This window comes from Pseudopodoces humilis, chromosome 31, assembly GCF_049639895.1.
Source record: "Pseudopodoces humilis isolate 2021_Gansu_Grassland_sample_001 chromosome 31, ASM4963989v1, whole genome shotgun sequence".
NCBI lineage: Eukaryota > Metazoa > Chordata > Aves > Passeriformes > Paridae > Pseudopodoces > Pseudopodoces humilis.
Genome location: NC_142230.1, coordinates 119,465 through 180,412, shown reverse-complemented (window position 1 = coordinate 180,412; position 60,948 = coordinate 119,465). Strand labels below are relative to the sequence as shown.

Here is a 60,948-nt window from a genome sequence, read left to right as displayed (position 1 = left end):
CCCAAAGCCCGGAATCACCAGGAGGACCCCAAACCCCTCAGCCAGGGGATCCCAAAGCCGGGAATGCCCCCAAACCCTCACCCGGGACACCCCAAACCCTCACCCGGGACACCCCAAACCCTCACCCGGGACACCCCAAACCCTCACCCAGGACACCCCAAACCCTCACCCAGGACACCCCAAACCCTCACCCAGCGCACCCCAAGCCCCAGCCAGGGCCCCCCAGCGCCCGGGATCCCCCCGGAGCCCCGAGGCCGGGCCTGGCAGCGCTGCCGGGAGGGGCGGGCGGCGCTCCCGGGGCTCGCTCAGGCCGGGGACACGGATTTGGAGTCGCCGCCGAGGAAGCGAATCTCGTGCGCCAGGCACGGCCCGTGCGGCTCCTTGCCGAAATCCACCAGGAAGTTCTTGTTCACCGCCAGGCCGCCCTTGTCCGTGTCCACGTCGAGCTGCAGCATCACCGAGCCCTCCCTGCGCGGGGACAGCGGCGGCTCGTGGGGACAGCGAGCCCCGGGGGCCGCCCGGAGCCGCTCCCGGCACCGCCAGGGCCGGCCCGGGACAGCGGGGATGGGATCGGGGCGGCTCCGGATCCCCCCCGGCTGCCCCTGGGAATGGGGAAAAGCCCCGGCAGGAGGGGCCGGGGGGGCAGCGGGGACGGCTTTGGATCCCCAAATCCCCCCGGATGGGATCGGGGTCACTTTTCCCTCCCCAAATCCCCCCGGATGGGATCAGGATGGGATCGGGGTCACTTTTCCCTCCCCAAATCCCCCCGGATGGGATCGGGGTCACTTTTCCCTCCCCAAATCCCCCCGGATGGGATCGGGGTCACTTTTCCCTCCCCAAATCCCCCCGGATGGGATCAGGATGGGATCGGGGTCACTTTTCCCTCCCCAAATCCCCCCGGATGGGATCGGGGTCACTTTTCCCTCCCCAAATCCCCCCGGATGGGATCAGGATGGGATCGGGGTCACTTTTCCCTCCCCAAATCCCCCCAGGATGGGATCGGGGTCACTTTTCCCTCCCCAAATCCCCCAGGATGGGATCAGGATGGGATCGGGGTCACTTTTCCCTCCCCAAATCCCCCAGGATCGGCTCAGGATGGGATCGGGGTCACTTTTCCCTCCCCAAATCCCCCCGGATGGGATCGGGGTCACTTTTCCCTCCCCAAATCCCCCAGGATCGGCTCAGGCCGGGCCGGATCCCCTCGGGGCCGAGCTCAGCCCGGGCTCTGCTCAATCCCTGCCCGGCCGGGGGGGCTCGGCCGGGAGCGGCTCCGGGAGAGCCCCGGGGGGGTCCCGGCCCCTTCCCCAGCCCCGGCCCGGCCCGGGGGGAGCCTTTTCCAGGCGGGAATTGCTCACTTGAGCAGGCTGGGGTAGAACTGCCGGTCCCAGGTGCTGAACAAGGAGTTGGTCACGTAGAGCCTCTTCCCGTCCAGGCTCAGCTGCAGCGCGGCGGGGCCGCCGTACACGCGCTTGCACTGGGACACAGCACTGCGGTTACTGGGGGCACTGGGAGCACTGGGACACGGCACTGGGGGCACTGGGGGCACTGGGGGCACTGGGACACGGCACTGGGAGCACTGGGACACGGCACTGGGGGCACTGGGGGCACTGGGGGCACTGGGACACGGCACTGGGAGCACTGGGACACGGCACTGGGGGCACTGGGGGCACTGGGACACGGCACTGGGGTTACTGGGGGCACTGGGAGCACTGGGACACGGCACTGGGGTTACTGGGGGCACTGGGACACAGCACTGCGGTTACTGGGGGCACTGGGAGCACTGGGACACGGCACTGGGGGCACTGGGGGCACTGGGACACGGCACTGGGAGCACTGGGACACGGCACTGGGGGCACTGGGAGCACTGGGACACGGCACTGGGAGCACTGGGACACGGCACTGGGGGCACTGGGGGCACTGGGAGCACTGGGGGCACTGGGAGCACTGGGAGCACTGGGACACGGCACTGGGGTTACTGGGGGCACTGGGAGCACTGGGACACGGCACTGGTGTTACGGGGAGCACTGGGACACAGCACTGCGGGTACTGGGAGCACTGGGAGCACTGGGACACGGCACTGGGGGCACTGGGGGCACTGGGAGCACTGGGGGCACTGGGGGCACTGGGGGCACTGGTGAGAGCAGGTTCAGGTGAGCACACTCAGGTGAGCACACACACTCACTCAGGGGAGCACACACTCAGGTGAGCACTCACTCAGGTGAGCACACACACACTCACTCAGGTGAGCACACACTCAGGTGAGCACTCACTCAGGTGAGCACACACTCAGGTGAGCACACACACACACTCAGGTGAGCACACACACACTCACTCAGGTGAGCACACACTGACTCAGGTGAGCACACACTCAGGTGAGCACACACACTCCGGTGAGCACACACTCAGGTGAGCACACACTCCCACTCCCAGCCCTGCCCAGGTGCCGCAGCCCCCCGGGGCTCACCTTGACCACCAGCGGCTCGGGCTGGCACTTGAGCTCCTCGTCCCTGCAGACGGTGACGGGGCCCCCTCGCAGGATGCTGCCCCCCACGAACACCTGCAAGGGCCAAACCCTTTCCCATTCCAAAATCCCTTCTCCAATCCCAAACCCTTTCCCATTCCAAAATCCCTTCTCCCAATCCCAAACCCTTTCCCATTCCAAAATCCCGTCTCCAATCCCAAACCCTTTCCCATTCCAAAATCCCTTCTCCAATCCCAAACCCTTTCCCATTCCAAAATCCCTTCTCCAATCCCAAATCCTTCAAACCCTTCTCCCAATCCCAAACCCTTTTCCCAAATTTGTTCCCAAATCCTTTCCCAATCCTAAACCCTTCACCCCCTTCTCCCAATCCTAAACCCTTTCCCAAGTCCTTTTCCAGCTCCAAACATTAATCCCAAACATTTATCCAAATCCCAAACATTTATCCCATTCCCAATCCCCAATTCCCATTCCCAAATCCCCTCTCCCAACCCCAAATCCACTTTCCCAACCCCAAATCCCCTCTCCCAACCCCAAATCCACTTTCCCAACCCCAAATCCCCATTTCCAACCCCAAATCCCCATTTCCAACCCCAAATCCCCATTCCCAACCCCAAATCCCCTCTCCCAATCCCAAATCCCGATTCCCAAGCCCTGCAAGGGCCGCGCTGGCCCCGAGCGCTCCCGGCCGCTCCCCCCGGCCCTGCCCGGCCCCATCGCGGCCCCCCGGCCCCAGGGCTGCCCCTCACCTGCCCCACCAGCCGGGGCTTGCAGTTCCTGGCCAGCTCGTACTGCCGGATGTCCCCGTGCAGCCAATTGCTCACGTACAGGAACCGATCGTCCGGGCTGATGACGAGGTCGGCGATGAAGGCTGCGGGCACAGCCGGGGCTCAGCGCCACGGGCAGCGCCGGGGGACGGCGACCGGCCCCGGCCTCAGCTGGCCTTGGCACGGCCGGGGGTCGGGACTGGGGCCGGGGGTCGGGGACTGGGGCTCCGACAGGATTTGGGGTCACCGGGATTTAGGGACAGGCAGGATTTGGGGTCACCCCGCAGGATTTGGGGTCACCCCGCGGGATTTGAGGTCTCTCAGGATTTAGGGACAGGCAGGATTTGACGTCTCTCAGGATTTGGGGTCTCTCAGGATTTAGGGACAGGCAGGATTTGACGTCTCTCAGGATTTGGGGTCTCTCAGGATTTGGGGTCACCGGGATTTAGGGACAGGCAGGATTTGACGTCTCTCAGGATTTGGGGTCTCTCAGGATTTAGGGACAGGCAGGATTTGGGGTCTCTCAGGGTTTGGGGTCTCTCAGGATTTGGGGTCACCGGGATTTAGGGACAGGCAGGATTTGACGTCTCTCAGGGTTTGGGGTCTCTCAGGATTTAGGGACAGGCAGGATTTGGGGTCTCTCAGGATTTGGGGTCTCTCAGGATTTAGGGACAGGCAGGATTTGGGGTCTCTCAGGGTTTGGGGTCTCTCAGGATTTAGGGACAGGCAGGATTTGGGGTCACCCCGCGGGATTTGGGGTCCCCGGGCCGGCTGTGCCCGGCTGCGGGAGCGGCGGAGGGAGCAGCGCTGGCAGCCCCGAGGGCGCACGCACCGGGCATCTTGGGCATGATCCAGCCCGACACGTCCTTGGCCGGGATCCGGATCACCTCCTCCACTGCCCAGTTCTCTCTCTGCGAAAGGACAGCGAGCCCGGTGAGCCCCGGGCCGAGCCCGAGCCGGGCACTGCGGGATCGGAACCGTCCCAAATCCCAAATCCCCAACCCAAACCCGAGCCGGGCACTGCGGGATCGGAACCGTCCCAAATCCCAAATCCCCAACCCAAACCCGAGCCGGGCACTGCGGGATCATCCCTGGCCCAAATCCCAAATCCCCAACCCGAGCCGGGCACTGCGGGATCATCCCTGTCCCAAATCCCAAATTCCGAACCCGAGCCGGGCACTGCGGGATCGGAACCGTCCCAAATCCCAAATCTCGAATCCGAGCCGGGCACTGCGGGATCGGAACCGTCCCAAATCCCAAATCCCAAATCTCGAACCCGAGCCGGGCACTGCGGGATCATCCCTGTCCCAAATCCCAAATCCCGAACCTCGAGCCGGGCACTGCGGGATCATCCCTGTCCCAGAGCCCAAATCCCCATCCCAGCCCCATCCCGGCTGCCGATCCGGAGCACACCGAGATCGTTCCCATCCCTCTCCCAGCCCCGCTCCCGACTCGGCTCCCGCTCCCGGGCCGCTCCCGGCGGGCCCGTCCCGCTGCCCTCCCCAGCCCCGGCTCCGAGCCCTCGCTCTCGGCGCTGGCCGCGCTCGCCGCCGCCCGGCCCGGCCGCTTCCCCGCAGCCGCGGGGCCGCTGCCGGCGCTCGCACTCGCCTCGCAGGGTTTATAGAGGCGGAAGATGGCCCCGCTCAGGGCACAGCCCACGTAGCCCTCGGCCGCCTCGGGGCTGTGCAGGAAGCGCACGTTGAGCGGCAGAGAATCCTCGCCCAGGTCGAAGCACTGCGTCAGGCTGCGGCACGACAAGTTCCACACGTTCAGGCGGCGGCCGAACACCCCTGCGGGACACGGGGGGAAAGGCTCGGGGGCGCCCGGGGACAGGGAGCCATCCCCGAGGGGCTCCTGCTGCGAGCCGGCAGGGAAAGGACGGGAACTGCGGAGGGAAAGGTGGGAACGGGGAGGATTTGGGAAGAACACCGGGAACTGCAGGATTTGGGAAGAACACCGGGAATTGCAGGATTTGGGAAGAACACCGGGAATTGCAGGATTTTGGGAAGAACAGCGGGAATTGCAGGATTTGGGAAGAACACCGGGAATTGCAGGATTTGGGAAGAACAGCGGGAATTGCAGGATTTGGGGAAGAACACCGGGAATTGCAGGATTTGGGAAGAACAGCGGGAATTGCAGGATTTTAGGAAGAACAGCGGGAATTGCAGGATTTGGGGAAGAACACCGGGAATTCCAGGATTTTAGGAAGAACAGCGGGAATTGCAGGATTTGGGGAAGAACAGCGGGAATTGCAGCATCGGGCACAGCCCGGCCCACCCTGGGCTCAGCCCCTGCCCATCCTCAGGCCGAGCCCGGCCGAGGCTCTGCGGGCACCCAGCGGCTCTCGGGGGTACCGAGCCCTGCCAGCCCCGGCTCCCAGCCCAGCCCCGGCTCCCAGCCCTGCCAGCCCCGGCTCCCAGCCCTGCCAGCCCCGGCTCCCAGCCCGGCACCGCTCCCAGCCCAGCCCCGGCTCCCAGCCCCGGCTCCCAGCCCTGCCAGCCCCGGCTCCCAGCCCTGCCAGCCCCGGCCCCCAGCCCGGCACCGCTGCCAGCCCAGCCCCGGCTCCCGAACCTTTCTTGAAGTCGTCGGGGCTGAAGCCGCGCCCGGCCACTTTGGGCACCACCCCGGCCGAGCTGACCAGGACGTTGTGCCGGGGCTGGTACCAGAAGTCGCAGCCGCTCAGGGGAACCTCACACTCGTTCTCCCAGTTCCCCTTCAGCTCGAAGGTCTCTCCGTCCAGCACCACGAAACCACCTGCGACACGCCAGGGACAAATCCAGGCTCCCGCCTCTCCAACGGGACTCCCGAGGGGGGAGTGGTGGCAGGGAAATGGGAATTTCGGCAGGGAAATGGGAATTTCGGCAGGGAAATGGGAATCCCGGCAGGGAAATGGGAATCCCGGCAAGGAAATGGGAATCCCGGCAGGGAAATGGGAATTTCGGCAGGGAAATGGGAATCCCGGCAGGGAAATGGGAATTCTGGCAGGGACAATGGGAATTTCGGCAGGGAAATGGGAATCCCGGCAGGGAAATGGGAATCCCGGCAGGGAAATGGGAATCCCGGCAGGGAAATGGGAATCCCGGCAGGGAAATGGGAATCCCGGCAAGGAAATGGGAATCCCGGCAGGACAATGGGAATTCTGGCAGGACAATGGGAATCCCGGCAGGACAATTCACCTTTGCCGTTGCCGGCGGGGTCGCCCATGTTGGCGATCAGGATGTCGCCGTTGGGCAGGGCGTGGGTGGCAGCCAGGTAACCCTTGTTGCACTTCCAGAACACATCCACGGGCTCGATCATCTGCACAAAGCAGTGCAAATGTCAGCCTCGGCCTGCTCGGCGCCTTTCCCGGGACCCCAAAATCCTTCCTTGGACTGACTGTCCTTCCTTCCTTCCTTCCTTCCTTCCTTCCTTCCTTCCTTCCTTCCTTCCTTCCTTCCTTCCTTCCTTCCTTCCTTCCTTCCTTCCCTCCCTCCTTCCTTCCTTCCCTCCTTCCCTCCCTCCCTCCCTCCTTCCCTCCCTCCCTGTCCCTCCCCCGCTGCTGTCCGGGCCGTACCTTGCAGATCCGAGGCGCCCGGCACTGGGAGCCCACATCCACCACGTAGATGCGGGAGGAGATGAGGCCGGGCAGGACCAGCTTGGTCCTTTTGGCCGCGGCGCCGCTCTCGAAGCAGCCGCAGGCGGGGCCCCAGCCCGCGCAGTGCAGCTCGTCCTTGAGGTTGGGCATGGGCAGCCGCTGGATCACCTGGGCACGGCCAAGGGAGCTCAGCCCGGGCCGGCCGGGAACGGCCCTGGGCAGCGGCCCCGGCAGCGGGGAGCTGCGGAGGGGCCGGGGAGGGATTTGGGGAGCCCTGGAGAGGGATTTGGGGAGCCCTGGAGAGGGATTTGGGGAGCTGGGAAGGGGCTACGAAGGATTTGGGGAGCCCTGGAGAGGGATTTGGGGAGCTTCGGAGGGGCCAGGGAGGGATTTGGGGAGCCCTGGAGAGGGATTTGGGGAGCTGGGAAGGGGCTACGAAGGATTTGGGGAGCCCTGGAGGGGGGCTGCGATGGATCCCTCCCCGGGGAGCGCAGCACCGCGCCCGTACCTGGCCGTAGTGGCAGGAGCGCGGGTTGAGGTCCACGGTGGCCAGGAAATCGGGCTGCTCGATGCCCGTGGACCTGTAGGTGCAGGTCACGTAGGCGACCTCCTCCCTCGGGGCTGCGGACACAAAACCGCGCTCAAACCTCGCCGGGAAGGGCGGACGGGACACGAAAAGCTGCGGGCGGCTCGCGGAAATGAGCCCAAAGCTTTGCGGGCTCGCTGCCATTTCCTCCGGCTCCCCCCGGGCAGCCCCGGGGCCGCTCCTGAGCCGGGAACAACCGGAGGGAATCTCCCGCATTCCAGGGGGGAATCTCCGGGATTCCAGAGGGGAATCTCCCGCATTCCAGAGGGGAATCTCCGGGATTCCAGGGGGGAATCTCCCGCATTCCAGGAGGGAATCTCCCGCATTCCAGAGGGGAATCTCCGGGATTCCACTGGGGAATCTCCCGCATTTCAGGGGGGAATCTCCGGGATTCCAGAGGGGAATCTCCCGCATTCCAGGGGGGAATCTCCGGGATTCCAGGGGGGAATCTCCGGGATTCCAGAGGGGAATCTCCCGCATTCCACAGGGGAATCTCCCGCATTCCAGGGGGGAATCTCCCGCATTCCAGGGGGGAATCTCCCGCATTCCACAGGGGAATCTCCGGGATTCCAGAGGGGAATCTCCCGCATTCCAGGGGGGAATCTCCGGGATTCCAGGGGGGAATCTCCCGCATTCCACAGGGGAATCTCCCGCATTCCACAGGGGAATCTCCCGCATTCCAGGGGGGAATCTCCGGGAACAACCAGCGGGAATTGCCCGCGAATTCTCCCGCTGGGAAAGGGGCTCAGCACCAACGCTGAGCCCAGGGCCCCCCAAGAAGCCCAAATCCCCCCCATTCCAAGCCAGCCCTGGCACTCCGGAGCCAGCAAGAACCAGGGGAGTCTCCCGGATTTCAGGGGGAATCTCCTGGGCAGAAGCAGCGGGAATCTCCCGGCAATTCTCCTGCTGGGGAAGGGGCTCAGCACAGCCGCTGAGCTCAGCGCCCCCCAACAAGCCCGAACCCCCCCCGTGTCAGCCCAGCCCCGCTGCCGCCACTCGCCTTTCAGCACGTCGGGGCACGAGGGGTACTCGTAGCACGGAGCTCTGCATCTGTCTGCGGGAGCAGAGGGCATCCCGTGAGGCCGGCCCGGAGCCCGGAGCCCCTGCCCGGCACCGCCGCCCCCGCCCCGGGCCCGGCCCGGCCCTCCCTGGGCACCCGTGGCGAGCGCTCGTGGTGGCGCTGCCATCGCCCAGCTCCGGGACAGGAGCCTGGGGACAGCGCGGGGACCAGCCCGGGGGGGACATCTGAGCACCGCGGGGAGCGCTCCCCACAGCGGGGAGCCCGGCACAGAGCGGGGACAGCATGGGGACAGAACCGGGACACGATGGGGACAGAACCGGGACACGATGGGGACAGAACCGGGACAGGATGGGGACAGAACCGGGACACGATGGGGACAGAACCGGGACACGATGGGGACAGAACCGGGACAGGATGGGGACAGAGCCGGGACACGATGGGGACAGAACCGGGACAGGATGGGGACAGAGCCGGGACACGATGGGGACAGAGCCGGGACAGGGCTGGGACAGGATGGGGACAGAGCCGGGACACGATGGGGACAGGGCCGGGACACGATGGGGACAGGGCCGGGACACGATGGGGACAGAGCCGGGACACGATGGGGACAGAACCGGGACACGATGGGGACAGAACCGGGACAGGATGGGGACAGAGCCGGGACAGGGCCGGGACACGATGGGGACAGGGCTGGGACACGATGGGGACAGAGCTGTCCCCCAGAGGCGGGAGCCAGAGCTGGAAGCTCCAGCAGGGAAGATCGCTGTGGATCGCGGATCCCCGGAGCAGTGCAGGCTCCCCCGGCCCCCAGGAGCTCCCGCAGGAGCTCCGGGAGCAGCGGCCCCACGCTCCCGGCTCGGCGCCAGCCCCCTCCTGGTGCCCAGGGCCCGAAGGCGCCCGGCTGTGGCCGCAGCTGTGGCCGGCCCGGGGCTGCAGCCGGGGCTGCGGGGGTCCCTTACCCATGGCTGCGGCTCTGGGGGTCCCGGTGCCGGAGGAGCTGGAGCTCAGGGGCAGCTGCTGTCTCGGGACTGCTGGAGCGGCTGTGCCGTGCCCAGGCTGCTCCCGGGGCCCTTTTATCCCGGGACAAAGGGTGGGGGGAGCTGGGCCAAGCCCAGGGAGGGGCTGCCCAGCGCTTGGGAGGTGCCGGCCCGGCGCTGCGGCTTCTCGCCGCCAATCTGGGCCCAAATCTGCTGCTCCCTGCAGCTCCCGAACCTCAAAGCCCGCCGGGCCCGCCTGATCATCCCGGCCTCACGCGGCGGCTCCGCACCCGCAGCGGCCTCAGCACAGCCGGGCCCGGGGCACCCCCAAATCCCGGCCCGAGCCTCGGGCCCAGCGGCCGCTCCCGGGGCTGGCAGGAGCTGAGCCCGCGGCAGCGCCGAGGCTCCTCCGGGATGCTGATCCTGACGGGGGGGATGAGGATCCCGGTCCCGGGCATCGGCCGGAGGCTCCTCCGGATGATGCTGACAGCACCGGGCTGATCCTGACGGGAGGATGATCCCGGTCCCGGGCTGGCCCAGCAGGGTCGCCGAGCGGGCTCTGCCCAGGGACACGACTTTGGCAGCTCGGGGACAGCGCGATGGGCTCGGGGAGCTGCTCAGGGGATCGCAGGGGACGGGGCCATGGCCAGGGGACAGCGGGGAGCCTCAGGAAATGCACCCCGAGCCCCGCTGGGCCAGCAGCAGCAGCCGGGCCACGACACGGGGCGGCCTCGCGGGGCGGCACCTGCGGCTGGCGACCAGGGAACAGCTGGCAACAGCCGGGATCAGCTGGCAACAGCCGGGATCAGCTGGCAACAGCTGGCAACAGCTGGCAACAGCCGGGATCAGCTGGCAACAGCTGGCAACAGCCGGGAACAGCTGGGAACAGCGGGATTTGGGGACTTCAGCACTGGGAATCGGACCTGGAAAGGTCACCGGGGGCTGGCCCCAACCCTCCGCTCCCCCCATCTCTCCTCGAGCACCCGCTCATTAGGCGGCTCATTAGCCCGACCCTCATTAACGAGCCGCGCTGCTCCCGGTGGCTTCCCGTGCTGACGTCGCCGCGTCCCGCCCTGCCCCCGCCGGCCGCTCGCGTGTCGCCATGTCGCGATAAGAGCGAGATAAGCGCGGCTTCCGCGACGAGCCCCGGCCCCTCCGGCCACTGCCACTCTCGGAAGGGGCTCCCTGCGGAGGTTTGGAGTGGCCACCCCTGGAGATGTTCAGAGAATTCCTGCAATTCTGCATTTCGAGGGGCGGATTGATCCCATCTTGGACACGATGATCCTGAAGGGATTTTCCAGCTTCAAAAATCCTGGAATTCCCTGAAAGAATTCCTTTTACACTTCCGCAATTATTCCAAATAATCCTGGAATTCCCTAAAAAGTCCCTTTAGCACTCGGGGCAATTTCCAAACGTCAACCCCAGATCCCAACCCCCCCAAAAAGGAGCAAATGCTACAAAACCCACAGCAGATAAACCTTGGGGAGATCTCGAAACTCCCCTGCTGAGCCTGGCCGGGAGGAGATGAAGCTGCGGCTGATAAATGCAGATGCTGATAAGAGCTGCGATTATTTCCTGCCCCTCCCTGCGCCCAGATCAGCTCGGCTGGTTCTCCCTGTGCTCACCTGAGGCTTTTCCATGAGCAGAGGTGCGGGCAGCGTCCCCCCAGCCCGGTTCGGGAAGTTTCCCGGTCTCTCCTCCTCATCCCCACTTCCCATAATCCGGGGAAAATCAGATTTCTGCCCTTCCTGACACTGCAGATCGCGTTTATCTCGCCCGATATGAAAGGGATTCATCTGGGATCTGTCCCGCCCATAATTAAAAGCCTCGGGAGCTGGACATTCCTGCCCCGTGGAGGGACCTTTCCAGTCCCTCATTCCAAGCGGATCCAGAGGAGCAAGCTGGAATTATCCCCGGCTTTGGCGGCTCACCAGGGCTGCTGGCCCAAAAAGCTTCAAAGCATTGGGAATTTTGGGATCCGGGCCAGGGCAGCGGCTCCTCCTCGCCGGCTTTTCCAGTTCGTTTGGGGGGTGCGGGTGTTCCCTGGGACAATCCGCATCCCGAGGGAATCCGGGCGTTGGGATCCCCGCGGGAAGGACGAGGACAAATCCCTTCAGGATCATCGAGTCCATGATGGGACCAGTCTCGTCATGCAGAATTCCAGGAATTCTCTGAACATTTCCACTCCAAACCTCCCCAGGGAGCCCCTTCCGAAAGCTTTTCCCTTTTCCAGGAGGCGTTTCCCCCAATTTCTCCCCCTGAGCCTCCCCTGGCACAGCTCGCTCGAGGCCGCTCCCTCTTGTCCTGTCCCATTTCCTGGGATCGGAGCCCAAATCCCATTTCTTTCTTTCCATGAGGATGCCCAGGAAAACGCCTGGGAAGAGAGGACGGAGACCGGGCAAAAAAAAAAAACCAAAAAAGTGCTGGGAACGGGGATTTGGGAATGGGAAAGGATGAAATTCCAGCTGAAGGTTTTGTCCCTGTCCCACGCCCGGGGCTGGCGGGAGAGCCGAGAATCCTCCCGAGCCCTGTGCGGCTCGTGGATGGAATTGCAGGCGCACGGGGAGGAGCGGCCGGTGGGGTCGGGGCTCGCTCCGTGGATTTCGGGGGGATTTTGGCGAGGTGTCCCCGGCCGAGGCTGGGAAGGGAGGAGGGCGAGCGGGCCGAAGGCGCAGGAGATGGGCATTGGGAAGGGGATTTAGGCCGGAGGAGGCGCCGGGAGCGGCCAGCGGGGCGCGGGCAGTGGCCGGAGGGGCCGGGGCTCGTCGTGCGGCCGCGCGGAAGCCGCGCTTATCTCGCTCTTATCGCGACATGGCGACACGCGAGCGGCCGGCGGGGGCAGGGCGGGACGCGGCGACGTCAGCACGGGAAGCCACCGGGAGCAGCGCGGCTCGTTAATGAGGGGCGGGATAATGAGCTGGCTAATGAGGGTCGGGCTAATGAGCCGCCTAATGAGCGGGTGCTCGAGGAGAGATGGGGGGAGCGGAGGGTTGGGGCCAGCCCCCGGTGACCTTTCCAGGTCCGATTCCCAGTGCTGAAGTCCCCAAATCCCGCTGTTGCCAGCTGATCCCGGCTGTTCCCAGCTGTTCCCGGCTGTTGCCAGCTGTTCCCAGCTGATCCCGGCTGTTGCCAGCTGTTGCCAGCTGATCCCTGGTCGCCAGCCGCAGGTGCCGCCCCGCGAGGCCGCCCCGTGTCGTGGCCCGGCTGCTGCTGCTGGCCCAGCGGGGCTCGGGGTGCATTTCCTGAGGCTCCCCGCTGTCCCCTGGCCATGGCCCCGTCCCCTGCGATCCCCTGAGCAGCTCCCCGAGCCCATCGCGCTGTCCCCGAGCTGCCAAAGTCCCTGGGCAGAGCCCGCTCGGCGACCCTGCTGGGCCAGCCCGGGACCGGGATCATCCTCCCGTCAGGATCAGCCCGGTGCTGTCAGCATCATCCGGAGGAGCCTCCGGCCGATGCCCGGGACCGGGATCCTCATCCCCCCCGTCAGGATCAGCATCCCGGAGGAGCCTCGGCGCTGCCGCGGGCTCAGCTCCTGCCAGCCCCGGGAGCGGCCGCTGGGCCCGAGGCTCGGGCCGGGATTTGGGGGTGCCCCGGGCCCGGCTGTGCTGAGGCCGCTGCGGGTGCGGAGCCGCCGCGTGAGGCCGGGATGATCAGGCGGGCCCGGCGGGCTTTGAGGTTCGGGAGCTGCAGGGAGCAGCAGATTTGGGCCCAGATTGGCGGCGAGAAGCCGCGGCGCCGGGCCGGCACCTCCCAAGCGCTGGGCAGCCCCTCCCTGGGCTTGGCCCAGCTCCCCCCACCCTTTGTCCCGGGATAAAAGGGCCCCGGGAGCAGCCTGGGCACGGCACAGCCGCTCCAGCAGTCCCGAGACAGCAGCTGCCCCTGAGCTCCAGCTCCTCCGGCACCGGGACCCCCAGAGCCGCAGCCATGGGTAAGGGACCCCCGCAGCCCCGGCTGCAGCCCCGGGCCGGCCACAGCTGCGGCCACAGCCGGGCGCCTTCGGGCCCTGGGCACCAGGAGGGAGCTGGCGCCGAGCCGGGAGCGTGGGGCCGCTGCTCCCGGAGCTCCTGCGGGAGCTCCTGGGGGCCGGGGGAGCCTGCACTGCTCCGGGGATCCGCGATCCACAGCGATCTTCCCTGCTGGAGCTTCCAGCTCTGGCTCCCGCCTCTGGGGGACAGCTCTGTCCCCATCGTATCCCAGCCCTGTCCCGGCCCTGTCCCCATCGTGTCCCAGCCCTGTCCCCATCGTGTCCCAGCCCTGTCCCGGCTCTGTCCCCATCGTGTCCCGGTTCTGTCCCCATCGTGTCCCGGTTCTGTCCCCATCGTGTCCCGGTTCTGTCCCCATGCTGTCCCCGCTCTGTGCCGGGCTCCCCGCTGTGGGGAGCGCTCCCCGCGGTGCTCAGATGTCCCCCCCGGGCTGGTCCCCGCGCTGTCCCCAGGCTCCTGTCCCGGAGCTGGGCGATGGCAGCGCCACCACGAGCGCTCGCCACGGGTGCCCAGGGAGGGCCGGGCCGGGCCCGGGGCGGGGGCGGCGGTGCCGGGCAGGGGCTCCGGGCTCCGGGCCGGCCTCACGGGATGCCCTCTGCTCCCGCAGACAGATGCAGAGCTCCGTGCTACGAGTACCCCTCGTGCCCCGACGTGCTGAAAGGCGAGAGTGGCGGCAGCGGGGCTGGGCGGCCAGGGGGGGGGTGCGGGCTTGTTGGGGGGCGCTGAGCTCAGCGGCTGTGCTGAGCCCCTTCCCCAGCAGGAGAATTGCCGGGAGATTCCCGCTGCTTCTGCCCAGGAGATTCCCCCTGAAATCCGGGAGACTCCCCTGGTTCTTGCTGGCTCCGGAGTGCCAGGGCTGGCTTGGAATGGGGGGGATTTGGGCTTCTTGGGGGGCCCTGGGCTCAGCGTTGGTGCTGAGCCCCTTTCCCAGCGGGAGAATTCGCGGGCAATTCCCGCTGGTTGTTCCCGGAGATTCCCCTGTGGAATGCGGGAGATTCCCCCCTGGAATGCGGGAGATTCCCCTCTGGAATCCCGGAGATTCCCCTGTGGAATGCGGGAGATTCCCCTCTGGAATCCCGGAGATTCCCCTCTGGAATCCCGGAGATTCCCCCCTGGAATGCGGGAGATTCCCCTCTGGAATCCCGGAGATTCCCTCCGGTTGTTCCCGGCTCAGGAGCGGCCCCGGGGCTGCCCGGGGGGAGCCGGAGGAAATGGCAGCGAGCCCGCAAAGCTTTGGGCTCATTTCCGCGAGCCGCCCGCAGCTTTTCGTGTCCCGTCCGCCCTTCCCGGCGAGGTTTGAGCGCGGTTTTGTGTCCGCAGCCCCGAGGGAGGAGGTCGCCTACGTGACCTGCACCTACAGGTCCACGGGCATCGAGCAGCCCGATTTCCTGGCCACCGTGGACCTCAACCCGCGCTCCTGCCACTACGGCCAGGTACGGGCGCGGTGCTGCGCTCCCCGGGGAGGGATCCATCGCAGCCCCTCTCCAGGGCTCCCCAAATCCTTCGTAGCCCCTTCCCAGCTCCCCAAATCCCTCTCCAGGGCTCCCCAAATCCTTCGTAGCCCCTTCCCAGCTCCCCAAATCCCTCTCCAGGGCTCCCCAAATCCCTCCCCGGCCCCTCCGCAGCTCCCCGCTGCCGGGGCCGCTGCCCAGGGCCGTTCCCGGCCGGCCCGGGCTGAGCTCCCTTGGCCGTGCCCAGGTGATCCAGCGGCTGCCCATGCCCAACCTCAAGGACGAGCTGCACTGCGCGGGCTGGGGCCCCGCCTGCGGCTGCTTCGAGAGCGGCGCCGCGGCCAAAAGGACCAAGCTGGTCCTGCCCGGCCTCATCTCCTCCCGCATCTACGTGGTGGATGTGGGCTCCCAGTGCCGGGCGCCTCGGATCTGCAAGGTACGGCCCGGACAGCAGCGGGGGAGGGACAGGGAGGGAGGGAAGGAGGGAGGGAGGGAGGGAAGGAGGGAGGGAGGGAGGGATTCATTCAAGGAAGGAAGGATTAAGAGAAGGAGGGAAGGAGGGAGGGAAGGAGGGAGGGAAGGAGGGAAGGAAGGAAGGAAGGAAGGAGGGAAGGAAGGAAGGAAGGAAGGAAGGAAGGAAGGAAGGAAGGAAGGAAGGAAGGAAGGAAGGAAGGAAGGAAGGAAGGAAGGAGGGAAGGAAGGAAGGAAGGAAGGAAGGAAGGAAGGAAGGAAGGAAGGAAGGAAGGAAGGAAGGAAGGAAGGAAGGAAGGAAGGAAGGAAGGACAGTCAGTCCAAGGAAGGATTTTGGGGTCCCGGGAAAGGCGCCGAGCAGGCCGAGGCTGACATTTGCACTGCTTTGTGCAGATGATCGAGCCCGTGGATGTGTTCTGGAAGTGCAACAAGGGTTACCTGGCTGCCACCCACGCCCTGCCCAACGGTGACATCCTGATCGCCAACATGGGCGACCCCGCCGGCAACGGCAAAGGTGAATTGTCCTGCCGGGATTCCCATTGTCCTGCCAGAATTCCCATTTCCTTGCCGGGATTCCCATTTCCCTGCCGAAATTCCCATTTCCCTGCCGAAATTCCCATTTCCCTGCCGAGATTCCCATTGTCCTGCCAGAATTCCCATTTCCTTGCCGGGATTCCCATTTCCCTGCCGAAATTCCCATTTCCCTGCCACCACTCCCCCCTCGGGAGTCCCGTTGGAGAGGCGGGAGCCTGGATTTGTCCCTGGCGTGTCGCAGGTGGTTTCGTGGTGCTGGACGGAGAGACCTTCGAGCTGAAGGGGAACTGGGAGAACGAGTGTGAGGTTCCCCTGAGCGGCTGCGACTTCTGGTACCAGCCCCGGCACAACGTCCTGGTCAGCTCGGCCGGGGTGGTGCCCAAAGTGGCCGGGCGCGGCTTCAGCCCCGACGACTTCAAGAAAGGTTCGGGAGCCGGGGCTGGGCTGGGAGCGGTGCCGGGCTGGGAGCGGTGCCGGGCTGGGAGCCGGGGCTGGGAGCCGGGGCTGGGAGCGGTGCCGGGCTGGGAGCCGGGGCTGGGCTGGGAGCCGGGGCTGGCAGGGCTGGGAGCCGGGGCTGGCAGGGCTGGGAGCCGGGGCTGGCAGGGCTGGGAGCCGGGGCTGGCAGGGCTGGGAGCCGGGGCTGGCAGGGCTCGGTACCCCCGAGAGCCGCTGGGTGCCCGCAGAGCCTCGGCCGGGCTCGGCCTGAGGATGGGCAGGGGCTGAGCCCAGGGTGGGCCGGGCTGTGCCCGATGCTGCAATTCCCGCTGTTCTTCCCCAAATCCTGCAATTCCCGGTGTTCTTCCCAAATCCTGCAATTCCCGCTGTTCTTCCCAAAATCCTGCAATTCCCGGTGTTCTTCCCAAATCCCGCAATTCCCGCTGTTCTTCCTAAAATCCTGCAATTCCCGGTGTTCTTCCCAAATCCTGCAATTCCCGGTGTTCTTCCCCAAATCCTGCAATTCCCGGTGTTCTTCCCCAAATCCTGCAATTCCCGGTGTTCTTCCCAAATCCTGCAATTCCCGGTGTTCTTCCCAAATCCTGCAATTCCCGGTGTTCTTCCCCAAATCCTGCAATTCCCGGTGTTCTTCCCAAATCCTCCCCGTTCCCACCTTTCCCTCCGCAGTTCCCGTCCTTTCCCTGCCGGCTCGCAGCAGGAGCCCCTCGGGGATGGCTCCCTGTCCCCGGGCGCCCCCGAGCCTTTCCCCCCGTGTCCCGCAGGGGTGTTCGGCCGCCGCCTGAACGTGTGGAACTTGTCGTGCCGCAGCCTGACGCAGTGCTTCGACCTGGGCGAGGATTCTCTGCCGCTCAACGTGCGCTTCCTGCACAGCCCCGAGGCGGCCGAGGGCTACGTGGGCTGTGCCCTGAGCGGGGCCATCTTCCGCCTCTATAAACCCTGCGAGGCGAGTGCGAGCGCCGGCAGCGGCCCCGCGGCTGCGGGGAAGCGGCCGGGCCGGGCGGCGGCGAGCGCGGCCAGCGCCGAGAGCGAGGGCTCGGAGCCGGGGCTGGGGAGGGCAGCGGGACGGGCCCGCCGGGAGCGGCCCGGGAGCGGGAGCCGAGTCGGGAGCGGGGCTGGGAGAGGGATGGGAACGATCTCGGTGTGCTCCGGATCGGCAGCCGGGATGGGGCTGGGATGGGGATTTGGGCTCTGGGACAGGGATGATCCCGCAGTGCCAGGCTCGGGTTCGGGATCTGGGATTTGGGACAGGGATGGTCCCGCAGTGCCCGGCTCGGGATTTGGGCCAGGGATGATCCCGCAGTGCCCGGCTCGGGTTCGAGATTTGGGATTTGGGATTTGGGACGGTTCCGATCCCGCAGTGCCCGGCTCGAGGTTCGGGATCTGGGATTTGGGCCAGGGATGATCCCGCAGTGCCCGGCTCGGGTTGGGGATTTGGGATTTGGGACAGGGATGATCCCGCAGTGCCCGGCTCGGGTTCGGGATCTGGGATTTGGGACAGGGATGATCCCGCAGTGCCCGGCTCGGGTTCGGGTTCGGGATTTGGGATTTGGGACGGTTCCGATCCCGCAGTGCCCGGCTCGGGTTCGGAATTTGGGATTTGGGACGGTTCCGATCCCGCAGTGCCCGGCTCGGGCTCGGCCCGGGGCTCACCGGGCTCGCTGTCCTTTCGCAGAGAGAGAACTGGGCAGTGGAGGAGGTGATCCGGATCCCGGCCAAGGACGTGTCGGGCTGGATCATGCCCAAGATGCCCGGTGCGTGCGCCCTCGGGGCTGCCAGCGCTGCTCCCTCCGCCGCTCCCGCAGCCGGGCACAGCCGGCCCGGGGACCCCAAATCCCGCGGGGTGACCCCAAATCCTGCCTGTCCCTAAATCCCGGTGACCCCAAATCCTGTCGGAGCCCCAGTCCCCGACCCCCGGCCCCAGTCCCGACCCCCGGCCGTGCCAAGGCCAGCTGAGGCCGGGGCCGGTCGCCGTCCCCCGGCGCTGCCCGTGGCGCTGAGCCCCGGCTGTGCCCGCAGCCTTCATCGCCGACCTCGTCATCAGCCCGGACGATCGGTTCCTGTACGTGAGCAATTGGCTGCACGGGGACATCCGGCAGTACGAGCTGGCCAGGAACTGCAAGCCCCGGCTGGTGGGGCAGGTGAGGGGCAGCCCTGGGGCCGGGGGGCCGCGATGGGGCCGGGCAGGGCCGGGGGGAGCGGCCGGGAGCGCTCGGGGCCAGCGCGGCCCTTGCAGGGCTTGGGAATCGGGGTTTGGGATTGGGAGAGGGGATTTGGGGTTGGGAATGGGGATTTGGGGTTGGGAATCGGGATTTGGGATTGGGAGAGGGGATTTGGGGTTGGGAAAGGGGATTTGGGGTTGGGAAAGGGGATTTGGGATTGGGAATCGGGATTTGGGGTTGGGAATCGGGATTTGGGGTTGGGAAAGGGGATTTGGGGTTGGGAATGGGGATTTGGGATTGGGAATGGGGATTTGGGGTTGGGAATCGGGATTTGGGGTTGGGAATGGGGATTTGGGGTTGGGAAAGGGGATTTGGGGTTGGGAATCGGGATTTGGGGTTGGGAATGGGGATTTGGGGTTGGGAATGGGGATTTGGGGTTGGGATTGGGGATTTGGGGTTGAGAGAGGGGTTTTGGGGTTGGGAATGGGGATTTGGGGTTGGGAATGGGGATTTGGGGTTGGGAATGGGGATTTGGGGTTGGGAATCGGGATTTGGGGTTGGGAATGGGGATTTGGGGTTGGGAAAGGGGATTTGGGGTTGGGAATCGGGATTTGGGGTTGGGAATGGGGATTTGGGGTTGGGAATGGGGATTTGGGGTTGGGAATGGGGATTTGGGAATGGGATAAATGTTTGGGATTTGGATAAATGTTTGGGATTAATGTTTGGAGCTGGAAAAGGACTTGGGAAAAGGGTTTAGGATTGGGAGAAGGGGGTGAAGGGTTTAGGATTGGGAAAGGATTTGGGAACAAATTTGGGAAAAGGGTTTGGGATTGGGAGAAGGGTTTGAAGGATTTGGGATTGGGAGAAGGGATTTTGGAATGGGAAAGGGTTTGGGATTGGAGAAGGGATTTTGGAATGGGAAAGGGTTTGGGATTGGAGAAGGGATTTTGGAATGGGAAAGGGTTTGGGATTGGAGAAGGGATTTTGGAATGGGAAAGGGTTTGGGATCGGAGAAGGGATTTTGGAATGGGAAAGGGTTTGGGATTGGAGAAGGGATTTTGGAATGGGAAAGGGTTTGGCCCTTGCAGGTGTTCGTGGGGGGCAGCATCCTGCGAGGGGGCCCCGTCACCGTCTGCAGGGACGAGGAGCTCAAGTGCCAGCCCGAGCCGCTGGTGGTCAAGGTGAGCCCCGGGGGGCTGCGGCACCTGGGCAGGGCTGGGAGTGGGAGTGTGTGCTCACCTGAGTGTGTGCTCACCTGAGTGTGTGCTCACCGGAGTGTGTGCTCACCTGAGTGTGTGTGTGTGTGCTCACCTGAGTGAGTGTGTGCTCACCTGAGTGTGTGTGTGCTCACCTGAGTGTGTGTGTGTGCTCACCTGAGTGTGTGCTCACCTGAGTGAGTGCTCACCTGAGTGTGTGCTCACCTGAGTGAGTGTGTGTGTGCTCACTTGAGTGTGTGCTCACCTTAACCTGCTCTCACCAGTGCCCCCAGTGCCCCCAGTGCCCCCAGTGCCGTGTCCCAGTGCCCCCAGTGCCCCCAGTGCCATGTCCCAGTGCTCCCAGTGCCCCCAGTAACCGCAGTGCTGTGTCCCAGTGCTCCCAGTAACCCCAGTGCCGTGTCCCAGTGCCCCCAGTGCCCCCAGTAACCGCAGTGCTGTGTCCCCGTGCTCCCCGTAACACCAGTGCTGTGTCCCAGTGCCCCCAGTGCCCCCAGTGCCGTGTCCCAGTGCTCCCAGTGCTCCCAGTGCCCCCAGTGCCCCCAGTGCCGTGTCCCAGTGCTCCCAGTGCTCCCAGTGCCCCCAGTGCTCCCAGTGCCGTGTCCCAGTGCCCCCAGTGCCCCCAGTGCCGTGTCCCAGTGCTCCCAGTGCCCCCAGTGCCCCCAGTGCCGTGTCCCAGTGCTCCCAGTGCTCCCAGTGCCCCCAGTGCCGTGTCCCAGTGCTCCCAGTGCCCCCAGTGCCGTGTCCCAGTGCCCCCAGTGCCCCCAGTGCCGTGTCCCAGTGCTCCCAGTGCTCCCAGTGCTCCCAGTGCCCCCAGTGCCGTGTCCCAGTGCCCCCAGTGCCGTGTCCCAGTGCTCCCAGTGCTCCCAGTGCCCCCAGTGCCGTGTCCCAGTGCTCCCAGTGCCCCCAGTAACCGCAGTGCTGTGTCCCAGTGCAAGCGCGTGTACGGCGGCCCCGCCGCGCTGCAGCTGAGCCTGGACGGGAAGAGGCTCTACGTGACCAACTCCTTGTTCAGCACCTGGGACCGGCAGTTCTACCCCAGCCTGCTCAAGTGAGCAATTCCCGCCTGGAAAAGGCTCCCCCCGGGCCGGGCCGGGGCTGGGGAAGGGGCCGGGACCCCCCCGGGGCTCTCCCGGAGCCGCTCCCGGCCGAGCCCCCCCGGCCGGGCAGGGATTGAGCAGAGCCCGGGCTGAGCTCGGCCCCGAGGGGATCCGGCCCGGCCTGAGCCGATCCTGGGGGATTTGGGGAGGGAAAAGTGACCCCGATCCCATCCTGATCCCATCCCGGGGGAATTGGGGAGGGAAAAGTGACCCCGATCCCATCCGGGGGGAATTGGGGAGGGAAAAGTGACCCCGATCCCATCCTGATCCCATCCGGGGGGATTTGGGGAGGGAAAAGTGACCCCGATCCCATCCGGGGGGATTTGGGGAGGGAAAAGTGACCCCGATCCCATCCGGGGGGATTTGGGGAGGGAAAAGTGACCCCGATCCCATCCGGGGGGATTTGGGGAGGGAAAAGTGACCCCGATCCCATCCTGATCCCATCCGGGGGGATTTGGGGAGGGAAAAGTGACCCCGATCCCATCCTGATCCCATCCGGGGGGATTTGGGGAGGGAAAAGTGACCCCGATCCCATCCGGGGGGATTTGGGGATCCAAAGCCGTCCCCGCTGCCCCCCCGGCCCCTCCTGCCGGGGCTTTTCCCCATTCCCAGGGGCAGCCGGGGGGGATCCGGAGCCGCCCCGATCCCATCCCCGCTGTCCCGGGCCGGCCCTGGCGGTGCCGGGAGCGGCTCCGGGCGGCCCCCGGGGCTCGCTGTCCCCACGAGCCGCCGCTGTCCCCGCGCAGGGAGGGCTCGGTGATGCTGCAGCTCGACGTGGACACGGACAAGGGCGGCCTGGCGGTGAACAAGAACTTCCTGGTGGATTTCGGCAAGGAGCCGCACGGGCCGTGCCTGGCGCACGAGATTCGCTTCCTCGGCGGCGACTCCAAATCCGTGTCCCCGGCCTGAGCGAGCCCCGGGAGCGCCGCCCGCCCCTCCCGGCAGCGCTGCCAGGCCCGGCCTCGGGGCTCCGGGGGGATCCCGGGCGCTGGGGGGCCCTGGCTGGGGCTTGGGGTGCGCTGGGTGAGGGTTTGGGGTGTCCCGGGTGAGGGTTTGGGGTGTCCTGGGTGAGGGTTTGGGGGCATTCCCGGCTTCGGGATCCCCTGGCTGAGGGGTTTGGGATCCTCCTGGTGATTCCGGCCTTTGGGAATGCCAGATTTGGGATCCTCTCGGGTGATTCCGGGCTTTGGGATTCCCCGTTCCCGCTGGAATCTCGATCCTCTTTCTGGGAAAGCAGAGCCGGGACTCGCGGCTGTTCCCGGGCTGTTCCCGGGATGTCCCTGGGATGTCCCCGGGCTGTCCCCGAGCTCTCCGGGCTGTCCCCGGGATGTCCCCGGGCTGTCCCCGGGATGTCCCCGGGATGTTCCCGGGATGTCCCCACTGTCCCCGGGCTGTCCCCAGGCTGTCCCCGGGCTGTCCCCGAGCTCTCCAGGCTGTCCCCGGGCTGTCCCCGCTGTCCCCGGGATGTCCCCGGGATGTCCCCGAGCTCTCCGGGAGCCTCCGGAGCTTCGGCAGCGCCGGGAGCAGCGAGGGCAGCTCCGGGCTCGGATCTGTCCTGGCCCAGTCCCTGGCCCGGGACATTCCCGGTCCCATCCCAGCCCATCCTGGGACATTCCCGAGCCATTCCCGGTCCATCCTGGGACATTCCCGCTCCATCCCAGCCCATCCCGAGCCATTCCCGGTTAATTCCAGCCCATCCTGGGACATTCCCGAGCCATTCCCGTTCCATTCCAGCCCATCCCAGTCCCATCCCGGTCTATCCCGGTCCCATCCCGGTTCATCCCAGCTCATCCCGGTTCATTCCGGTCCATCCCGGTCCATTCCCAGTCCCATCCCGGTCCATCCCGGTCCCATCCCAGCCCATCCCGGTCCATTCCCGGTCCCATCCCGGTCCATCCCGGTCCCATCCCGGTCCATCCCGGCCCATTCCCGGTCCATTCCCGGTCCATTCCCGGTCCCATTCCCGGTCCCATTCCCGGTCCATTCCCGGTCCCATCCCGGTCCCATTCCCGGTCCCATCCCGGTCCCGGCTCCGCTGCTCCGCCCGGCTCTGCTTTATCCCGCACTCAATAAAGTCGTTCCCTGCATCAGCCGCAGCTTCCCGAGCCTCATTCCCGGAAAGATCCCGGGACAAACCCCGCCCGTTTTTCCCATGGATTCCCCACCCCCGGATCCACCCGGAACACCGGGAATGCCCGTGGGATTGGGGTGGGATTGGATGGGATTTAAGGATCTTTTCCATCCCAAACCATTCCAGGATTCCCTGGGCTGCTTTCTTTGGGATTTTCGGGATAAATCCTGGATCCTGCCGGAGATTTTCCATGGATTCCCCATCCCTGGGAGTCTCCAGGACCCCCTGGCACGGCGGGAATGTCCCCAGCCTGGGATTTTTAAGGATCTTTTCCATCCCAAAGCGTTCCAGGATTCCCTGTTTTGGCTCAGATGGGATTTTCAGGATAAATCCTGGATCCCAGCCCAGATTTTTCCATGGATTCCCCACCCCCGGATCCACCTGGAACACCGGGAATGCCCGTGGGATTGGGGTGGGATTGGATGGGATTTAAGGATCTTTTCCATCCCAAACCATTCCAGGATTTTTAAGGGTTTTTATCCCTATTTTATCCCTCTTTTATCCTTATTTTATCCCCATTTTATCTCAATTTTATCCCTTTTTTATCCCTATTTTATCCCTATTTCTTTTCTATTTTATCCCTATTTCTTTTCTATTTTATCCCTATTTCACATTTTTTTTATCCCCATTTCCCCCTTATTTTTCCTCTATTTTTTCCCCTATTTAATTTACATTTTATCCCAATTTTATACCCATTTTGTTCCTATTTTTTTCTCTATTTTATTCCTATTTCTCTGCATTTGATCCCTATTTTATTCCTATTTTATCCTTATTTTTCTCGATTTTATTCCCATTTTTTCCTCTATTTTTTCCATCTTTTACCCCAATTCTATCCCTATTTTATTAACACTTTATCCCTAATTTTTCCACATTTTCTCTCTATTTCTTCCCTATTTCACCTCTCTTTTGATCCCTATTTTATCCCCATTTCCTCTCAATACAACAAAAAAAAGATGGAAAAACGTTGGAAAACGACATCAGGAACCTTTTCCAATGGAAAATTCCCGGTTTTTGTGGAAATGCAGCCAGAAAAGATGGGAAAATATCGGGAAATGACATTTTTTTGAACCAAAAAAACGCCAAAAATGCCAAAAAATCCCCCCCAAGGATTTGGAATTTTTGCTGCTGGAAGGAGAATTTTATTGGGATTTTTGATCCGAAATATCAGGAAATGATTTTTTAGCTCCGGAATTGGAATTTCGGGAGCGGATCGAGCTCCAGGCGTCCCAAATTCCCTGGGAAAAAGGGATGGGGAGGGAAAAGGAGGTGGAAAAAATGGGAGAAATCCGCAATTTCCTGGGATCAGAGGTGAATGTTGGAGGTGCAGTCCGTGAATTCCCAAATTCCCAAATCCTGAATTCCCGAATTCCCAAATAAATCCCGGGATTCCCGGGATCACAGCCAGATGTGGGAGGTGCCGTTCCCCGTTCCCCATTCCCAGAATTCCCAGGATCACAGCCAGATGTGCCATTCCCCAATCCCACAGAATTCCCGGGATTCCCGGGATCTCAGCCAGATGTGGGAGGTGCCATTCCCCATTCCCCGTTCCCCATTCCCAGAATTCCCGGGATTCCCAGGATTCCCAGGATCACAGCCAGATGTCGGAGGTGCCGTTCCCTGTTCTCCATTCCCAGAATTCCCACAGAATTCCCGGGATCACAGCCAGATGTGCCGTTCCCCATTCCCCATTCCCCATTCCCGGAATTCCCGGGATTCCTGGGATCTCAGCCAGATGTCGGAGGTGCCGTTCCCCGTTCCCCATTCCCGGGATTCCCGGGATCACAGCCAGATGTCGGAGGTGCCTTTCCCCATTCCCCATTCCCAGAATTCCCACAGAATTCCCGCAGAATTCCCGGGATCACAGCCAGATGTCGGAGGTGCCTTTCCCCATTCCCCATTCCCGCAGAATTCCCGGGATTCCCGGCATCGCAGCCAGATGTGCCGTTCCCCATTCCCAGAATTCCCGCAGAATTCCCGCAGAATTCCCGGGATTCCCGGGATCACAGCCAGATGTGGGAGGTGCCTTTCCCCATTCCCCATTCCCAGAATTCCCGCAGAATTCCCGCAGAATTCCCGGGATTCCCGGGATCACAGCCAGATGTCGGAGGTGCCTTTCCCCATTCCCCATTCCCAGAATTCCCACAGAATTCCCGCAGAATTCCCGGGATCACAGCCAGATGTCGGAGGTGCCGTTCCCCATTCCCCATTCCCAGAATTCCCGCAGAATTCCCGCAGAATTCCCGCAGAATTCCCGGGATCACAGCCAGATGTCGGAGGTGCAGTCCCCCCCCGGGTACCGCATCTCGTGCGCCAGGCAGGGCCCGCCCGGCTCCTTCCCGAAATCCAGCAGGAATTTGGGATTGACGGCCAGGCCGCCCCGCTCCGTGTCCACGTCCAGCTGCAGCAGCACCGAGCCTTCCCTGGGGATGGAGGGAAAGAAAAAGGAATGGGAATGGGAATGGGGAAAAAAAGGTTGGGAAAAGGGGAGGGAGGAGTTGGGAAAATGGTTTGGGATTGGGATAAATGTTTGGGGATGGGAAACGGGATTTGGGAGAAGGGATTTGGGATTGGGAAAGGATTTGGGAAGAGATTGGGGAAAAGAGTTTGGGATTGGGAGAAGGGATTTGGGATTGGGAGAAGGGATTTGGGATTGGGAAAGGATTTGGGAAGAGATTGGGGAAAAGAGTTTGGGATTGGGAGAAGAGATCTGGGATTGGGAGAAGGGTTTGGGATTGGGAGAAGGGATTTGGGATTGGGAGAAGGGATTTGGGATTGGGAGAAGGGATTTGGGATTGGGAAAGGATTTGGGAAGAGATTGGGGAAAAGAGTTTGGGATTGGGAGAAGAGATCTGGGATTGGGAGAAGGGTTTGAAGGATTTGGGATTGGGAAAGGATTTGGGAAAACAGTTTGGAATTGGAAGAAGGGGTTTGGGATTGGGATAAGGGTTTGGGATTGGGATAAATGTTTGGGGCTTGGAAAGGATTTGGGAAAAGGGTTTGGGATTGGGAAAGGAATTGGGAAGAGATTTGGGAAAAGAGTTTGGGATTGGGATAAATGTTTGGGGCTGGGAAACAGGATTTGGGAAAAGAGTTTGGGATTGGAAGAAGGGGTTTAGGATTGGGAAAAGGGTTTGAAGGGATTTGGATTGGGGAAGGATTTGGGAAAAAGGTTTGGGATTGGGAGAAGGGTTTGGGATTGGGAGAAGGGATTGAAGGGTTTGGGATTGGGAGAAGGGATTGAAGGGTTTGGGATTGGGAGAAGGGATTGAAGGGTTTGGGATTGGGAGAAGGGATTTGGGATTGGGAGAAGGGATTGAAGGGTTTGGGATTGGGAGAAGGGTTTGGGATTGGGAGAAGGGTTTGGGATTGGGAGAAGGGATTTGGGATTGGGAGAAGGGATTTGGGATTGGGAGAAGGGATTTGGGATTGGGAGAAGGGATTTGGGATTGGGAGAAGGGATTGAAGGGTTTGGGATTGGGAGAACGGTTTGGGATTGGGAGAAGGGATTTGGGATTGGGAGAAGGGATTTGGGATTGGGAGAAGGGATTGAAGGGTTTGGGATTGGGAGAATGGTTTGGGATTGGGAGAAGGGATTTGGGATTGGGAGAAGGGATTTGGGATTGGGAGAAGGGATTGAAGGGTTTGGGATTGGGAGAAGGGATTTGGGATTGGGAGAAGGGATTGAAGGGTTTGGGATTGGGAAAGGATTTGGGAAAGGATTTGGGAAAAGGGTTTGGGATTGGGAAAAGAGGTTGGGAAAATGGCTTGGGAAAAGGGTTTGGGATTGGGAGAAGGGATTTTGGAATGGGAAAGCTACTAGTATAGCAGTTACAAGATGTTATTAGTATATTAATGATTATTGATTAATTGTTATTAATGATTAATGATTAATTATTAATGGCGTGGGCGCTGACCTGAGGAGCTCGGGGTAGAAGAGCCGGTCCCAGGCGCTGTACAGGGAGGTGCTCACGTAGAGCCGCCGCCCGTCCAGGCTCAGCTGCAGCATCTGCGGCCCCCCCGGCACCTTCCTGCCCTGTGGGAATAATTCCACAGGGAAATAAATCATCCCTCATGGAAATAAATCATCCCTCATGGAAATAAATCATCCCACATGGAAATAAATCATCCCACTGGGAAATAAATCATCCCTCATGGAAATAAATCATCCCACATGGAAATAAATCATCCCTCATGGAAATAAATCATCCCTCATGGAAATAAATCATCCCACTGGGAAATAAATCATCCCACTGGGAAATAAATCATCCCACTGGGAAATAAATCATCCCACTGGGAAATAAATCATCCCACTGGGAAATAAATCATCCCTCATGGAAATAAATCATCCCTCATGGAAATAAATCATCCCTCATGGAAATAAATCATCCCTCATGGAAATAAATCATCCCTCATGGAAATAAATCATCCCTCATGGAAATAAATCATCCCTCATGGAAATAAATCATCCCACTGGGAAATAAATCATCCCACTGGGAAATAAATCATCCCTCATGGAAATAAATCATCCCACTGGGAAATAAATCATCCCACATGGAAATAAATCATCCCACTGGGAAATAAATCATCCCTCATGGAAATAAATCATCCCACTGGGAAATAAATCATCCCTCATGGAAATAAATCATCCCTCATGGAAATAAATCATCCCTCATGGAAATAAATCATCCCACTGGGAAATAAATCATCCCACTGGGAAATAAATCATCCCACTGGGAAATAAATCATCCCTCATGGAAATAAATCATCCCACTGGGAAATAAATCATCCCACATGGAAATAAATCATCCCTCATGGAAATAAATCATCCCACATGGAAATAAATCATCCCTCATGGAAATAAATCATCCCTCATGGAAATAAATCATCCCACATGGAAATAAATCATCCCTCATGGAAATAAATCATCCCTCATGGAAATAAATCATCCCTCATGGAAATAAATCATCCCACACGGAAATAAATCATCCCACATGGAAATAAATCATCCCTCATGGAAATAAATCATCCCACTGGGAAATAAATCATCCCTCATGGAAATAAATCATCCCTCATGGAAATAAATCATCCCACTGGGAAATAAATCATCCCACTGGGAAATAAATCATCCCACTGGGAAAATAAATCATCCCACTGGGAAATAAATCATCCCACACGGAAATAAATCATCCCACATGGAAATAAATCATCCCACTGGGAAATAAATCATCCCTCATGGAAATAAATCATCCCACTGGGAAATAAATCATCCCTCATGGAAATAAATCATCCCACTGGGAAATAAATCATCCCACTGGGAAATAAATCATCCCACATGGAAATAAATCATCCCACTGGGAAATAAATCATCCCACTGGGAAATAAATCATCCCACATGGAAATAAATCATCCCTCATGGAAATAAATCATCCCTCATGGAAATAAATCATCCCTCATGGAAATAAATCATCCCACATGGAAATAAATCATCCCTCATGGAAATAAATCATCCCACTGGGAAATAAATCATCCCTCATGGAAATAAATCATCCCACATGGAAATAAATCATCCCACTGGGAAATAAATCATCCCACTGGGAAATAAATCATCCCTCATGGAAATAAATCATCCCTCATGGAAATAAATCATCCCTCATGGAAATAAATCATCCCTCATGGAAATAAATCATCCCACTGGGAAATAAATCATCCCTCATGGAAATAAATCATCCCACACGGAAATAAATCATCCCTCATGGAAATAAATCATCCCACATGGAAATAAATCATCCCTCATGGAAATAAATCATCCCACATGGAAATAAATCATCCCACTGGGAAATAAATCATCCCTCATGGAAATAAATCATCCCACTGGGAAATAAATCATCCCACATGGAAATAAATCATCCCTCATGGAAATAAATCATCCCACTGGGAAATAAATCATCCCTCATGGAAATAAATCATCCCACATGGAAATAAATCATCCCACTGGGAAAATAAATCATCCCACATGGAAAATCCCACCTGGAAAATGATTTTGTTTTCCCCTCCCCGAGGGAAAATTCAGATTTTTTTCGGGATGAAACTCATCCCTAAGCGAGGAAAATCCAGGCTGGAACAACCTTTGGATGTGGGGAATAAAAAATTCCCCAAAATCTGGGAAAAATCACGGGAAAAAAATATTTGGGAATCACCTGGATCACGAAGGGCTCCGGCTGTTCCCGCAATTCCCGATCTTCCAGCACCGTCACTGCTCCCCCTTTGCAGATGCTGCCTCCCAGAAAAACCTGGGAAAAATCAAATTAATCCCGGGCAAAAACATGGGAATTGGGTCGGGAATTTAGGGAATTTTTGGGAATTTTTTGGGAATTTTTTTTGGGAATATTTGGGGACTTTTTGGGAATTTTTTGGGAATTTTTTGGGGAATTTTTGGGGAATTTTTTGGGGAATTTTTGGGGAATTTTTAGGAATTATTTTGGGGAATTTTTGGGGAATATTTGGGATTTTTTAGGGGGATTTTTGGGGAATTTTTTGGGGAATATTTGGGAATTTTTGGGGGAATTTTTTGGGAATTTTTTTGGGAATTTTTGGGGGGAATTTTTTGGGAATTTTTTTTGGAATATTTGTGGAATTTTTGGGAATTTTTTGGGGAATTTTTTGGGAATTTTTTGGGAATTTTTTGGGGAATTTTTTGGGGATTTTTTTGCGGGAATATTTGGGGAACTTTTTGGGATTTTTTGAGAATTTTTGGGGGAATATTTGGGGAATATTTGGGGAATTTTGGGGGGAATTTTTTGAGAATTTTTGGGGAATATTTGGGAATTTTTGGGGAATTTTTGGGAATTTTTTTGGGGAATCTTTTGGGAATATTTTTTCCTGACCTGCCCCACCAGTTTGGGATTTTTGGGGTCGGAGATGTCGTACTGGCGCACGTCGCCGTGGATCCAGTTGCTGAAATACAGGAATCGGTCGTCCAGGGAAATCAGGATATCCGTGATCAGCCCTTCCAGGGGAAATTCCAGAGGAAAATCAGGGAATGGGAGGAGGGAGAATCCCAAAAAACCCCGAATTCCCAGGCGGAAACGGCAAAAAAAAGGGATTGGAAAGGAGGTGGGGGGAATAAAATCGACCTCGGGAATGATTCCAGGATTCCTGAGGGAATTCAGACCCAAATTCCAGGATTTTTTGTGGAGAAATCAAGGATTGAGTCAATTCAGACCCAAATTCCAAAGTTTTTTATGGAAAAATAAAGGATTGAGTCAATTCAGACCAAAATTCCAAAGGTTTTTATGGAAAAATAAAGGATTGAGTCAATTCAGACCAAAATTCCAAAGGTTTTTGTGGAGAAATAAAGGGTGGAGCCAATTCAGGCCCAAATTCCAGGATTTTTTGTGGAGAAATCAAGGATTGAGTCAATTCAGACCCAAATTCCAAAGTTTTTTATGGAAAAATAAAGGATTGAGTCAATTCAGACCAAAATTCCAAAGGTTTTTATGGAAAAATAAAGGATTGAGTCAATTCAGACCAAAATTCCAAAGGTTTTTGTGGAGAAATAAAGGGTGGAGCCAATTCAGGCCCAAATTCCAGGATTTTTTGTGGAGAAATCAAGGATTGAGTCAATTCAGACCCAAATTCCAAAGTTTTTTATGGAAAAATAAAGGATTGAGTCAATTCAGACCAAAATTCCAAAGGTTTTTATGGAAAAATAAAGGATTGAGTCAATTCAGACCCAAATTCCAAGGATTTTTATGGAGAATTCACATTGGGGCCCTTCCAGCATTCCCAGGATCATTCCTGAGCCCATCCAGACCCAAATTCCAAGGATTTTCCTGGAAAATCCCACCCCAAGCAGGGAGCGGACCCCTCTCCTTTGCTCATCCCAAAATTCTCCCTTAAAAAAAAACCCCAAAAAACCCTCAAAAATTTGGATTTATTTTTTTGCCATTTAAGGATCAAAATTCCACCAAAATCCCGCTTTGGATCCATGAGAAAATTCCCAGATTTTTCCCAAATTTCTCACCTGGCATTTCTGGGAGGAGCCATCCTTGGACTTTCTTGTTGGGCACCTGGATCACCGTCTCCGCTTCCCATTTTCCTTCCTGAGGGAGGGAAAAGATGGAATTTCCTCCCGGAATTTCACGGATTCCTGGAATATCCACCCCCACCCCACAATCCCACCGTGGGAAAACCTGGAGGAGTTCCCTCAAAACGCAGGAATTCTGTGGGAAAAAATTCAGTTACGGGAAGGTTTTGTTAAAATCCTGCAGTTGTGTGGGAAAAAAACAAGAATTCCACAAAAAAAACCCCAAAAATTCCACAAAAAAGCCCCAAAATTTCACAAAAAACCAAATATTTCCATGAAAAACAACCCAACAATTCCACAAAAAACCCAAAAATTGCACAAAAATCCCCAATAATTCCACCAAAATTCCCAATAATTCCAAAGAAAAATCCCCAATAATTCCAGAGAAAAATCCCCAATAATTCCAGAGAAAAATCCCCAATAATTCCAGAGAAAAATCCCAAATAATTCCAGAGAAAAACCCCCAATAATTCCAGAGAAAAACCCCCAATAATTCCAGAAAAAAAAACCCCAAACTTCCACAAAAAAACCCCCAAAATTCCACAAAAACAACCCAAAAATTCCTCAGAAACCTCAAAAATTCCACAAAAAAACCCCCAAAATTCCACATAAACCCCAATAATTCCAGAGAAAAATCCCCAATAATTCCACAAAAAAAACCCCCCAAAAATTCCAAAGAAAAATCCCCAATAATTCCTCAGAAACCTCAAAAATTCCACAAAAAAACCAAATAATTCCACTAAAACCCCCCATAACTCCACAAAAAATCCCCCAAAAATCCCCAATAATTAAAAAAAAGCCCAATAATTCCACTAAAAAACTCTCAAAAATTCCACAAAAAAATCAAATAATTCCACTAAAACCCCCCATAATTCCACAAAAAATCCCCCAAAAATCCCCAATAATTAAAAAAAAACCCAATAATTCCACTAAAAAACCTCAAAAATTCCCCAAAAAACCCCAAATAATTCCACTAAAACCCCCCATAATTCCACAAAAAATCCCCCAAAAATCCCCAATAATTAAAAAAAAACGCCCTCAAAAATTCCACAAAAAAACCAATTCCACTAAAACCCCCCATAATTCCACAAAAAATCCCCCAAAAATCCCCAATAATTAAAAAAAAAAACAACCCAATAATTCCACTAAAAACCTCAAAAATTCCACAAAAAACCCAAATAATTCCACTAAAACCCCCCATAATTGCACAAAAAATCCCCCAAAATCCCCAATAATTAAAAAAAAAAAAACCCAATAATTCCACAAAAAAAAACTCAAAAATTCCACAAAAAACCCAAATAATTCCACTAAAACCCCCCATAATTCCACAAAAAATCCCCCCAAAATCCCCAATAATTAAAAAAAAAAAAAACCCCAATAATTCCACAAAAAAAAACTCAAAAATTCCACAAAAAAACCAAATAATTCCACTAAAACCCCCATAATTCCACAAAAAATCCCCCAAAAATCCCCAATAATTAAAAAAAAAACCAAACCAATAATTCCACTAAAACCCCCCATAATTCTACAAAAAATCCCCCAAAAATCCCCAATAATTAAAAAAAAACCCAATAATTCCACAAAAACCCCTCAAAAATTCCACAAAAAACCCAAATAATTCCACTAAAACCCCCCATAATTCCACAAAAAATCCCCCAAAAATCCCCAAGAATTAAAAAAAAACCCCAAATAATTCCACAAAAAAACCTCAAAAATTCCCCAAAAAATCAAATAATTCCACTAAACCCCCCATAATTCCACAAAAAATCCCCCCAAAATCCCCAAGAATTAAAAAGCCAAACCCCAATCATTCCACTAAAAAACTCTCAAAAATCCCACAAAAAACCCAGATAATTCCACTAAAAACCCCCATAATTCCACAAAAAATCCCCCAAAAATCCCCAATAATTAAAAAAAAAAACAAAACCAATAATTCCACTAAAACCCCCCATAATTCCACAAAAAATCCCCCAAAAATCCCCAATAATTAAAAAAAACCCAAATAATTCCACTAAAACCCCCCATAATTCCACAAAAAATCCCCCAAAAATCCCCAATAATTAAAAACTAAACCCCCAATAATTCCACTAAAAAACCCTCAAAAATTCCACAAAAAACCCCAAATAATTCCACTAAAACCCCCCATAATTCCACAAAAAATCCCCCAATAATTAAAAAAAAAACCTGCAATAATTCCACTAAAAAACTCTCAAAAATTCCACAAAAAAACCAATAATTCCACTAAAACCCCCCATAATTCCACAAAAAATCCCCCAAAAATCCCCAATAATTAAAAAAAAAAAAACCCAATAATTCCACTAAAAAAACCTCAAAAATTCCACAAAAAAAAAAAACCCCAAATTCCCATTTTCCCCCCGAAAAATTCCCGGGAACTCACGGCGTTCCGGTAGAACCTGCGGATCTCCCCGCTGAGGGCGCATCCCACGAATCCCTGGGCGGCGTCGGGATTGTGCAGGAAGCGAATTTCCAAGGGAACCGCTCCCGATCCCAAATCCAGCTCCTGCCGCAGCCGCCGCTCGCTCCAATCCCAAACGTTGATGCGGCGCCCGTAACGCCCTGGAAAAACCCAAAACATTCCCGAAAAACCCAAAACATTCCCAAAAAACCCGGAATATTCCCAGGTTTGGGATGAAAATCGGGATCGAAACAAAAAATAAATGGGTTTTTAAAGGGTTTAGAGGCGGGAAATCGGATTTTTAGAGGGGTTTTGTGGTTGAAATTTGGGGTTTTTTTACGGGTTTTTTTGTGGAGTTTTGGAGGGTTTTGATGGGAAGTTTGGGGGTTTTTGTTGAGAAATTGGGGTTTTTAGGAAAAAATGGAGTTTTTCAGGGGTTTTCACTCAGAAATGGAAGTTTTTAGGAATTTATTTGGGATTTTCAGTCTATGAAATGGAATTTTTTAGGAATTTCCGCTCTCAAAACTCCAATTTCTTGGGAATTTCCTTTCTTAAAAATGGATTTTTTTAAGGAATTTCTACTCTCAAAACTCCAATTTCTTGGGAATTTCCTTTCTTAAAAATGGATTTTTTTTAGGAATTTCTACTCTCAAAAATCCGATTTTTTGGGAATTTCCTTTCTTAAAAATTTATTTTTTTAGGAATTTCCGCTCTCAAAAATCCAACTTTTTTGGAATTTCCTCTCTCAAAAAAAAATCCAATATTTTTAGGAATTTCTGATCAAAAAAATGGAACTTCTTAGGAATTCCTACTCTCAAAAATCCGATTTCTTGGGAATTTCCTTTCTTAAAAATGGATTTTTTTAAGGAATTTCTACTCTCAAAACTCCAATTTCTTGGGAATTTCCTTTCTTAAAAATGGATTTTTTTTAGGAAATTCTACTCTCAAAAATCCGATTTTTTGGGAATTTCCTTTCTTAAAAATTGAATTTTTTAGGAATTTCTACTCTTAAAAAATCCAATTTTTTTTGGAATTTCCTCTCTCAAAAAAAAAATCCAATATTTTTAGGAATTTCTGATCAAAAAAATGGAACTTCTTAGGAATTCCTACTCTCAAAAATCCGATTTTTTGGGAATTTCCTTTCTTAAAAATTTACTTTTTTAGGAATTTCTGCTCTCAAAAATCCAATTTTTTTGGAATTTCCTCTCTCAAAAAATCCATTTATTTTTTAGGAATTTCTGCTGGAAAAACCGGATTTTTTCACGTATTTCTGCCTGGAAAAAAAAGGATTTTTTCCAGGATTTTTTCCCAAACCAAGGGAATTTGCTGGGAATTTTTGCTGCTGACCTTCCTGCACGTCCTTGGGGTTGAATCCTTGCTCCAGGAATTTGGGCACTCCCCACTCGGTGCTGATGAGGACGTTGTGCCGGGGCTGGTACCAGAAATCGTAGCCCAAATTGGGAGTTTTCCCTCCTTTTTCCCAATTTCCTTTCACTTCGAAGGTTTTTCCATCCAGGAGGATGAAAGTGCCTGGAAAAAAATTCCCCCAAAAAAAATAAAAAAGGAGTTTTGGAGTGGTTTATAGAGATTTAAATAAAAGAAATTGTTTATTTATTTTTATGTATTTTAATTTATTTTTCATCTATTTTAATTTATTTTTTATCTATTTAAATTTATTTTTATCTATTTTATTTTTATCTATTTTAATTTATTTTTTATCTATTTAAATTTATTTTTATCTATTTTATTTTTATCTATTTTAATTTATTTTTTATCTATTTTAATTTATTTTTATCTATTTTATTTTTATCTATTTTAATTTATTTTTTATCTATTTTAATTTATTTTTATCTATTTTATTTTTATCTATTTTATTTTTTATCTATTTTAATATATTTTTATCTATTTTATTTTAATCTATTTTGGTTTATTTTTTATCTATTTTAATTAATTTTTATCTATTTTATTTTTATCTATTCTAATTTATTTTTCATCTATTTTAATTTATTTCTTATCTCTTTCAATTTATTTTTATCTATTTTATTTTTATTTATTTTAATTTATTTTTTTTGTTATTTAAAATTTAGATGTAAGAATAATGACAATGGAAATTGTCAATAATTAATAATATATACTAGTAATTAATATTTCATAATTATATTAATATTATCTATATATAATTATATATTTAATTATTAATTATAATCACAGTGTTACTTAATTATATTAATAGCCAATAGTATTTAGAATTAATAATAATTAATACCATTAATAATATTAATGCTAATAACAGATTAATATACTAATCTATACCTTGCAGTATAATAAAATAAAGATAACATAGTTAGCATTAATAATCTTTATTAATTATATCATTAAAGTATATTAAGAGATTATATACAAATATATAAAAATACATAATACATCTATGAATATACAAATATATAATATATAAATATATAATAATGTTTTATTTTAATGTTATTAATTTTATTATATTTTATATATTATTTAATATAAAATTTATTTTATATGCTATAATTATATTATGCTATTTTATAATTTTAATGTTATATATTATATTATATTATATTATGTTATATTATATTATATTATGTTATATTATATTATATCACATTACATTATATTATATTATATTACATTATATTATATTACATTACATTATATTATATTACATTACATTACATTATATTATATTAATTGCATATACTATAACTATATTATTTTATAATTTTAATGCTATTAATGTTATTACATTAATAATGTAATTATTACTTATAACAATAACTCCTGGAATTATTTCCCTTGGAAAACCAACTAAAAAACCCCTGGAAGGTGCTAAAAAAACCCCAGGAAAATTCCAATTATTTTAAGGATTTTGCAGCCTGGGGATGGGAAAATAAAATCCCAGGGGGATTTTGGGGTGGAATTTTGGGAATTTTTGGGAATTCTGAACCTTTTCCGTTTCCTTGGGGATCCCCCAGGCAGCTGATGAGGATCTCTCCCGAGGGAAGGCAGTGGGAAGTGTGAGGGAAAGCAGCGCCGCCTTTCCGGGATAATTCCTCAGCTTCCACCACCTGGAATTACCCAAAAAGCCGGAAAAATTCAGGGGGGAAAAGGAAAAATAATCAGGAAAAAAATTGGGATGAAAGGAGGGAAAAGGGGGAAAAAAAGGGAATTAAATCGGGGGGAAATTTGGGATAAAGGAGTGGGAAAGGCAGGGAAAAATCAGGGAGAAAGGGAAAAATAATCAGGGAAAAAATTGGGATGAAAGGATGGAAAAGGGGGAAAAAAAGGGAATTAAATCGGGGGGAAATTTGGGATAAAGGAGTGGGAAAGGCAGGGAAAAATCAGGGAGAAAGGGAAAAATAATCAGGGAAAAAATTGGGATGAAAGGATGGAAAAGGGGGAAAAAAAGAGAATTAAATCGGGGGGAAATTTGGGATAAAGGAGTGGGAAAGGCAGGGAAAAATCAGGGAGAAAGGGAAAAATAATCAGGGAAAAAATTGGGATGAAAGGATGGAAAAGGGGAAAAAAAATCAGGGAAAAATTGGGATAAAAGGATGGAAAAAGGGAAAAATAAGTGGGAAAAAGGGGGGGAAAGGGGGCCAAAAAAGGGGAAAAAAGTCAGGTGAAAGATCAGGGGTAAAATTAGGGGAAAAATTGGGATAAAAGGGTGAAAAAAGGAAAAATTAAGTTGAAAAAGCGGGAAAAAGTTGGGGAAAAAAGGGAAAAAATCAGGAAAAAATCAGGGAAAAAACACAGGGGGGAAAAAATGAAAGAAGGAAAAAAGGGAAAAATAAATGGGAAAAAGGGAAAAAAATCAGGAAAAAATCAGGGAAAAAACGGAGGGGGGGAAAATAAAAGAATGAAAAAAAGGGAAAAATAAATGGGAGAAAGGGAAAAATAATCAGGAAAAAATGGAGGGGGGGAATAAAAGAATGAAGAAAAGGGAAAAATAAATGGGAAAAAGGGAAAAAATCAGGGAAAAAACGGAGGGGGGGAAAATAAAAGAATGAAAAAAGGGAAAAATAAGTGGGAAAAAGGGAAAAAAGATCAGGAAAAAATCAGGGAAAAAACGGGGGAGGAGAAAAAAATCAAAAGAACGAAAAAAAAGGAAAAATAAATGGGAAAAAGGGGAAAAAATCAGGAAAAAAATCCGGGAAAAAACGGAGTGGGGAATAAAAGAATGAAAAAAAGGGAAAAATAAATGGGAAAAAGGGAAAAAAGCATGGAAAAAGCAGGAAAAAAATGGGAAATGCCGAGAGGGGGAACCTTGTGGATGCGGGGAGCTCGGGGCTCGGTGGCCACGTCCACGACGTAGATTCGGGATGAGACGAGGGCGGGCAGGATGAGGAAATCCCGGGATTTGCCGGGATCCCCGTGGCAGCTGCTGCAGGCGTTCCAGCCCGAGTGGTGCAGCTCGTCACCCACGTTGGGCATGGGCAGCCGGTGGACAACCTGGAAAAGGAAAGGGAATTCCAATGTTTTCCAAATCCCAAATTTCCCTGGGATTTCTGGGATTTTTTTTCCCGGAGTTTTCTGGGGTTTCCTGGAATTTCCTGGGTTTTTACCGGATTTCGGGACCTGGCAGCACTGGAGCAGGATTTGAGATCCTGGGTTCTTCCAGATTTGGGATTCTCCCAGATTCTCCAGGATTTGGGATCCCAGATTCTCCTGGATTCTCCCAGATTTGGGATTCTCCCAGATTCAGGATCCTGGATTCTCCCGGATTCTCCCAGATTCAGGATCCCAGATTCTCCTGGATTCTTCCAGATTTGGGATTCTCCCAGATTCTCCAGGATTTGGGATCCCAGACTCTCCTGGATTCTCCCAGATTTGGGATTCTCCCAGATTCTCCAGGATTTGGGATCCCAGATTCTCCTGGATTCTCCCAGATTCAGGATCCTGGATTCTCCCAGATTTGGGATCCCAGATTCTCCCGGATTCTCCCAGATTTGGGATCCCAGATTCTCCTGGATTCTCCCAGATTTGGGATCCCAGATTCTCCCGCATTCTCCCAGATTTGGGATTCTCCCAGATTCGGGATCCTGGATTCTCCCGGATTCTCCCAGATTTGGGATCCCAGATTCTCCTGGATTCTCCCAGATTTGGGATCCCAGATTCTCCCGCATTCTCCCAGATTTGGGATTCTCCCAGATTCGGGATCCTGGATTCTCCCGGATTCTCCCAGATTTGGGATCCCAGATTCTCCTGGATTCTCCCAGATTTGGGATTCTCCCAGATTCTCACAGATTTGGGATCCCAGATTCTCCTGGATTCTCCCAGATTTGGGATTCTCCCAGATTCTCCAGGATTTGGGATCCCAGATTCTCCTGGATTCTCCCAGATTTGGGATCCCAGATTCTCCTGGATTCTCCCAGATTTGGGATCCCAGATTCTCCTGGATTCTCCCAGATTTGGGATTCTCCCAGATTCAGGATCCTGGATTCTCCCAGATTCTCCCGTATTTGGGATCCCAGATTCAGGATCCTGGATTCTCCCAGATTCTCCCGTATTTGGGATCCCAGATTCAGGATCCTGGATTCTCCTGGATTCTCCTGGATTCTCCTGGATTTGGGATCCCAGATTCTCCCGGATTTGAGGATATGGGATCCCAGATTCAGGATCCTGGATTCTCCCAGATTCTCCTGGATTCTCCGATTCTCCTGGATTTTGGATCCCAGATTCTCCTGAGTTCTCTCAGATTCTCCCCAAGATTCTCACGGATCTGGGATCCCAAATTCTCCCGGATTCCCCCCGATTTCCTGGATTCTCCGGGCATCCTCACCTGGCAGTACTGCGGCCATTGTGGATCCACATCCATGGATTCTCCCGGATTTTCCCAAATTCTCCCCAATTCCCCAGGATTTTCCCAGATTCCCCAGGATTCTCATGGATTCCCCAAGATTCTCATGGATCTGGGATCCCAAATTCTCCCGGATTCCCCCCGATTCTCCAGGATTCTCCGGGCATCCTCACCTGGCAGTACTGCGGCCATTGTGGATCCACATCCATGGATTCTCCCGGATTTTCCCAGATTCCCCAGGATTTTCCCAGATTATCCAAGATTCTCCCAGATTCTCACAGATTTTCCCAGATTCTCATGGATTTGGGATCCCAAATTCTCCCGGATTCCCCCCGATTCTCCGGGATTCTCCGGGCAGCCTCACCTGGCAGCACCGCGGCGCTTGGGGATCCACATCCATGGATTCTCCCGGATTTTCCCAAATTCTCCCGGATTCCCCCCGATTTCCCGGGCATCCTCACCTGGCAGTACTGCGGCGATTGTGGATCCACGTCCACGGTGGCCAGGAAATCGGGAATGTTGATCCCGGTGTTCCGGTAGATGCAGGGCAGGTACAGCAGCCGCTCCCGGGGCCCTGCGCCATTCCAGCGGTTATTCCCGGATAAACCACACCCCACCCCATTCCTGCTTTTCCTGGGTTTTTTTTTTTCCCCCTGCCTGGATCCCAGATAAATTCTGGGATTTGGGAATGCAAAACTTGCCTTTCATGGCCTCCAGGGGGCTGGGATAGCCCGGCCCGCACGCTCCGCACCTTCCCGCTGGAAAAGGGGAGAATTCCGGAGTTTCCGCGGCACAAAGATCCCGGGAATGTGGGGCCTTCCATTGGCTCCTCATTCCCAATTCCCTATTCCCCATTCCCAGCCCTAAATCCATGGAATTCCCCATTCCCAGCCCTAAATCCATGGAATTCCCCATTCCCAGCCCTAAATCCATGGAATTCCCAATTTCCCAGCCCTAAATCCATGGAATTCCCCATTCCCAATTCCCTATTCCCCATTCCCAGCCCTAAATCCATGGAATTCCCAATTCCCAGCCCTAAATCCATGGAATTCCCCATTCCCAGCCCTAAATCCATGGAATTCCCCATTCCCAGCCCTAAATCCATGGAATTCCCCATTCCCAGCCCTAAATCCATGGAATTCCCAATTCCCAATTCCCTACTCCCCATTCCCAGCCCTAAATCCATGGAATTCCCAATTCCCAATTCCCTACTCCCCATTCCCAGCCCTAAATCCACGGAATTCCCAATTCCCAGCCTTAAATCCATTGAATTTCCCATTCCCAATTCCTCATTCCCAATTCCCAGCCTTAAATCCACGGAATTCCCCATTCCCAGCTTTAAATCCATGGAATTCCCAATTCCCAGCCCTAAATCCATGGAATTCCCAATTCCCAGCCCTAAATCCAAGGAATTCCCAATTCCCTACTCCCCATTCCCAGCCCTAAATCCACGGAATTCCCAATTCCCAGCCTTAAATCCATTGAATTTCCCATTCCCAATTCCCCATTCCCAATTCCCAGCCTCAAATCCATGGAATTCCCCAACTCCCCATTCCATGCAATTCCCCATTCCCAATTTTTGGGCCTTGGATTTGCTCATTCCAAGGAATAAACCACTGGAATTCATCCCAATTTTTGGCTCCCTGACTTGACCCAAAAGCGCCAAATTAGGAGGGGAAAAATTGGGGATTTCAGCAAGGGCTGGAAAAAATGGGAATTTCCTTGGAATTCCAAAGTTTAATAAATATTCCAAATTCCAGGGAGGCAAATCCTGATTAAATTTGGGGAAAAAAACCCCAAAATTCAAATTAAAACGACAGAGAAACCCCAGGAAAAAAAAAAACCCAAGAATTTCAGGAATCTTCTCCCAAAAAAAACCAAATTCCCAAGGAAATTGAAGGAGTTCATTTTTCAGAGCATTCCAGGATTTCTTTCCTTCCATAATTCCCGATTTTTTGCAGCTCCCAGGTCCTTCTAGGTGTGTCAATCAATCCCAATTTTTTTTTTATCGACTTCCAGGACCTTGGAGCCAAAACAATTCCTTGAAAAATTCCACTTGAGAGTGAAAAAAAAATTCCAGGAAAATCGGGATATTTTTGGTTGGAATGTTGGGTCTTTTTGGCTACACATTCCTGCAAAAAATTCCTCTTTTTTTTTTTTTTTTTTTTTTTTGGCTGAGTTTGATCCCAAAATTCCTGATTTTTTTTTTTTTTTCCCCTCCCCTCTAGTTTGAATTCCCAATAATTCCCATGGAAACAATTTCCAAGTTTTGGCCCCTCCCACTTGTCCCACCGAGCCAAAAGTGAAAGTTCATGGAAATCCAAGGTTTTATCCTTAAAAAAAAAAACAACAGGAAAAATATCCTGGAAATCAGGGATTTATCCCCCCAAAAATATCAAGGAAAAGCTCAATTCTGATCCTTAAAGATTTTTCCAAAGGTTTTTCCTGCTCCCAGCCAGCAAATCCAGGTTTTTTTCCCCAGTTTTTAGAAGTTTAGGGATTCAAAATTCCCAATTAATTCGAAGGAAAATGGGATTACAATGAAAGAATTCAAGTTTCGAATTAAAACCCACCGGGGGGTTTTTAGGGAATATCAAAATCCAAGGAAAAACTGGACTTTTACCCCCTTCCCCCCCCCCCCGCCCCCTCGGGAAGCCACAATCAGCAAATCCCGGGATTTTTGGGGGGATTTTTGGGGATTTTGGGATCTCTTACCCATCCTGGATCAGGCTGGGAATGAGAATTCCAGGAATTTCCTTGGATTTTTAGGGAGAAAGAGCCGGGAAAAGGGTCGGAACTCCAGGGAAAAAGGGGTGGGATTGGGGAGAGGAGGAGCCAAGGGGAGGATCCAGAACTCGGAAAAAAAACAAAATTCCACCTTAAAAATTCCAAAGGGAAACTCCCACCTTGGAATTCCCGGTTTGGGTTTTATTTTCCCCCCACCTCGATTTTCTCCTTTTTATTCTAAATTTTCCCGGTTTTTTTCCCTTTTTTTTTTTTTTTTTTTGGGAATAGCGATGGAAGGAGAAATTTTGGCTGAAAACCTCGGGATTTTGGGAATGTTTCCAGGGAATTATCTCCCAAGAGATTTCAGCAACTTTTTAAACGATTCTGTGGCTTTTTTGGGTGGAAAAAATAAAAAAAAAATAAAAAAAGCGATTTTTTTTTTCCCTGGAAAATCAGATTTTCACTCTGAATTCCTGCTGGGGTTGTCCCTAATGAGAATTAATTTATTAATTAGCGATTACTAATTTATTTAATATGGAATTTTTAAGGAATCTGACATTTTTTCCTCCCCCCAGGGGTTATTTTGGAATGTCCAAAATATTCCCCATTTTCTACATCCCTGCTTTTCCAGGAAAAGCAGGAACCTCTCCAAAAAATGGGATTTTCCTGCTATTAAAAAAGATATTTTAATGATTATTTTGGGATTGTTCCTTTATTATTGAAAAGATTTGAATGCTTTTTTAATTTTCCCGTTTTTGGCTGGTTTTCTCTCATTTTTTAAGCCATTTTTCCTCATTTTTGGGGCTGCTTTCCCCCATTTTTTACTATTTTCCCATCACTTTTTGGTGTTGTTTTTTCCCCATTTTTGATTTCTATTTTTTCACCCATTTTTGGGTTATTTTTCCTCAGTTTTTGAGTTGTTTCCCTCATTTTTTTGGGCTATTTTCACTCCAATTTTGGGCTATTTTTTATCCCATTTTTGGGGCTATTTTTCCTAATTTTTCTTTTATTTTCCCCTCATTTTTGGGCTGTGATTCCCCCCAGATTTTTGCTGTTTTCCCTCAATTTTTGAGCTATTTTCCCCCTCATTTTTGTGGCTTTTTCCCCCAATTTTTGAAGCTTTTCCAGCCCAAACTCACCTTTTGCCCACAACCACCACAGGCCCAAACCTCCCCTGTATATCCTGAATTCTGGAATTTCCTCCTTAAATCTCATCCCAAAGAGGAAAATATTTTAATCATGATTTCAATCATTCTTTTATCATTATTTTAATCAACATTTTGGCATCTGGGAAAAGAGAAGTGAATTAAGAGTTCTATTTATAGCAGCACAAAAAGCGTGGGAAGGGCCCATCCCAAATCCAAATTATTCCTGAGATAAAAATCTGCTTTGGCTCAGAACAACTTCCTTAATTAGTCCATAATTAGTCCTTAATTATCCCCTGATTCCCTAAAAATCTCCTTCTTTACTCTGGAACTCATTGTGGGACAGCAAATTTGGGTTTATTCCTAAAAAAAATTAAAAGTTTGGGAGCTCAGGGCTCTCCAATTTCTGTCCCATCCCAAATTTCATGAGGGATATGGAAATAAAAAGGGAATTGAAGCAGGATTTGGAATGTGTTTAAGTGGTTTCTGTATCTAAATTAGATTAAAATGTGTTAAATTAATTAATAATAAAAGCTAAAATTTACTTGATTAATCCCATCCTCTTGTTTTGATGGATTCTTTCCCAGATGTTGGAACCTGATTCTTCCAAGGTGGAGAAAGTGGGGAAAAATTCTGATTTTCAACCTAGAAATTCCAGCCTGGAATTCCTTCCCTAAAGGAGAAAGGCAAAGAAAATCCAGTTAAATTAATATTTTAATTTGAAATATGGATAAAATAATAACCAATAATGAATAATAGGTTAATAAACAAATAATAAACAAAGAAAAAACAAAAATCAAAAAAATCTTAAATAGTAATTATTTTAGATCAGAATTATTTTAAATATAAACAACACTTTAAAATATAATTAATTATAAAATTTAAGTAGATCTATCACAAGTAACAGAAACTGTTTATCCCAATTGGGCTGATTTCTCCTCATTTTTGTCAACTGCTTTCCCCCATTTTTTGGGCTGTTTTTTCCTTATTTTGGGGCTGCTTTCCCTATTTTTTTTTGGTTGGATTTCCCTCCTTTTTGGGCTGTTTATTCATCATTTTGGGGCTGATTTCTCCTCAATTTTTTGGGTCTGTTTTCCCTCCTTTTTGGGCTGTTTATGCCTCATTTTGGGGCTGATTTCTCAATTTTTTGGGGCTGTTTATTCCTCATTTTGGGACTGATTTCTCCTCAATTTTTTGGGTCTGTTTTCCCTCCTTTTTGGGCTGTTTATTCCTCATTTTGGGGCTGATTTCTCCTCATTTTTTGGGGCTGTTTTTCCTCATTTTGGGGCTGGATCAGGTGGGGAATTTTTGCCCTCAGGTGAGCCAGGGAGCACCTTGGCACCTTGGGAATGTCAAGGAGGGCTGGTCCCAACTCCAAGAGAGCTTGAAGGTGGGCGAAGCCCACCCAGCTAAACCCAACACCTGCCCAGGTGGGAGATTTCGCCCTCAGGTGGAGCATTTTTGCCCTCAGGTGGGAAATCTTAACCAGCGAGCACCAGCCATCCCTCACCCACCGGCTCAGAGGGGCTCACGGGCCCACCCGACCGGGGAGCAGCCCCTCAGCCCCTGAGGGCCACTTCTCCAGCCCTTCACCCCCTCAGGATCCCCTGAGAAGCGCAGCAATGGCGGATCCATGAGGGCAAGACCCGTGAGGAGCGAACGGGGGTCGCGACCCAGCGGCGCCACTTTCCCGCCCTTCCCCTTCCCTCCCTCAGCCGCCTCAGGGCCCGGCCCCCGTGACGTCACCGCGCGCAGGCGGAAGTGACGTCAGCTGTATCCCTCCGCCGGCCAGGTCCCCTTTTTGTGTGTGTGGTGTGTGTGTTGTGTGTGTGGTGCGGCTGCGGGCGCCGCGCGCCTGTATCAGCCCGCCGGGCCCGACGACCTTTTTTTTTTATCCCCCCCCCCTCCCCCCCCTTTTTTTTCCCGTGAGAAGTGAAGTAGAGGAGAGGTGGGGGGGGGAAAAAAAAAACCCCACACGCACGGCAAGCACGGAGCCGCCCCCCGGCACAACGTACAGAGGGCGAGCAGAGGCAGGGATAATTCCTTCTTCTTCTTCATCATCATCATCATCTTCATCCTCCTCCTCAGCATCCCGCCAAGTGTGAGGGACGGGGGGGGGGGCTCATGCCACCTGCCCCCGCGCCCTGCGGGTCGGCGGAGCCCCATAGGAGCGAGCGGCGGCAGCGCTGAGGAAGGTGAGGCGGGGGGCGCGGGGAAAGGAGGGGGGACGAAGACGGCGGGGCCCCCCCCCCGGAGTGGCGGCGGCGGCGGGAGATGGAGGTGGAAGTGTCTGTGGGGGGGAGATCGGTGATGGTGGAACCGGCTCGAACCGCCCGGGAATGGGGGAGAAGGAGGGAATGAAGGAGGCGGAGGGGGGGGGGTGTGTGGGGGGGCGGCAGGGCCAGAGCGCGCCGTACACAAAGCGGTGGCGGGAGGAGGATGAGTAGACCTGGAGGAGGAGGAGGAGAAGAAGAAGAAGGAGGAGGAGGAGGGAGGGCTCGGGGTGCCGTGGAGGGGCCGGGGAGGAGCCGCGGCCGCTCCCGCCGGGCTCCGGGCGGGCGCTGGGGGACGCGGAGGGATCCGCGCGCAGCCCTCACGGCCCGGGGGGCGCGGTGAAGCGGCCGCCCTCAGGAGAGGGGGGCGGCGTGATGCGGCCCTGCCGCCGCTCCCTCCGCGCTCCCCCTCCCGCCATACCGGGGCTCCCCTCACGGTCGCCCCCCGGTCGCCACCGCCGGGTTGAGGAGGGGCCGGTCGTGTCCTTCCTCTCCCCCTTCTCCCGCTGCTGCCGCCCCCTCCTCTCTTTGGCGGCGCTGCTTCGCTGGTGGGCGGCCATGTTGGGCACGGGGATTATTTTTCGTTCTCTTTCTTAGCCGTCACAATACGCTGAGGGTGTGTGTGTGTGTGGTGGGGGGGCTTTTCCCGGAGTTCTCGGGAGAAACGGCTTGTTCCCGGTTTTTGGGGGAGGTTAAGGAAAAGGGGAGGGTCTGGGATCAGCGGTTTGCAGGGTGAGACCACCCCCCCCTCATCATCCTTGGCCTGCTGGCGATTCACGTTCGCTGAGTGAGTGCCCCTCTCCGGCGCCGTGAGGGATTTGGGATTGGGATCCCCCCTCTTCCACAGGGATTTGGGGTTGGGATCCCCCCTCTCCCTCAGGGATTTGGGGTTGGGATCCCCCCTCTTCCACAGGGATTTGGGATCGGGATCCCAACCTTCCCCTGAGGGTCCTGGGATTGTCATCCCACCGCTCTCCCTCAGGGATTTGGGGCTGGGATCCCCCCTCTTCCTCAGGGATTTGGGGTTGGGATCTCACTCCTCTCCCTCAGGGATTTGGGATTGGGATCCTCTCAGGGATTTGGGATCGGGATCTCATCCCTCTCAGGGATCTGGGGTTGGGATCACAACCTTCTCCTGAGGGTCCTGGGATTGCCATCCCACCCCTCTTCCACAGGGATTTGGGGTCGGGATCCCCCCTCTTCCACAGGGATTTGGGTTTGAGGGATCTCACCCCTCTCCCTCAGGGATTTGGGATTGGGATCCCCCCTCTCCCTCAGGGATTTGATGTTGGGATCCCACCCTTCTCCTCAGGGATTTGGGATTGCCATCCCACACCCCTTCCTTAGGGATCTGGGGTTACCATCCCATCCCATCAGATTTGGGATTGGGATCCCAACCTTCTCCTGAGGGTCCTGGGGTTGCTATTCCACCCCTCAGGAACCTGGGATTGGGATCCCACCCCATTCCTCAGCAATCTGGGACTGGGATCCCTATTTCTCTGGGATCTGGGATTGGCATCCCAATCACCTCCTCAGGGATCTGGGATTGGGATCCAAATATTCTCCTCAGGAATCTGGGATCCCATCTCGCCTCTCTTCCCACTTTTCCCTGTCGCATCCCTGCGCTGTCACCCTCAAGAGCGGCTCCATCTCCTCATCCCACCCGGATCCAAGCAGGGAAAAATGGGAAAACTCCTCCTTTTCCCTCCTGGGAAAGGGTCAGGACCGCAGGAATTCCCTCCCTCCCTCCCTCCCTCCAGCGGGATTTGGGATTCCATCCCAAAAATCCCCCGAGGCTGCTGCTGCTCTGAAAATTCACAGTGTTTGGTGCCATCCCGAGGTTTCCTGGAATTCCCTCTGGATGGGATCCTGCTTCCCAAAAATCCGATTTTCTCGGGATCAACTCGAATTTCCTGCAATTGACTCGATTTTCTTGGGATTCACCCGATCCCAGCGTGGCCAGAGGATGGAAGGGATCCCACCAGGAAAATTCCCAAAAATGCTGGGGAAAAAAAATTAATAATCATAAAAAAATCAAAATAAAGCATTTGAAAGGCTTTTAATGCTTAATTAACACAAATTAAATCTGATTAATTAATGAAAAGCTGCTTGGGATGAGGTTTTCCTGTTTTTTTTTTATGGATGGGAAGGTGACGTCCCAAAAGAAATTTGCTTTTTGCTTCCCAAATTCACTTCCAAATTCCCAGATTTTTTCCCAATTCCTGGATGTTTTAGGGACGTTAATGAAATAGAATTATTAGTTCTTATTAACATTTAATTGGGGCATTTTATCCACCTCAAAGCCAAAGGAAAACCAACCATTCCTGATTTGTTTGGGATCATTTTTCCAGTTTTCCCAAGGCCTGGAGGATGGAATTTTTTGGGAAGGGGCAGGAGAACATTCCAAGGTTCTGCCTGTGCCATGGCAGACGCCAAAATCCCATTTTTTTCCCCCATTCCAGGAAAATTTTCCACAATTCCACCACTTCAGATGGAAGTAACGGAGAGAATTCCCAGGTTGGGAAGCTCTGGTTCATTTTTATTTTTATTCCTGCACAGATTTTCCTTTAAATCCCCAAATTCTTGGAATTCTCCTCCCAGTGTTTCCCAACCTTGGGAATTCTCTCTGATGCTTCTGCCTGGATGAGGGAATGATGGAAAATTTTCCTGGAATGGGGGAAAAGAATTCTTTATTCTTTTTATTCTAATTATATTTGTAGTAATGTTTTTACTTCTATTTTTATTACATTTTCATTATTATAAAATTTTCTATTTTGGTCCATATTTTTGTTTTTATTTTTCCTCATTTTTGTTCATGTTTTTTATTTTTATTTGTTTCCATTTGAAGTTTTAACTTTATTTTTTCATTTCATTTTTAGTCTTAATTTTAGTTTTATTTTTAATTTTAGTTTTACTTTAATTTTATTTTAACTCTTTTAATTTTATTTTAACTCAGTTTACCCTTTTTTAAATTTTTATTTCTATTTTTATCTTTAAAATTTTACTTAATTCTAATTTTAATTCAAAGCCTCCAAACCGAAGCTGCCACTGCTCTTTCCAAGCTGGGAATTTCAGGATAACCAAAAATAATTTGGAATTTTTGGAAATCTTAAATTTTTGGGAGTTTAAATTTTTAAAACCAGGAGATAACCTGGAATTCCTCAGTGGGGGAGAGGCAAAATATTCCAATTTTGAGTCAATCCCGGGGATTTTCATCCCAAATTCCACGGATTTCCTCGGAAGAAAAGGGACATTTTGAAGCAGAGAAATAACCTGGAATTCCTCCGTGAGTGAGGAGGGGAAAAAATTCCAATTTTGAGTCAAATCCAGGAATTTCCCCCAGATTTCCCTAAAGAAAACCAAAGAAATAACCTGAAAATTCCCATCTCCATTTGTTTTTTCTTGGAATTTCGGGATCTAAAACCAACCCAAACCCATTATTCCTATTCCTTCCCTTGGGGAAAAAAAAAAAAAAAATCCCAGTGAGTTTTTTTAGTGCCAAATTCCCATTTTCCCCCCTTTTTTTTACCCCAGGATGGCGGACACGGATCTTTTCATGGAATGCGAGGAGGAGGAGCTGGAGCCATGGCAAAAAATCAGCGACGTCATCGAGGATTCTGTGGTGGAGGATTACAATTCCATGGAAAAAAATTCCACAGGTCTTTTCTCCCAATTTTCCCTGATTTTCCCCTTTTTTTTCCCACTCATTTTTCCCTGATTTTCCCCTTTTTTTCCCACTCATTTTTCCCTAATTTTTCCCCTTTTCCCACTTAATTTTTCCCACTGATGTTTCCCCTTTCCCCAAGGGAAATCCCATGGAATTTCCCCCTTTTCCTACTTAATTTTCTCCTGATTTTTCCCTCTTTTCCTCACTGATTTTTCCCACGTTTCTTACTTAATTTTACCCCTTTTCCCCCCACTTATTTTTCCCCATTTTTCTCCATGTTCCCACTCAATTTCTCCCACTGACTTTTCCCCTTTCCCCACGGATTCTTTTCCCCCATTCTCCTGCTGATTTTCCCCCTTTTCCCACATAATTTCCCCCCTTTCCCCCCCTTATTTTTCCCTGATTTTCCCCTTTTCCCACTCAATTTTTCCCACTGACTTTTCCCCCTTTTCCCACGTTTTTTCCCCCAAGATTCCCCCAACTTTTCCCACGTTTTTTCTCCCACTTTCCCCCCAACTTTTCCCCCTTTTCCATGGTTTTTTCTCCCAACTTTTCCCCCTTTTCCCACAATTTTTCCCCCACTTTCCCCCCAACATTCCCCCAACTTTTCCCCCTTTTCCCACGTGATTTCCCCCCTTTCCCCCCAACTTTTCCCCATTTTCCATGTTTTTTTCTCCCAACTTTCCCCCCTTTTCCCACATTTTTTCCCCAACATTCCCCCAACTTTTCCCACGTTTTTTCCCCCAACTTTCCCCCCTTTTTCCTCATTTTTCCCCCCAACTTTTCCCCCTTTGTCCACGCTTTTTCCCCCCACTTCCCCCAACTTTTCCCACAAGTTTCCCCACTCTCCCCACAACATTCCCCCAACTTTTCCCCCTTTCCCCACAGTTTTCCCTCAACTTTTCCCCCTTTTCCCATGTTTTTTCCCCCAACTTTTCCCCCTTTTCCCACATTTTTCCCCAACTTTTCCCCCTTTTCCCACCTTTTCCCTGTCCGTTTTCCAGGTGGGAACGCCGCCGTCCAGCCGGGCGGGCAGTCCCTGCTGCTGGCGCAGAGCTCCCCTTTTCCTTCTTTTCCCACTCAATTTTCCCCACTTTTCCACTCAATTTTTCCCACTTTCCCCCTTTTCCCACTCAATTTTTCCAACTATTCCCACTAACTTTTCCCTTTCCCCACTGTTTTTTCCCCCCACGCTCCCCCAACTTTTCCCCCTTTTCCCACATTTTTTCCCCCAACTTTCCCCCCAACATTCCCCCAACTTTTCCCCCTTTTCCCACATTTTTTCCCCCAACTTTTCCCCCAACATTCCCCCGACTTTTCCCCCTTTTCCCACCTTTTCCCTGTCCGTTTTCCAGGTGGGAACGCCGCCGTCCAGCCGGGCGGGCAGTCCCTGCTGCTGGCGCAGAGCCCCGCGCCCGGCCTGGGCGCCGTGGTGACGCAGCCGCTGCTGCGGCCGGTGCAGCTGATGCAGAACGCCAACCACGGCACCAACCCTCCCGCGGGCACCCAGCCCATCTTCATCACCACCCAGGTGAGCTCCACAGCGCCAAATCCATGGAAAATCCCTGGAAAAACACCCCGGGAATTCCAGCTTCTCGCTCCGTTCTTGCGCGCTGCTGCTTTTCCGCCGCGCCTTTTTTTCCGTTGCGCCAAAAATCCCCCCCGGGGTTGGAATTGGGGTTAGACCCCAAAACCTCAAACCTTGGCAGATTTTATTTTCCTGGGAAGAGCCTCTCACCTGGAATTCCATGGAAAATCCATGAAAACTCCTCTTTCCTGGGATAAAAAATCCCTTTTTTCAGTGATTTTTTTTAAAGCTGTTTTCTCAACGTGCCAAAATCCACTTGGGGCTGTGGGATGGGGGTTGGACCTTGCTGGAATTTTCTGGGAAGGGATTTTTTGGGGGATTGTTTGGGATATTTTTCCCTTGTTCTGACGGATCCCTTGGATTCCAGGGATGATTTTGGGATTGTTTGGGATATTTTTCCCGTGCTCTGTTGGATCCCTTGGATTCCCGGGATGATTTTGGGACTTTTTGGGATACTTTTCCCCGGTTTCTGTTGGATCCCTTGGATTCCAGGGATGATTTTGGGATTGTTTGGGATATTTTTCCCTTGTTCTGACGGATCCCTTGGATTCCAGGGATGATTTTGGGATTGTTTGGGATATTTTTCCCGGGTTTCTGACGGATCCCTTGGATTCCAGGGATGATTTTGGGATTGTTTGGGATATTTTTCCCGGGTTTCTGACGGATCCCTTGGATTCCAGGGATGATTTTGGGATTGTTTGGGATATTTTTCCCGTGCTCTGTTGGATCCCTTGGATTCCAGGGATGATTTTGGGATTGTTTGGGATATTTTTCCCGGGTTTCTGACGGATCCCTTGGATTCCAGGGATGATTTTGGGATTGTTTGGGATATTTTTCCCGTGCTCTGTTGGATCCCTTGGATTCCAGGGATGATTTTGGGATTGTTTGGGATATTTTTCCCGTGTTTCTGACGGATCCCTTGGATTCCCGGGATGATTTTGGGATTGTTTGGGATATTTTTCCCGGGTTTCTGATGGATCCCTTGGATTCCAGGGATTCCCAGTGCGGAATGTCCGGCCCGTGCAGAGCCCCATGAACCAGGTGGGCATCGTGCTCAATGTCCAGCAGGGCCAGACTGTCCGGCCCATCACCCTCGTGCCAGGTAATCAATCAATCAATCAATTAATCAATTAGTTATTAATAAAATAATAATCGTGAATAAATAATAATGAGGATGAGAAGTGGCCGGTGCAGCGCCCCATGAGCCAGGTGGGGCCCAGCCCTCCTCCTGCTAGGTAGTTAATTGACAAATTAATTAAAAAGCAATAAAATAATAATCGCTGACTAATAATTAATAATGATAAGTATGATGATGATGATGATGATGATGGTGAGGATTTGCCAGAGGAAATTTTCTGGGATTTCCCCTGCAGCAGGGTCAGATCCCGGCTCTGTGTGTGTTTTCAGCCCCGGGCACCCAGTTTGTTAAACCAGCAGTAGGGATTAATTAATTCCATTAATCCCACCTGGAAATAAACCTCCAAATCCCAACTTTTCCCAACAACTTTTCCCAACAACTTTTCCCAACTTCTCACAACTTTTCCCAACTTCTCCCAACTTTTCCGCCCGCTGACCACCGCGTGTTTTCAGCCCTGGGCACGCAGTTTGTTAAACCAGCAGCAGGGATTAATTAATTCCAGGTACAATTTCATAACTCAGGATCAATTCCACCTAGACACAAACCATAAAATCCCAACTTTTCCCAACTTCTCACAACTTTTCCAGCCGCTGACCGCCGCGTGTTTTCAGCCCCGGGCACCCAGTTTGTGAAGAGGGTGGTAGGAATTAATTAATTCCAAGTACAATATCATAACTCAGGATCAATCCCACCTAGAAACAAACCTCCAAATCCCAACTTTTCCCAACTTTTCCGCCCGCTGACCGCTACGTGTTTTCAGCCCTGGGCACCCAGTTTGTTAAACCAGCAGCAGGGATTAATTAATTCCAGGTACAATTTCATAACTCAGGATCAATTCCACCTAGACACAAACCATAAAATCCCAACTTTTCCCAACTTTTCCCAACAACTTTTCCCAACTTCTCCCAACTTCTCACAACTTTTCCAGCCGCTGACCGCCGCATGTTTTCAGCCCCGGGCACCCAGTTTGTGAAGAGGGTGGTAGGAATTAATTAATTCCAAGTACAATATCATAACTCAGGATCAATCCCACCTAGAAACAAACCTCCAAATCCCAGCTTTTCCCAACTTTTCCCCACTTTTCCCGCCGCTGACCGCCACGTGTTTTCAGCCCTGGGCACCCAGTTTGTTAAACCAACAGCAGGGATTAATTAATTCCAGGTACAATTTCATAACTCAGGATCAATTCCACCTAGAAACAAACCTCCAAATCCCAACTTTTCCCAACTTTTCCGCCCGCTGACCGCCGCGTGTTTTCAGCCCCGGGCACCCAGTTTGTGAAGAGGGTGGTAGGAATTAATTAATTCCAAGTACAATATCATAACTCAGGATCAATCCCACCTAGAAACAATCCTCCAAATCCCAACTTCTCCCAACTTTTCCGCCCGCTGACCGCTACGTGTTTTCAGCCCTGGGCACCCAGTTTGTTAAACCAGCAGCAGGGATTAATTAATTCCAGGTACAATTTCATAACTCAGGATCAATTCCACCTAGACACAAACCATAAAATCCCAACTTTTCCCAACTTCTCCCAACTTCTCACAACTTTTCCAGCCGCTGACCGCCGCATGTTTTCAGCCCCGGGCACCCAGTTTGTGAAGAGGGTGGTAGGAATTAATTAATTCCAAGTACAATATCATAACTCAGGATCAATCCCACCTAGAAACAATCCTCCAAATCCCAGCTTTTCCCAACTTTTCCCCACTTTTCCCGCCGCTGACCGCCGCGTGTTTTCAGCCCCGGGGACGCAGTTTGTGAAGCCGGCGGTGGGCGTGCCGCAGGTGTTCTCGCCGGTGGCTCAGGTGCGAGCGGGCAGCGCTGGGCCCGGCCGGCCGGCCACCAACGCCTTCGCCACCGTCATCCCGGCCACGCTGACCCTCCGCAGCACCGTGCCCCAGGCCCAGGTGCCCCAGCAGAGTGAGTCCCTCCTCCCTTATTCCCGTGTTTTTATCCCGGATTCCGCAGGGAATTCCCGGCGGGAAAATCCGCGGGGGCGGCGTTGGGCGGGGGGTTCTTGGTGGGGTGGGGAATGAGGAGGGGCTGGGGAGGTTTGGGGTCAAAAGCGGGTCAAGAGTGGGAATTCATGGCTGGAATTCCGTTGGAATTTTGTCCATAGACTGGGAGATGAGGAGGGTCTGGGGTCAAAAGTTGGAATTCCTGGCTGGAATTCCGTTGGAGTTTTGTCCATGTATAGGTTGGGAAATGAGGAGAGACTGGGGCGGTTTGGGGTCAAAAGTTGGAATTCCTGGCTGGAATTCCATTGGAATTTTGTTCAAACATGGACTGGGAGATGAGGAGGGTCTGGGGTCAAAAGTTGGAATTCCTGGCTGGAATTCCGTTGGAATTTTGTCCAAATGTTGATTGGGAAATGAAGAGAGTCTTGGGGCAGTTTGGGGTCAAAACGTGGAATTCCTGGCTGGAATTCCATTGGAATTTCATCCAAACATAGACTGGGAAATGAGGAGCATCTGGGTCAGCTCTGGCTGAAAACTGGTTCAGTTTGTGAATTCCTGGCTGGAATTCCATTGGAATTTCATCCAAACATAGACTGGGAGATGAGGAGAGTGTGGGGCAGTTTGGGGTCAAAAGGGGTTCAGTCTGTGAATTCCTGGCTGGAATTCCATGGGAATTCCACCCAAACCCTCCCCTGGTGAAGCCCGAAGTGAGAATGCCCCAGTCGGGCGGAATTCCTTCGGGGAATTCCACGAATTGGGAATTCTCTCCCCCTCTCTCCCGGTGCAGTGAGCATCGCCAGCTTCGTGACGGTGAAGCGCCCGGGCGTTCCCGGCGACGGCTCCGGCGGCCCCGAGGTTGCCAAGCTGGTGAACACGGTGGGCACGGTGCCCTCGCTGGCCCCCGGCCCCGCCGCGCTGGCCGCGCCCAACTGCGGCCCCGGCGCCGGGCAGCAGCGCGGCAGCGCCGAGGCCGCCGCGTCCTCCGCGCCCAGGAAAGGTAAAAAATGGGGAATTTTTTACATTTAAATTTTAAATTAAAAAAATCCGGGAATTGCTGGATCCGGGGAGGAGGGGATGGGGTTCTGGGGGTGCTCCAGGGGGTGGGGAGGAAAAAGGTGGGGGGATTGTGTGGATCGTGTGGGGTTTGGTGGGGAAATTTGGGGTGAATCCCGTGGGGTTTGGTGGGGAAATTTGGGGTGAATCCCGTGGGATTTGGTGGGGAAATTTGGGGTGAATCCCATGGGATTTGGTGGGGAAATTTGGGGTGAATCCCGTGGGATTTGGTGGGGAAATTTGGGGTAAATCCTGTGGGATTTGGTGGGGAAATTTGGGGTGAATCCCGTGGGATTTGGTGGGGAAATTTGGGGTGAATCCCGTGGGATTTGGTGGGGAAATTTGGGGTGAATCCCGTGGGATTTGGTGGGGAAATTTGGGGTAAATCCTGTGGGATTTGGTGGGGAAATTTGGGGTAAATCCCATAAATCCTGCGGGATTTGGTGAAATATTTGGGGTAAATCCCGTGGATCCCATGGGATTTGGTGGCAAAATTTGGGGTAAATCCCATGGATCCCATGGGATTTGGTGGCAAAATTTGGGGTAAATCCCATAAATTCCATGGCATTGGGAGCCCAAAGTTGATTTATATCCCTCAAACTCCATGGGATTTGGTGGGGAAATTTGGGGTGAATCCCATGGGATTTGGTGGGGAAATTTGGGGTGAATCCCATGGGATTTGGTGGGAAGATTTGGGGTAAATCCCATAAATTTCATTGGATTTGGGAGTCCATAGTTGATGTATATCCCTCAAATTTTTAATGGGATAAACCCAGCGAGTTGGGGATTTTCTATGGGATAAACACGGGAATTTCAGGATTTTCTATGGGAAAAATCCAGGAATTTCAGGATTTTCTAGGGGTTAAACCCAGGAAATTGGGGATTTTCTGTGGGATAAACCCAGGGAATTGGAGATTTTCTACAGGATAAATGCTGGAATTTCAGGATTTTCTATGGGGAAAACCCAGGGAATTGGGGATTTTCTACAGGATAAATGCTGGAATTTCAGGATTTTCTATGGGAAAAACCCAGGGAATTGGAGATTTTCTACAGGATAAATGCTGGAATTTCAGGATTTTCTATGGGAAAAACCCAGGGAATTGGAGATTTTCTACAGGATAAATGCTGGAATTTCAGGATTTTCTATGGGAAAAACCCAGGGAATTGGAGATTTTCTACAGGATAAATGCTGGAATTTCAGGATTTTCTATGGGAAAAACCCAGGGAATTGGAGATTTTCTACAGGATAAATGCTGGAATTTCAGGATTTTCTATGGGAAAAACCCAGGGAATTGGAGATTTTCTACAGGATAAATGCTGGAATTTCAGGATTTTCTATGGGAAAAACCCAGGGAATTGGAGATTTTCTACAGGATAAATGCTGGAATTTCAGGATTTTCTATGGGAAAAACCCAGGGAATTGGAGATTTTCTACAGGATAAATGCTGGAATTTCAGGATTTTCTATGGGAAAAACCCAGGAAAAACCTGGGAATTGGGGATTTTCCATGGGATAAATGCAGGAATTTCAGGATTTTCTACGTGAAAAACCCAGGAAATTGGGGGTTTTCTACACAAAAATCCGGGGATTTTGGCTTTTCCATGGGATAAACCCCAGGGAATTCCTGGAGCAGGAATTTGGGGCTCTGATCCTCCTCTCCCCGCAGGCAGCGCCTCGCCCGTGGCCGGGCTGGAGCTGCAGGACGGCGGCCGCAAGGTCTGTCCCCGCTGTGAGTCCCAGTTCCGCGTCACCGAGGCCCTGCGCGGCCACATGTGTGTAAGTGTGCCCCCAATTAGCCTAACGAGGGGCTAATTAACTGCAGACGGGGCTTGGGAGGGGGGAATTAACTCCAGACATGGCTTGGGAGGGGGGTGATTAGCTCCAGACACAGTTAATGAGGGGAATTAACTCCAGACACGGCTGAGGGGGTAATTAACTCCAGACACACCTAATGAGGGGGGTAATTAACTCCAGACATGGCTTGGGAGGGGGGTGATTAACTCCAGACACAGTTAATGAGGGGAATTAACTCCAGACATGGCTTAATGAGGGGGGTAATTAACTCCAGACATGGCTGAGGGGGTAATTAGCTCCAGACACAGCTAATGAGGGGAATTAACTCCAGACATGGCTGAGGAGGTAATTAACTCCAGACACACCTAATGAGGGGGGTAATTAACTCCAGACATGGCTTGGGAGGGGGGTGATTAACTCCAGACACAGTTAATGAGGGGAATTAACGCCAGACACGGCTGAGGGGGTAATTAACTCCAGACACACCTAATGAGGGGGGTAATTAACTCCAGACATGGCTAGTGAGAGGGTAATTAACTCCAGACACAGCTGAGGGCAATTAACTCCAGACACAGCTAATGAGGGGGTAATTAACTCCAGACATGGCTTAATGAGGGGGGTAATTAACTCCAGACATGGCTGAGGGGGTAATTAGCTCCAGACACACCTAATGAGGGGAATTAACTCCAGACACGGCTGAGGGGGTAATTAACTCCAGACACACCTAATGAGGGCGGTAATTAACTCCAGACATGGTTTGATGGGTGGGGTATTAACTCCAGGCACAGCTAATGAGGAAGGAATTAACTCCAGATATGGCTTAATGAGGGGGTAATTAACTCCAGACACAGCTAACGAGGGGGTAATTAACTCCAGACACAGCTAATGAGGGGGGAATTAACTCCAGACATGGCTTAATGAGAGGGATATTTACTCCAGACACAGCTAATGAGGGGGTGATTAACTCCAGACATGGTTAATGAGAGGGTAATTAACTCTAGACATGGCTTAAGGAGAGGTGATTAACTGCAGATATGGCTGAGAGGGTAATTAACTCCAGACATGGCTTAATGAGGGGGGAATTAACTCCAGACACGCCTAATGAGGGGGGTAACCCCCATTAACTCCCCCATTAATTCCCCCATTAATTCCCCCATTAATTCCCCATTAATTCCCCATTAATTCCCCATTAATTCCCCCATTAATTCCCCCATTAATTCCCCCATTAATTCCCCCATTAATTCTGCCATTAATTCCCCATTAATTCCCCCATTAATTCCCATTAATCCCCATCGATTCCCCCATTAATTCCCCCATTAACCCCCATTAATTCCCCCATTAATTCCCCCATTAATCCCCATCGATTCCCCCATTAATTCCCCCATTAACCCCCATTAACCCCAATTAATCCCCCATTAATCCCCCACTAATCCCCCATTAATTCCCCCACTCCCCCCCCAATTAACCCTTTCCCTCCCGCAGTACTGCTGCCCGGAACTGGTGGAATTCCTGAAAAAACGCAAATCCCTGGAAGCCGATCCCGCCCCTCCCTCTGCCCGAGCCCCCTCCCCGTCCCCGGCACCGGCACCGGCACCGGCACCGACCCCTCCCAAGGCGGCTCCCGAGGGCTCCGAGCCCGGCGCCGACCCGGCCCAGGCCAAGCTCATCATGCTGGTGGACGAGTTCTACTACGGGCGCGACGGCGGCAAGGGCGCGGCGCTGCCCGCCTGCCCGCGCGTGCCGACCTCCTTCCGCTGCCCTCACTGCACCAAGCGCCTCAAGAACAACATCCGGTGAGCCTCGGGATTGTCTGGGAATGGGAATTGTCTGGGAATGGGAATTGTCTGGGAATGGGAATTGTCTGGGAATGGGATGGGAATGGGATGGGAATGGGACGGGCAGAGGGCGCGGCGCTGCCCGCCCGCCCGCGCGTGCCGACCTCCTTCCGCTGCCCTCACTGCACCAAGCGCCTCAAGAACAACATCCGGTGAGCCTCGGGATTGTCTGGGAATGGGAATTGTCTGGGAATGGGATGGGAATTGTCTGGGAATGGGATGGGAATGGGAATGGGATGGGAATGGGATGGGAATGGGATGGGAATGGGACGGGCAGAGGGCGCGGCGCTGCCCGCCCGCCCGCGCGTGCCGACCTCCTTCCGCTGCCCTCACTGCACCAAGCGCCTCAAGAACAACATCCGGTGAGCTGGGAATTGTCTGGGAATGGGAATTGTCTGGGAATGGGATGGGAATGGGATGGGAATGGGACGGGCAGAGGGCGCGGCGCTGCCCGCCCGCCCGCGCGTGCCGACCTCCTTCCGCTGCCCTCACTGCACCAAGCGCCTCAAGAACAACATCCGGTGAGCCTCGGGATTGTCTGGGAATGGGAATTGTCTGGGAATGGGATGGGAATTGTCTGGGAATGGGATGGGAATGGGAATGGGATGGGAATGGGATGGGAATGGGATGGGAATGGGACAGGCAGAGGGTGCGGCGCTGCCCGCCTGCCCGCGCGTGCCGACCTCCTTCCGCTGCCCTCACTGCACCAAGCGCCTCAAGAACAACATCCGGTGAGCTGGGAATTGTCTGGGAATGGGAATTGTCTGGGAATGGGATGGGAATTGTCTGGGAATGGGATGGGAATGGGACAGGCAGAGGGTGCGGCGCTGCCCGCCTGCCCGCGCGTGCCGACCTCCTTCCGCTGCCCTCACTGCACCAAGCGCCTCACAAACAACATCCGGTGAGCCTCGGGATTGTCTGGGAATGGGAATTGTCTGGGAATGGGAATTGTCTGGGAATGGGATGGGAATGGGATGGGAACGGGATGGGAATGGGACGGGCAGAGGGCGCGGCGCTGCCCGCCCGCCCGCGCGTGCCGACCTCCTTCCGCTGCCCTCACTGCACCAAGCGCCTCACAAACAACATCCGGTGAGCCTCGGGATTGTCTGGGAATGGGAATTGTCTGGGAATGGGAATTGTCTGGGAATGGGATGGGAATTGTCTGGGAACGGGATGGGAATGGGACGGGCAGAGGGCGCGGCGCTGCCCGCCCGCCCGCGCGTGCCGACCTCCTTCCGCTGCCCTCACTGCACCAAGCGCCTCACGAACAACATCCGGTGAGCCTCGGGATTGTCTGGGAATGGGAATTGTCTGGGAATTGTCTGGGAATTGTCTGGGAATGGGAATGGGAATTATCTGGGAATGAGCAGGGAATGATGGGCAGTGGGATGTGGGCACCGCTGCCCCCACTGCACCGAGCACTCCAAGGAGGAATCACCCAGGAATTATCCGGGAATAACCCAAAACCAAACCGGAAACGATGCCCAGAGCGACTTTTCCCGGGATGAGGAGTGGGAATATCCCGGCATTGCATCCCTGCAGGTTCATGAACCACATGAAGCACCACGTGGAGCTGGACCAGCAGAACGGCGAGGTGGACGTTCACACCATCTGCCAGCACTGCTACCGCCACTTCAGCACCCCCTTCCAGCTGCAGTGCCACCTGGAGAACGTGCACAGCCCCTACGAGTCCAGCAGTCAGTGCTTTCCCGGGAATTTTTCATCCTTAAGTTGGGAATTTCCTCCTGGATTTAGTGGGAGCTCATGCAGGGAAAACCGTGGCTCCTTGGTCAAGGTCACCACAGAATCCTCCCCAAATCCCACCCGAGTTCCACTTCTCCAGCTCCTCCCGGAGAGCATCCACAGCTCCCAAACTCCTCCAGGAATTGTTTTCCTGGGAATTTTTCATCCTTAAATTGGGAATTTCCTCCTGGATTTAGTGGGAATTCCAGGAAAACTGTGACTTCTTGGTCAAGGTCACCACAGAATCCTCCCCAAAACCCACCCGAGTTCCACTTCTCCAGCTCCTCCTGGAGAGCATCCACAGCTCCCAAACTCCTCCAGGCAGTGTTTTCCCGGGAATTTTTCATCCTTAAGTTGGAAATTTCCTCCTGGATTTAGTGGGAATTCCAGGAAAACTGTGACTTCTTGGTCAAGGTCACCACAGAATCCTCCCCAAATCCCACCCGAGTTCCACTTCTCCAGCTCCTCCTGGAGAGCATCCACAGCTCCCAAACTCCTCCAGGAATTGTTTTCCCGGGAATTTTTCATCCTTAAGTTGGGATAAATTTCCCCCTTTCCCCCCACCCCTCAATCTCCCACTTTTCCCAACTTTTTTCCCGTTTTTCCCTGGTTTTTTTTTTGGGAACAGCCAAGTGCAAGATCTGCGAGTGGGCGTTTGAGAGCGAGCCGCTCTTCCTGCAGCACATGAAGGACACCCACAAACCCGGGGAGATGCCCTACGTCTGCCAGGTATGGAAAAAATTCCCAGAATTCCCACCTGGAATTCCCAATTCTGCACCCAGAAATCACGGAGTCATT

The 60,948-nt window shown here is 52.9% G+C and overlaps 4 protein-coding genes across 5 annotated transcripts in view; 2 read left to right on the top strand and 2 right to left on the bottom strand.

The window, feature by feature from the left end:
* Positions 1-261: 261 nt before the first annotated feature.
* LOC102109811 (methanethiol oxidase-like) lies at positions 262-9,422 on the bottom strand. Its single transcript, XM_088068498.1, has 12 exons — positions 9,387-9,422; positions 8,407-8,460; positions 7,329-7,441; positions 6,800-6,988; positions 6,423-6,543; positions 5,818-6,000; positions 4,855-5,036; positions 4,079-4,157; positions 3,229-3,350; positions 2,465-2,557; positions 1,356-1,474; positions 262-468 (listed from the first exon to the last, which is right to left on the bottom strand). Exons 1-12 carry the CDS (start codon positions 9,388-9,390, stop codon positions 306-308), a joined length of 1,422 nt encoding a protein of 473 aa, XP_087924624.1. The 5' UTR covers positions 9,391-9,422; the 3' UTR covers positions 262-305.
* A 3,830-nt stretch (positions 9,423-13,252) lies between these two features.
* On the top strand, positions 13,253-21,751 carry LOC148182364 (methanethiol oxidase-like). The gene is made up of 12 exons (XM_088068497.1): positions 13,253-13,329; positions 13,992-14,045; positions 14,705-14,817; positions 15,083-15,271; positions 15,700-15,820; positions 16,082-16,264; positions 17,058-17,239; positions 17,969-18,047; positions 18,313-18,434; positions 19,544-19,636; positions 20,602-20,720; positions 21,516-21,751. The coding sequence occupies exons 1-12, from the start codon at positions 13,326-13,328 to the stop codon at positions 21,676-21,678; spliced, it is 1,422 nt and encodes a 473-aa protein (XP_087924623.1). The 5' UTR covers positions 13,253-13,325; the 3' UTR covers positions 21,679-21,751.
* A 2,265-nt stretch (positions 21,752-24,016) lies between these two features.
* LOC102114462 (methanethiol oxidase-like) lies at positions 24,017-42,065 on the bottom strand. 2 transcript variants are annotated; one of them, XM_005534359.3, is made up of 12 exons: positions 41,948-42,065; positions 39,934-39,990; positions 39,694-39,806; positions 37,699-37,884; positions 36,380-36,500; positions 34,750-34,932; positions 33,385-33,563; positions 30,924-31,002; positions 29,785-29,906; positions 29,098-29,190; positions 26,815-26,933; positions 24,017-25,320 (listed from the first exon to the last, which is right to left on the bottom strand). In XM_005534359.3, exons 1-12 carry the CDS (start codon positions 41,949-41,951, stop codon positions 25,158-25,160), a joined length of 1,419 nt encoding a protein of 472 aa, XP_005534416.3. In that variant the 5' UTR covers positions 41,952-42,065; the 3' UTR covers positions 24,017-25,157. The 2 variants fall into 2 exon arrangements, with proteins under 2 accessions (XP_005534416.3, XP_014118284.2); XM_014262809.2 differs by lacking the exon at positions 39,934-39,990 and having other exon boundaries at positions 41,948-42,056.
* Positions 42,066-44,905: 2,840 nt separating this feature from the next.
* POGZ (pogo transposable element derived with ZNF domain) overlaps positions 44,906-60,948 on the top strand; it is a 37,337-nt gene continuing 21,294 nt past the window's right edge. Inside the window, exons 1-10 of the mRNA XM_088068517.1 lie at positions 44,906-45,299; positions 48,912-49,036; positions 50,400-50,575; positions 51,626-51,734; positions 53,508-53,687; positions 54,513-54,722; positions 56,445-56,554; positions 58,055-58,365; positions 59,950-60,104; positions 60,779-60,879. Of these exons, the coding sequence (XP_087924643.1) occupies positions 48,913-49,036; positions 50,400-50,575; positions 51,626-51,734; positions 53,508-53,687; positions 54,513-54,722; positions 56,445-56,554; positions 58,055-58,365; positions 59,950-60,104; positions 60,779-60,879 (1,476 nt within the window). The 5' untranslated portion in view covers positions 44,906-45,299; position 48,912. The remainder of the gene's footprint in view (positions 45,300-48,911; positions 49,037-50,399; positions 50,576-51,625; positions 51,735-53,507; positions 53,688-54,512; positions 54,723-56,444; positions 56,555-58,054; positions 58,366-59,949; positions 60,105-60,778; positions 60,880-60,948) is intronic.

Coding starts and splice junctions, on each gene's coding strand:
- LOC102109811 (XM_088068498.1), bottom strand. Junction 6,989..7,328: donor GCTCCTGCCACTACGGCCAG/GTACGGGCGCGG, acceptor GGCCGTGCCCAG/GTGATCCAGCGGCTGCCCAT. Junction 1,475..2,464: donor CCGAGCCGCTGGTGGTCAAG/GTGAGCCCCGGG, acceptor GCTGTGTCCCAG/TGCAAGCGCGTGTACGGCGG.
- LOC148182364 (XM_088068497.1), top strand. Junction 14,818..15,082: donor GCTCCTGCCACTACGGCCAG/GTACGGGCGCGG, acceptor GGCCGTGCCCAG/GTGATCCAGCGGCTGCCCAT. Junction 18,435..19,543: donor AGCCCCGGCTGGTGGGGCAG/GTGAGGGGCAGC, acceptor TGGCCCTTGCAG/GTGTTCGTGGGGGGCAGCAT.
- LOC102114462 (XM_005534359.3), bottom strand. Junction 39,807..39,933: donor CCCCCTGGAGGCCATGAAAG/GCAAGTTTTGCA, acceptor GGAATGGCGCAG/GGCCCCGGGAGCGGCTGCTG. Junction 26,934..29,097: donor CGGAGCCCTTCGTGATCCAG/GTGATTCCCAAA, acceptor TTATTCCCACAG/GGCAGGAAGGTGCCGGGGGG.